At 41.1% G+C, this 72,089-nt stretch overlaps 1 protein-coding gene across 6 annotated transcripts; it reads left to right on the top strand.

The window, feature by feature from the left end:
• Positions 1-13,954: 13,954 nt before the first annotated feature.
• On the top strand, positions 13,955-64,511 carry LOC134636040 (zinc finger protein 516). 6 transcript variants are annotated; one of them, XM_063485799.1, is made up of 6 exons: positions 13,955-14,057; positions 43,890-46,123; positions 49,455-50,756; positions 53,845-53,949; positions 56,873-56,943; positions 59,967-60,146. In XM_063485799.1, the coding sequence occupies exons 2-6, from the start codon at positions 44,356-44,358 to the stop codon at positions 60,024-60,026; spliced, it is 3,306 nt and encodes a 1,101-aa protein (XP_063341869.1). In that variant the 5' UTR covers positions 13,955-14,057; positions 43,890-44,355; the 3' UTR covers positions 60,027-60,146. The 6 variants fall into 6 exon arrangements, with proteins under 6 accessions (XP_063341869.1, XP_063341863.1, XP_063341868.1 ...); XM_063485798.1 differs by lacking the exon at positions 56,873-56,943 and adding an exon at positions 37,790-37,858 and having other exon boundaries at positions 14,021-14,057; positions 59,967-64,511; XM_063485797.1 differs by lacking the exons at positions 13,955-14,057; positions 56,873-56,943 and adding exons at positions 36,740-36,766; positions 37,790-37,858 and having other exon boundaries at positions 59,967-64,511.
• The last annotated feature ends 7,578 nt before the right edge of the window (positions 64,512-72,089 follow it).

The following is a 72,089-nucleotide window of genomic DNA, read 5'->3' as shown; positions in this document are numbered from 1 at the left end:
CAGGATCCCATCCCCCATCTTTTTGCAGAAAACGGTTTGTTGTTATATTTGCCTACACAGATGTGCCTAATCACGTACACGCATTCCTATATGCACACATGCATGCACCCACCTTGTCTCTCTTTCTGCGCCTAAAATGCTGAGCTCGAGGATGGCACGTAGGAATAATCAACTTCCTACCACATGAAGCCACAGCCCCACGACAGCTCAGATCAATTAGACACCATTAAAGGCTGGTCCCAGAACAGCCACTGAGACTACCTAATGTCTTCTTTTTCCCCTCTGCACGGTGCTAACTAAATCCATCTCCTGCCTCACCCAAACCTAATTACAGGTAGAGATGCACTGTGTGAGATGAAAAGCTAGGAGACGCTTTGATTGATGCTGAGCTCCTGCAAAACAGAGCAAATAGGTAATTAACATGACAATGGGGATGAGGCAGGGGTCTCATACAAAGACACAAGTGTGGTGGTGTGGGTTGCAGGAGCAGAGGTGTCCTTATGTGTATTGTGTGCTCTTCGTTTAAAGGAAGAAGAAAAAAAACACCAGAGTGTAGATATAAAGAGAGCTTAGGAGGAGAAACTTTGATATGTTGTCAGATGTTTTTGTTATCTGTGCAGTGGTGAGGAGGAATAGATAACAGTCTTACAAAGTGCTGCAGGGAATGACCAGACGCTTAATGGAGGTGTTGAAACCTCGTGCGGGAATAAATAATTTAGCCTTTGACAAAGTATACCTCATAAATTTTTCATTACAGCATATTTATGGGTGAATCATGAAGATGTGATATCTGTATCAGTTTAAATTGTCAAGTGTATAGTGTAAGAGCTACAGCTCCTCTTCAAACAGTGATCTGACCAAATCATTTGATTCACTTCTCAGTTAGCAGGCTGATGTCGAGGAGAATGTGGCTCGTTTTGAACGTAAACCATTAACGTGGAGTGTTTAAATGTCACGTTAACACTGAGATAACGCTAAAAACGGTGATGTGAGAGCAACACTACACAATCCAAGACTGGCTCAGGAGAATAAAACGCACACCTCATAAGCAATGGATGTGCTGGGGGAGTTGCGTTATAACATGATTCCTCTACGGGCAATGTGTTATACTTTTGCCTGGGTTTCTATGTTGGCAACAATTGCTTGGCAGCAAGTTTGGTAATCCCATACTTCTTGTTAGTTTGACTTTAGATCCCTTTAAAGCCATAGTTACAGACAGGAAACCAAATAATACTCAATTATATGCAACCTAGAGCTGCAAATGCACTAATAAAGACTATAAACATTTAGTTTGCAGACAGATATAACTGTATGATAATACAGTGTTTATCATTTTGGCAAACAACTAAAAGAAAAAAGGGGTTAAAAAAAGGTCATAAGATATTTACAGCAGTTTTGACAGTAAAAAGCAAACTATAACTTCCTGTGGGAGGAACAGAGATCTCAGACTATGAGAGAATGACTGATCAGCTACGGATGATCCACCACCTCTGACCAAATAAGCTCCGATCTGCGGCCGGAAAATTGCCTGTGACTTACAAACTGGCACCAATGTTGTGTCTGTAATAACTGTCTAATCTGGAGGCACAGAGCCATACATCCAGTAACTGTTGACAGCTGGCATTGTTCTGAAACTGCATGGTTAGCTATTTTTATTCATATGTCACAACATGATGAAATTTTCCAGGCTTGTCTACCGGCCAGTTGAAAATGTTAAGAAAAAGTGCTTCAGAGTCACACTGTTAGCGATCGAAGATTTATGTAAATTTGATGGGCTGAACGCATTCTGTACTGTACAGGAGACACGGCACGAGATTGAGTGACAATGGTCTACAGCCAATCAGGACGCAGAACACAATGCGCTGTTAAAAAAAAAAAAAAAAAAAAACAGCGCGCAAAATGGCACAAAAAAATCTGCGAAACAGCGAGGCTGCGAAAAGTGAACCACGTTATAGCGAGGGACCGCTGTATTTCCTTATGAACTGCAGTGTAGCAATAAATAATATACATGGAAAACACTCAATTACACTTACTTGAGTAAATGTACTTACTTTCTTTCTATATCTAGATAGAAAGAAAGTAAGTAGTCATTAGTCATTGCTAATTTTCTCTGTACTTTTTTGCACAACAATACGCAGAGAAGCAACACTAACTCTTACTGAAGAGAAACAGGCCTTTTTTAATAAACAAACAGCTCAGATATAATTAGCAAGATCAAGATAAGTGGAGCACAGTCCAAGACGTCTGTTATATGTTTTCTGTGCGCTGCAAAACAACTCTTCACAATTGCTAATAAAGACCTGCTTATTTATGGTGAATATAGTGTACATGTGCCTAGGAAACATATATGGGATCATGAAGTATGAAGACAAGTGTAATTATTAAAGTTCTGTAGAAAGAATACCCCTGTAAATGCTCACATAACAACTACAACACTATTAGATTGTAAGTAGTTTTCTTAACTAAAGTAAGGGCCAGGCATTCCCAACCTGTGAATCTGCCCCTGTGGGCTCACTTAATAAATTTAAGGGTTTGTGGTGTGATTAATGAAGCTCTGTTACACAAAATTTCTCAGTCTTTTTTAGTTTTCCCCTGAATCTGTAAAGTCTGTTTTGGTTGATTAATTTATAGTATCAAATAGTTATTTGCAAATTCACCTTGCAGAAAATAATCTGCAGCAGTGCCAAGACATCATGTCTTGTTGACCTTTTTGATGATATAATATGTTGTCTAGAATAAATAGATTGTGAAGTCACATTTTAAACATTTTGTATTGGATTGACTGCACGCTTGTGGTGCAGCTGCAAAGAGTTTTTAATGATATTAAACATTTTTGCACTGGTTAAACACCCAGTTTCTATACACGAACTGCTGCAGTAACAGTGTACTTAATCAAGGTTAACATTACTTAGCAGGTGACCCCTTACTGACCCATTCTAAAGTACAGTCGCTCTCCCTACAATTTGTATAAAGTGATGTGTTATCATGCTGAACTACACTATGTTTCATTCATAGCCCAAACTGTAAAAAATACTGGCGCAGCATTATAAAGTTGCAGCCACTGCCCATCAGCTTAGATTACATTCAGACCCAAACACACAAGAAAATGCTGTAAACCCCCTGCTTGATGGCCCATCACATGATTCAAAAACACAGTAATTCCTACTCGTTGGCAGAAATGTTCCCCTGGGATTACTGTTGTGGGACAAGACTCCTTTGTTTTAGATTTTAGTTTAACATTCCCACTGCTTTCAAATCATTTCACAACTACAAAACTGCTTTCTGTTCATCTACCGAGGGGGAATAAAGAGCTGTAATCAGCCAAATCACACTAACCTGCCTCCGTCATTTCACCGTATGTAAGAAGCAGACGCAAACAAAGATAAGACTCACGCATTCTGCAAATCACCTTTTCATTACAGTAAATCATTTTCTGCATTTTTCTACATTTTCTGATACCAATTAAGCCACAATGACCATGCGTGTAGAGCCAAGCTATATGTCTACTTTGCACAATGTGGTTGTGTATCAGAGCAGTGGGTGTGAATGAGAGACTTGCAAATGCTTTCAAAGGGGACGCTCTGAAACTTCCAATGCACATTTGTCATGCTTTTAAGTGATTTACAAATGAGAGGCATGAGGGCTTTGTGAGGGAGATGGAGAGAGAGTTTTTCAGAGGGGAGCTTTGTGTGTCCCTGCCTACCCTGAGCATATAGATGGAGCTGGAAATTGTGTTTGTGCGTCATCAGCGGTCATTAAACCAAGACACACACCAGAGCCACTGGCAGTATGGTGATGAAGGGGAGGTGGAAAAAAAAAAGCAGATGATCGTGATGCAGATGATAAATACTTTTCTGGGTCTTTTATTATTAATTGCAAGAAGTGATCATGGGAAAATTAAGCGAGAAGAAAATTAGAACAAATGTTTTGCTTCTGATAGTTTTTTTTAATACATGGAAACTCCAGATACATCGAATGGAAATGGAATCAGTTTATTTTCTCATCCATTTATGTCCATTTTACTGCAAATCCCCTGATACCACACCCACTCGTTCCCATGCACACACACACTCATATTGTCTCATTTTCTCTCACACACTGACACACACACACACACACACAATAACAGTATACGTTATCTCAAGTAAACACACTAACTCAACGTCACAGATGATGTCTTGCCGACTTTTGACTCATTTCTGATAGTTCAGTATTCAGCAGTGCTGTCTTGTTTAAGCCAAGCAGCACTTGAACAAAGATGAGAGGGAAGAGGGGAAAAAAGACAGAGGAAGAGGGAGGAGGGACAATCTAAAAGCTACCCATCCCCCCTCTTTGTAAAAAAAAAAAAAAAAAAAAAAGTAGAAAGAAATGCGTGCCTTGCCATGATTTCCTCTCTCACTTATATGAGGCCACTGTTTTACTTTCTATATTTAAGCACTCAAGAAAATGTAAAACACTCAGACACCCCTATAGCTGTGTCTGTACATGCACCGTGGCATTGGTTTGAGTGAATCTGCTAACAGCTTTGCCACTTAAACCAACAGGTTTCTATGAGCATAAGCAGTTTTCAAATGACACTAAACTCTAAATGTTTTCTTTCGACATAATCTTCAGTCATCTGGGAGAAACTAACAATGGCCAACCCTAAACTGACACATTTCAACGTCAGCTGTTTCTAGCATGGCTTCTGTGTAAAAGCTATTGACAGTGGCCTGAGCTGTGTGTGCTTCTGTGTGTCTTTGTGTGTTTGTGTATATGTGGGTGGGTGATCCAGGCTTTACTTTGCAGAAAGGATTGGGGGTCGGTTGGCTGTTGTGAAGTAGGACGGTGCTGGTGTTGGTGTTGCTCGGTGGGGGTTTCGGGGCTTCTTCTCTCCCTTGCACACTCATTACTTTGGTAAAGTAAAACTAGATAGGGCTAATTACAAAGTGGGTTTGAGCACTTGAGGGCTATCCAAACAACAGCTGTCTGTGGCATAAGCAGGAGAGTCAAACACACGGTTGTCTATACAGACACACACAAGCATCTTGGATATAATTAGCAAGATAGAGATAAGTGGAGGGCAATTCAAGAAGTCTGTTATGTGTTTTCTGTGCGCTGCAAAACAACTATTTACACCTCTTCACAATGGCTAATAAAAACTTGCTTATTTGTGCTAAATGTTGTGTAAATGTGCTAGAATATATATCAAACAAGTATAATTATTACAGTTCTGCAGAAACAACCCCTGTAAATGCTGACATACCAGTGACAGTAGCGCTGCACATGTATTTGTGGGATCACAAAATAAATGCAAGGGGTTGTGGCGTGATTAATGAACCTCTGGCGCACAAATTTGAGTAGGGTTTTTTTAAGGGTTTTTTTTTTTTCCCCTTAAAATCTTTAGACTTTTTTTTTTCCTGTTTATGAAATGGTGGACTCTTTTTAGGTCATGGAGGGAAACTCTATTTGGTAAAACAGTGACAAGTTGCTCCAGCTTGAGACTCATTTGTTTTGTGATGGATCCGAAGCCAAAAAGGTTGGGAATAACTGCTTTAATACATTAAAATGACTTCAATTCCATAATAGACTTTGTTCTGAAATATAAGTAGCGGTAAAAACAGTTCTTAGAGACAGAAAGTGAAATTATAAATATAAAAAATAAGCATAAAAGTACATAAAGTACAAAAACCTAAACATTTGCTAACATATAAAACTTTATAATACTTGCCAACAATATGTGTCTATTAGTTTTCACACCTGAGGACGGTGAATGTACTGCATAGAAAAATCAAGGCCGCTGAGCCATGTGTGCTGCTTTCTCAGGAACTAATTACTGAAACCACGTGCTGCAGTTTTTGTCTGGAATGACAGCTTGCATACACCTGCCTGCACATGTGCACATCACACATGAAAAGGCCTTGCTGTGACATATTTTACTTGAGTATTTATAGCAAGTAGAGAAGAGCCAGGTAGGTAATAAATATCTAGCAAGCACATCTTTTCAAAAGGACAGAACTGCAGCCAGGCACTCTTAACAAATATGTATCCTCAGTGAACTCGAGCACTGATTTGGTAGATGGGCATTATACAGTACAGTGTCTTTTTGATTCAGCTAAATTTTGTCTCCATTTCTGATTAGGCATCCTTATAAAGACCTTATAAGTTTTAACAATTTGCTTTGTCATAGTTATTAAATGATTCAGTACTGATTTATATTTCTAAGTCATTGCCCATTAATGAGAGGATACAATTATTATACAAGCATTAATAAATGCTCATGAATTTCCTACTTTCTGATAAGCCATAAGCTTTATAGTTAGATAAATAATTAATGAATGAATGCTTTTAATATTCACTTGTGCAGTTGTTATAAGATGGATTCAGATCCAGAATATTTGCAGAAATAGAAATAAAGAAAAGTGATAGTCAGATTTTACTACCTGACAATCCAAAATTTATGTCATAGATCAGAAGCATTACTGGAAAGTAACTCATAGAAGCTCTCTATAAACTGCAGCTTATTTAAGAGAGACCACATAATCCACATGTGCTATATATACAGTATAAAAATGTGTGCAAGTCTGACAATAGTAGCAGAAAAATAAAAATTCAATTTTTCAGGACTGATAATGGAGGGAGTGTGTGTGTGGGGGTGGACATGATGGTGAGTGAGAGTGGTTAAGGGGAGGGTTAGGTGAGTGGGCATGTAAGCAGATTTTACATATACTCCTATTTATGATTTTGGAAGTGTCTGCAAAGCAGCTAATATAAGAACCTGAACTATTTTTGCAGCTCACATCCTGTTTCATGCATCACCTGTAGAGCTGGGCTATGAAGTGGAAAAAATATGATATAGAGATTCAGCCATACTCTGACATCTTTTGATTCATTTTTTAACAAGTTGTGCTTATAATCCTTATAGGACTTTTTAATGTTTCTTTAAAGCACAACCTGTTTATGTGTTTAAAGAATTAAAAAGCAAGTTTTCATTGCAATTATTAAGATGGACCTGAATTGAGGCATTAATTGCAATTATAAAACTATTTTTAAGAGAATAATTTAATTTTTATGATGATCAATAGTTGGAGCCATTAACTGCAAATGAAGCCCAATGCAAACTGAATTTTACATGCAATGTATAATGCATTTTATTGTGCTATTTGCACTGGTGGCTACTAGGTGTAATATTGAGAATTCCTTGTATATCACCGTAGTTGTAGACGACAAAATGAGCCTACATGGTTATGAATGTTTTTTTAGGTCTCTCTGGTAAGAAATGGTTAGGGCCCCAACATGTGCAGACGCTTTACCACAATACAGTTATTAATTCTCCATTTCTACATCACTAGCTGTGTGACCTTGGTTACAATGATGTTGTACTTAATAGAAAAAGGGTCACCTAAAACCACTGTTTGTAAAAAGCCTTCCATCTCAGGCTCACACAAACACACTCACACCTACACTTACGCATGAAATTGCAGTCATTTATGGTTTGTTTAACCAACAAATTTGTACGTGAGCCTTCCTTGAAGTTCCATCAAAATGTGTTAAAAGCCAATGAGTAAATAAAGAAAAGCTGACAACTTGCAGAGGTGATCTTATATTTTTATCCACTACCTTATCACTGCCTCACATGTGCTCCATTTTACAGCAGGTGCCAGACCAAAAAAAGAAAGAAAGAAACGCTTTAAAATTTTGATTTTAGAATAATGTATGCTTTTTAGCTGATATAGTTAGCAGATCTAACAGACCTTTTAAGATCATTAGCATATTAAATAATTTAGGAAGTCTGTGTTACTGACATCTGAGTGAACTGTGGTGAAATGTTTCGCAGCCTCATTGTTGAATCACGGAAACATGGACATTTCAGCAGTAGTGCATTTCTGTCTACTTGCAGAGCTTGCTAGATTGAAATAATAGAGCCTCATGCCAGACAATAATGTGAGTTAAGTCCTTTAGGCAAGCAGCTGCAGAGATAGCCAAACAAAAGATAATCAATATCATATGGTGTGTCGCCTGGAGTCTAGACTTTAGCCTCTCGCCAGCGTACTCATCATATGCCTTTGAGTGGTTGTCTATCACCGCAGTCAGTGTCAGACACAATGTCAAACAGGCAACACGTCTAGGGCTCAGTGTTAATTACAACATCACTGCACAAATAAACACGATGGCAATATGACAGCTTGCAACACAAGGTATCATTGCAGGTGTGACAAAGCAAGTTAGCCAGATTAAAATAGGGCAGATTCAAATTTGGGGAGCTGAAAAATCTCACATATTAGTTAGATGTTACCAAATCGCACATAGTCAAACTGATTTATTTCTTTTTTTAATCTGGTGAAAAATGTGGAGAAAAAGAAGATGTGAAAAGTAAAACGGATGTTACTTATAACTGCGCATGATTTGCATGAGACCGAACAGCACAACAGCAGTGGCTTCAACATCGCTATGTGAGCTGATGTATAGAACGCATGTACACAAGCTTTATTCGTCTTTTCCTGCCACATCAAATACACATGTGCACATACTACCAGCTCCTTCTCTTTCCTCCCTGCTTCTTTTGAAGCTGAGGACAGACAGAGCTGTCTCTGTGTTTGGATTAAAGGGCTGCGACAGGAGCGGACACTTCCCTTCTCCTGTGACAGGGTGTAAGTGAGAGGTTCGCTGTCGCCAGTAAAATAAACCATGGGTGCATGTTGGTGACTTCCTGTTTGCCTTGTGTAAGTCAGACATGGGATCCTCATATGGCTTCTGCAACACGCTCACACAATGACAAGTTGTAATGATGAAATCCAACCCTGTGATAGTCTATGTAGCCCCCACCTCCCCCTGATCGGTGCTTTTTGTCTTTTTTGTTTGCTCTTGCAGCACCTTGTTTCTGAACATGCATGGCTGCCTTTGAAAGAGCACACTGTACGTGTACTGTCTGCAGGGAGGGGTGAGCAGTAGTTTTGCTTGTAGGGATCATGCAGCTATGTTTTTTTTTCACTTGCACTTTTAGTCATCTTAAAATCCGCTTCATTAGTGTGTCTAATGTGTATGCGTTCTTGCAGTGAGTGTAGGGCTGCACTTGCTCCTGCATCTGCAGCTGTGACTGTTCAGAGATTGTGTGCGTGTGTGTGTGTGTGTGTGTGTGTGTGTGTGTGTGTGTGTGTGTGTGTGTGTGTGTGTGTGTGTGTGTGTTTTAGAGTGATAATTCTGCTGAGAGGCAGGCAGACAGTACAGGGGAGGGTGAAGGAGGAGGAGGAGGAGGAGGAGGAAGAAGAGGAGGAGGACTGAAGACAATGTCAGCGCTGCAGTATGATCCTGTATCCATCAGGCTGCCTCCTGCAGTCACCGCTGCTTAAAATGCACTGCCACAAACACACACACTCATACACACACAGGAAATGGCCTCATTCACTGTAGCACACAGTGCGCAGTTTCTCATTCCAGATGGGATTATGATGTTATTATTTCACGATTACACCAAATAACTATATTAACAACAGAACACAACCTGGGACTTCTCAATCAGTCACCTTCCCTTTATACAGAGAAGACTTTTCAACAACCCCCCTCCCCTGCCTGATACAGCGATACACACCTCACCATTCCTGGTCTAACAACAGCAACAGGAGCCAGTCATTCACCTTAATATTCATCATCCCTCCTCGTGCCAGCAAATTAGCCATTACAAGCATGATTTAATGATGTTTGTGCTGTGATGCTCCAACATTAATGCTGATCCAGTGACGTAACACAGATTTGCATTCTATTGGGAGTTTTTTGTTTTTTGTTTTTTTTTTCTTCCTCTTTGCAGGTGGATGTTCTGGCCCCAACTGAGAACAACATTTCTAAAATAGCATTGAATGATCACTCATGTGGGTGGATCCACCCTCACTTCCCCTCCCCACCCTATGGAATTTGATAAGTTGGAGAGGAAAGGTGGCCGACCAAAACAGAACAAGAGAGGGAGAGAGAAAAGGGAGGGTGGGAGAGTAGGGGTAGAATGAGAGAAATGTGAATTTAAAAAAAAAAAGGAAGGGAGGGGAGGAGTGTAAGCAGGAAATAGATGAGATCCAAAAGCAGTGTGAGATCAAGTCAACAAGACCGAGAAAAAGAGAGAGAAAAGAGAGTGGGGGGGAGCAGCACTTCCTCCTGTATGGCAGTCACAATGAAGAAGTAAGAGAATATAATCTTCCTAAATTCAAAATCATACGCAGCTGGTCTGGCAAGCTTTGTTTCATGACCTAAGAAGACAGAAACGGGTGCAAAAAGCTGCGAGCGGGTCACACGCAATTTACCATGAGGAAGAAAGAGAAGTGGTTTCTGTACCAACAAGATTTATTTATTTCCAACCTATAAAAGACATTTGATTTCTCTCCTGGTCTGAGGAGGAGTGACATCTGAGTCCAGAAGACGGTGTTATTTATTTATTTCAAAAGAGAGAATGCGATATATCCCCCATAAATATTTTACATTCTACAGCAAGAGGTGGGCTTCCTCCTGCTGCTCACAGATACTGTATGTGCTCACGGGCTGGTTAGGCAACAAAGCATCCCTCCACACCCCCACCCACCTACCCCAGCACTCCCCGAGGTATCTCCTTGAGGGTTCTCCTTGCACTCCTCTGCCAGCTGACAATTAGCATGCAGTTGCTAATGCACTAGGAGCTAATTGAGCACAAGGGGGCTGGAGGTGTCAGTCACTGGAGAAGGCTTGTATATGGGAGCATATACTAGCACTGCCATTTTAAGACAAGAAGGGATAAACTTGGAGAGGAATGTGGGTCACAGCATGAGGCAAATTAAAGTAAGACAGGTTAGCCCCCTACCAAAAATAGCAAATATTTATCACGTGTTAAATAGAGGAACAAAAAAACCCCAAAAAACAGATAATTTATTGCTTTGTGGGTGTGAGTCATATTTGCTGCTTACTGATGCTTGAAGTAAATTGTGGTTTTCACATTCACGTTCTCCTTTTATTTGAAACTCTAGTTAGGTAATACAAATAAATAAATAAATAAACACTGATGCCACACACACTAATGTGAATCAGTGCTGGCTGGAGAACTGCACATCACTGTGTTAAAACCAGGGGTAGCTATTATAAGAGCTGCCCCAAGCTCTGTGTGTGTGTGTGTGTGTCTGCCACGCATGCACAAGTAGATATGCATGCAGCACTTTGGAAATGCATGCATGCACTGTTTATCTAGATGTGCCATCAGTGCAATATTTATCAGAAATCCAAATCCTTTTTTTTCTAAAAAGGTGAAGGTTCATTTGGGTATATTTTTTTTTTAAAAAAATGATTGGGTGCAGACTGAAGGGCAACAAACGACAGAGAAGCTTCTCTGCTGGCTCATTCAGAGAGAAAAAGACAGAGAGGCAAAGAGGGGGGAGAGAGAGAGAGAGAAAAGAGGGAGAGGACACCTTGGTGATGTGTGTGTGTGTGTGTGTGTGTGTGTGTGTGTGTGTGTGTGTGTGTGTGTGTGTGTGTGTGTTTGGCCTGACGTTCCCTCTGACTTGGAAAGCAGGAATGAAGAGAAAGGGAGGCTGTTTTAAAGACGGCTCTTCTCTAACAGGAAGTATCTGAACAGTGACTCACACGCTACATGGAGAGAGAGTATGGAGGCAACTACATGGAACTACATATCCCTAATGTGTGTGTATGATGAGTTATAAATATAAGTGGGATTGCATAAATATGCATAAAAAAATAACATGATAATAATGAACATCAATAGTGCTAGTGAATGTGTGTGTGCGCGCGTGTGTGCGTGTATGTGTGTAAGGAAGTTTACATGCACTCTTGTGTTCTGGTCAAATCAAATTTAAAAAATGGTGCATTTTACTAAACAAATCTGTTAGTGTGTTCCAGAGGGGCTATCACTAATTCTCATGTGTTTAGCTCAGTAGATCACATTTCAACAAGGATATGATGCCTTACTCAAAAGCCTCAGCGTGCACGTTCTTTTGTATGTGCGCGTTTGGATAGGAGTACTGCTTAATTCTGAGGAATAAGCGATGCGTATCTTATGATACACAAATGTCAAATGTATATAAGGATGTGTGGAGCTCTGGGGGTTTGCCTATACTAAGAGCAGTGCCTGCCGTTACAATTCCAGGGCTTGTCGCTGATAAGATGTCTGTGTATCTTAAGTCACTGGTACATCAGCAGTCAGCAACATGGCTCCCTCTCACTGCGTCGTGCTGAGCAAACAAGCCTGACCTCTGCGCAACACCCACAACAACACAGCAGAGTGACAGTTATTACACATGACTTCAGAGTACAATAAGCTACAGAGCATTTTGTTAGCAGTAGGGTTGATTTGCTTAGTATTGTGGTGTTTATGCCTGGACAATTTAAAAAAAAAAAAACTTGCTCTGGTGGTTTAATAAAAAAAAATAAAAAATTAAAGGTCCCACACTGATGTACAGTTTTAAGTGTAATCACAATTGTTGGAACTGAATAAGCATGCGCGTCCACACTTTTCCACACCTTTGGGCTATCGCATTCATTTTTCATGCTTTTCCAGACTTTCCAGTCCTGCAAGGGAGGCACTGTTTACTCGTTCCTGTCTCACATTTTTTGGGGCATGTTTAAAAAAAAAAGAGAAAAAAGTGAGCCAGTTAATCAAATAATTTCATTTTTAACTAAATTTCAAAAAATAGAACTAGCAAATTAGAACTAGCAGCGGTGTGTGTGTGTGTGTGTGTGTGTGTGTGTGTGTGTGTGTGTGTGTGTGTGTGCGCGTGCGCGTGCGCTGACAGTCATTGAATTTCTCCTATGTCTGTGTATTGGACTTTTTAGTATTGACCTCTCTGTGTTATTTTGTTTGTCTCTTCTTGTATATGTGTATGTGTGTGTGTTTATGCATGTGTTTGTGTGGAACAAGATTACAAACCTGCTTAACTGAAAATAAACCAGACTATAGTCATGCATTCCATCAAGAGGAAAAAGAAGAAGAAGATACACGTTGTAAGACTATCTTGCCAGTTTTAAATCTTTAAACTGAGGGCAAATTCTGCCTGTAAATCGCTTGTATAGTTACCGTGTCAGGCTTATACTGGCTTTTCCACATGGACAAGTAAAACAAAACAAAACAATCAATGTTTAACAAGCAGAGAATGAGACAATATGCTGGCAGCATATTATCTATGTGTCATTGTACAGTATGTAACAGCTTTGTTAAAAAAGGGAAAGAGGTTCTCTCAAGGTTAAACACACAATGTAGTTACTCAGATTTTTTTTAACCATATGGTTAACAATATATATACACACACACACACACACACACGCACACACACACACACACACACACACACACACATATATATATACATATATATATATATATATATATATATATATATATATATATATATATATACATATATATATATATATATATATATATATATATATATATATATATATATATATATATATATATATATACATATATATATATATATTGCAGTAAGATAAACCTTATCATCTCTATACTCTAGATCTCAACAACACCCTGGATCAACTGTCAATATAATCAGACTCCACGGGAGAAGAGTGAAATTTCATCGGCACCTTGTGTCTTTATGTGTCGTGGCATTAAAAAACAAAACAAAACAAAAACCTGAGCGTTTTTCTAAGAAGTGGTTGGGTTGGGCAATTTCACACTCCTGACGCACTTTTTTGAGTCCTTAGCAGTATCAACAACTTTTCGCTGATGAGACAATAGCAGATAGTTCCATTTAATGCGGGAGAAACCATTCGGTTGGAGAAGAGGGGTGTCAGGAAATTGCCAAAACACTCACCCAAACACGAAGTCGAGCATATTTATTTTAACTCACGAGCCTGTGTGATATGAACGGTAAGAGCTGAGTTTATGCATGTGTTACAAAAACGAAGCACAAGCGTGATGGTCGAGTGAAAGCGGAGAGGAAACCTTGCTCCACCCCCCCTCACGGGACAGAATGGATTCGACCTACTCAATCATACTCTTCAGCATACACTGCAAAGAGCATGCTTTCACCTTTAGGATTGTCTGTGCTTCTTGAAGTCACCCTGGATTATTCTTTTGGATAACGCAGGTACGCACATCTCGTCTTTCCCTGCCTTTTAGACACATAGAAAAACACAGGGGCGGTCTCGTCGGTGTTTGGATTTGGTTGTAGGTGGTATGCGATTGTCTGATCTAGATTTATAAATAGGTTACATGCAAGAAAGGGTGTAGTGGTTGATTTAAATATATATGTATTTATATATATAACACTGTGTGTGTATATATCGTGTATGGCTATCTCAATGTAACAGAACCAGAAGTATGTACAAGTGTGTATAAATTCTCCACTCTTTACAGATTTACAGACACTGAGTGAGTCACAGCAGTTTGATGATACTTCGAATTTGTGAGACTCCTCATACCTAATGTGATCCTTCAAAAAAAAGAAAAGAAAGAAAGATAGAAAAAAGGGACTAAACCAAACTAACGCGTTTGAATAAAAGGTGGAGTACTTGGTTAATATGCTCCACCGACATCCTTCAGCTCAGGCAAACTTTCCATCAGCTCGACACACACACACACACACACACACACACACACACACACACACACACACACACACACACACACACACACACACATCTCTTCCTTGAGTAATGTTTTGGATAATAAACTCTATCATTGCAGCATCAGAAACACAGATGGCAGCTGTAGACTTCTGAGTAGTGTTAAAAAAAAGAGGCAGCTCAGAGGCTCAATACAGAAAACATCCAAGAGGAGGAAGAGGAGGAGGAACAGTTTCTCTCTCTCTTTTTTAGAGATTGTTTTATTCACACGGAGGGTGGAGGTGGACGTTAGGGAAGGGTGGGGGCAATATCCATATTAGGAAGCCGTGTCCTACATAATAGACATGGCACAACTGCCACTGAGCAAGGCACAGGTGCCGGGCAGCAGTCGGGGTCCGGTGGCTCTTTTAGACATTACATATGAGGATCTGAAACCGCTGGAAGCTCTCTGGTGTGTCGCGTTTCTTCTTCTTTCAATCTCTGCGCCTGCTGAAGCTCTCACAATCTGCATGCGGGGTGTGTGCCCGTGCGCGTGTGTGTTTGGGGGGGGGGGAGAAAGACATGTGGCGAGGGAGGAGTGAAGAAGTAAGGGGGGGGGGGGGGGGGGGGTTGATCGTGTAGTTCGTGTGAGATAGTGTAAGTAGGGGCTACTACTTGCCCCCCCACCCGCAGTTGATGACACACACCTACAGGATGTGTGCCTGCTGTTATGGTAAAGGTTCACAATAGCACTAAGCTCCAACGGGGGGGGGGGGTTACTGCAAGACAGTTGGGATGGCTGAGGCTTGTTTCGCCTTGTTTCACGTAACCCCTATTATGTGACGTGTACATACAGGTGAATGTGATACCAAAATGAGGGAGTGTATGTGCGTGTGCAAAACTAAGCCCAGAACACCAGTGTCAAAGGGATTTCATACCAATATAACACACGAGCACATTTGCGCACGGGGGTCATTGTGAGATGAGTGTCTTCTTCACTTCTCTGGACACTTTATCATTAATTGCCAACACACACGCGGGCGCCAGTTCACGTGTCCCTGATAGGAAGCGATGGACATACGTGAAAGCACGGAGAGTGGAATGTACGTCCTCTGCGTGGGGGGCAGAGGTTTGGTGACACCGCGAGGACAAACTTTTTTTCTTCTCTTTTGTTCGCCCTCGATCTTGCACCTCACCGTTTCACAAACACAATCTCTCTCTCTCTCTTACACACACAGATGGGGCTTCTTTCCATGCACGGTGCGTTCAGGTGCTCTCATAACCTCTGCCATTCACATTCTAGAAAATGTGATCAGAAAGTAGTGTGTGGTGGTTTTAAAAGAGGAAGGATTTGTTGAATCTCGCTGTGACATGGGGGATGTTGCATGGCTTATGAAAAGATAGTCTGTGCGGACCAGCCTATAGTGTGCTTCCTTTACTTGAAACGCGTGCGAATTGTAGGAAATGGAGTGACTCAACGTGAAAAGTAACAAATGCATGAAATTATTAATTTTAATGAAGTGACATCAAAACCTACAGGCTAATCTAAATCAACAATGCCCTGCGCGACCTTTATTTCCAATCACTCAATAAATCTCTTACTCAATGGAATCCGCAAAGTGACGTCTTCCAACGTTATCTGATCATTCTGAGTACAAAAGTTATTGACTCAAAAGACGAGCAGATGAGAGAAACCAGAAAATACAGAAACTATATAAATATATGTAGCCTAAGCAAAAATAATTACCATTTAACTGGCTAGCACCTCTAACAACACACGCCATAATGTACACTATCTTTTGGAGCCGTATTCAACATACAGTAGTATTTGTTTACGTCGCTGCTAAATTTACTACATAATTCCAACCGTGTGTCACTTTATCCCTGAGTCATGACATATCCGACAACACCTAAAAGCAGCAGCAGCGAAACGACAAGAGACAAGACAGACAGAGAGAGAGAAGCAGAGAGAGGAACCTGTACTGTGGTAGCTACAACCCAAGGAGACAGGAATTCGGCCGAGATAATAATAATAATAGTAATCGTGCAGGATTGTGGCGAAGTTGATCAGCGGGCTGCTGTTGTCAGTCGCCGCACTGGCTCACACAGCGGGGTCTCCTCTGTATCTCTGCTGGATCTGGACTCTTGGACGCTTTAGGAAACCTGCCCCCCCCGCCCCCCCCTTTCTTTCTCCGACTGTTTGAGCTGCTCAGCGTTGTTTTAACTGGTGAGGAAGTGAGTTCACATAATTATTACTGTTTGTAATTTAGAGGGTGTGTTCGTGGTGGCTGGTCTTGCTGCTACTACTACTACTGCTGCTGCTACTGCTACTACTGCAGCAGCTGCTGGTGCTCCTGCAATCTTTGGCTGTTACACATTCTTTAGTTTGAAACCTTGTCATTTCCTTTAAGTGAGAGGCGAGAGAGAAGTGACTAAGACAGGGACAGTAAAAAAAAACAAACGGCATGTGCTACAATGGAGATAAGGGTCATTTTGGGGAATGTTTGACTGATAAGTGGAACCTTGTGGCTAGGAAAAGCAACAACAACAAAAAAAGAAGAAGAAGAAGCCAACATAATCCTGTGATACACTTAGGAATGGTGCTATGCAAATAGTAGGCAAAACTGACATCCCAAAGGAGCTTCACGGGGATATTAGAACTGTATCATAAAACAGTTTCAAACATCTTAATGGTAGCAGTAAGTGTAAATGATAGCTGCACTGTAGGTGATAAAGGAGGATAAAACAAAATCAATAAAGTGATGCATATTATAAGGGGTTATAAAGAAAGTTATCACTGGAGACAGTTATGTAAAAGCATAGTTTGCAGTAGAGATAGAGGAGAAAGTGTGCGCATGCATGCCAGTGTGCACATGTGCCAAAACAGGCTCACCTTCCTGCTTTGTAGTTTGAGCAATACAGATGATGAAAAAAAAACACGGAGAGGGAGGAGGGGGGTAGCTGTTCTCTTTATCTGCTGGTGTAGGAAGTTTGACTTCAAATAGGAGCCTAAATAATGGTGGCTTTGTATCGAGTGGAGTTTCCACACACACACATGCGTATACACCAAATACTGTGATATTCAGCTGTTCCCTACAAGTAAGAAAATTTTGGCAAAAGGGTTGTGTTCCCTTCACTGTCCCCCGCTACAACGGCTTTGTTTCTAATTGTGCACGGGACCCTCAGCTGCCAGTCTTCTCTTGCCTATTTTCTTTGAGATTATCTTTCTGTGGCATAGTGTTTTCCCCTGTAGCTGTTGAAAGATACAGCATTTTTCTTCTGTGTAAGGGTCATACACACAAACACACACACACACACACACACACAGAAAGAGAAAGAAGTAGAGAGCGGAGGGAGCGAGCGAGGGAGGAGGGAGGAAGAGAGGCAGAGCGTTGTTTTGCAGACAGGATTACATTGTCTCCCCTATGTTAGATTTCAGACATTATGTTAAATATTTCTAGGCCTGCGACTCTCGCCCTGTGCTCGTGCCAGCAAATACAACACCCTGCAGCGCAGCACAACAACAATAAATGATCTAACTTCCCCAAATTGACTGTTAGATAATAAATAGCAGTTACGTGTGATCTGAGTCTCATGGATACTGACAAGAATAGGTGTGATAGGCAAACAGATTTAGTCAGTTATGGAGGGGGGTGTTTGGAAAAAAGTAGCTTTTCTGAATGTTTAATTGATTTTTTTTGTTTGTTTAGATTTTTTCCTTTTCTTAATCCAAGAGTGAAGGAAAAGCTGCAAACAGGATTAACTGTAGCTGACGAGTTCAGCGTTGGGGGTATTATTTTTTCTTAGAAGGTTATGTCATAGAAGTAAATAAGCAGTGACGTCACTTGTTGACCATCGCAGCCGAGTGAAAGAGGAACATGACCTGTGTTTAAATGTGAATTATGACGGTTCATCACTTGACTAATACAAATGTAAGTCATGTTCAGGGAGTTGAGAACTTTTTGGAAAGCACAGATGCCTCACATTCACAAACAAGTCCCCGGAGAGCTTATGCATGGCTCGAGTGAAGCCTTTGTGTTTGATTGCCTTCCACCACTGCGTGTCTTTGCATAAACCGAAGAAGTGCTGCGAATATCTTCAGTAGAACTGCCTGTCTGTCGCACGCAGTTTGTGCACTCAGTTTTCCATCCTTGTGCTTATCAAGATCAAACTCTGAGCCATACCTTGACTTTTTATCTTACCCTGGCACTTTTTTTTTAATTTGTAAAGTTCATCCAGCCCCTAACTCCTCCCCTCCTGTTCTTCCTGTATCTGTGGGAGTAAAATTAGCAATTTAATTTTTTTTTTTTTTTTTTTTTTTTTTTTGGAGTGGGGGTTTGTATTGTCCCTTCAGAGTGTAGAAGTGTTTTATTGGTGTGGCGAGAAACAATGAGGACAAGGCAGGGCTTTGTGGTGGCAGAAATGCATTTTTAACCCATGTGAATGAATGGCGCCTCACATTCCACAGCAGCAGGCCCTTTACTGAATGGCAGCACTAACTCGGCTGTTTTCATTACTCATTACTGCCTTGTGCCTTTTCACCATGTACAGAGTCATTTACCTTCACCACACTGGAGGGGGGTTAAACACTATACAGACTCTTGTTTATAGTCGATTTTCAGAACTGGACATGGGGTAAAACTTATGATTTGCCTAACTGTCTCTTGCTCAACAATCAGTATTAAAGCTGCTCTAGTATATAAACATTAAGAAAGGATGAACTGATAATGTTCAGTGGGAAAGTTCTGCTTGTAGTGATATAATGTGCATGATCTATTGTGACTTTTTAGCTCAGCGTTTTGTCTGTCTGGCCTCAAGCTTTATTGTTCCACTTCATTGTTGATGCTCTCATTGAGTCATTTCCAGCATAGACCTTAAAAGAAAAAACTTCATAAATAGTCAGTGTAAAGAGCAAATCATTGGCTAAAAAAAGGGTATATTTTTCTTATGAACTGATGGGAAGAAAAAAAGTAGTAAAAAAAAAAAAGTCGGTGAGAAACATGAATGTTCCTCCTCATAAGCAGGGTGCACAGATTTAAAACAACAATAATAATCCCTGTTAGTATCTTTTTCAGAAAATGGTAATGGCTTAAGTGTCTAAATCTTTTAGTAAAGACCTTTGTAAAAATCCTTTTTTCCCTGTAATACTGGGGTGTGAGCGTTCTCTGTTGGTGGTATCTAAGACCTTGCTGAATTCACAGAGAATGGTTCCAAAGCTGGCTAATTGTGTTGTCCTGCATACACAATTCGTAAATCCGATCCATTCAGTCCACTTTTCACTGTAATTACTACCCTGCTTTGACCGTACTTTCTCATCTCTGTCCCAACTGCTCGTGGTAATGTTGTGTGGTTTGAAACTATAATTGATATGAAAGGAAAAAAAGTCATCAAATCAGAGGACAGATATGTTTTTCTGCAGAGGCATATAGTCTGAAGTCATTCTGTGTGCCCTGCTGCCCCCCCCCCCCCCTTTCCCCTCTCTCAGCTCTTCCTTGTTATGTTTTAGATCATATCAGTGCTTTTTACATGAAAGCAAACATGTACGCATCTGCCTTTACATGGTTAAGTAACTTTGTGACATGCTGAAGTTGGATTGGAGATGGGAAATGACGAACGCAAAAACAATTTTCTGGTATGAATCAGAAATGGAGGAGGAAAAAAATCAAACAATTTATTGTCTTTTTACTGGTGCTCCACACAGCCACATCATTTTAATACGGGGTCTAGTGTCTATTCTGTGGTGATGGCATTGATTCCCTGCTACATGGTGGGGGTTTCCACTCTGAAAGGGCAGTCTCTCTGTGTTAGCCTAGAAACACCAAGCTCCTGGATTAAATTATAAATGAGCCCTCCGTGGGAAACGTATTGCTTACTGCTTAGGATAATCAGAAGGAATTTTGCATTTGCTGTCATCCCACACATTTCCAGTGGATGTTTTGTCCTCTCTACTAACTTCTGTTCCTGTGGTGCCCACAGTTTTCTTAAAACTTTTGATAACAGGTGTGCAGTTAATCCCTTTATTCCGATTGCACCTGCACCCTCTACCCCCCTCCCGTATGGATCAATACAGTCTGTGCCAAGCCAAGCAGCATTGTCCAGGTACTAAACTGTGTAGACAGATATCTGTCTAAATTAGACCCAAATAAAATGATGTAGTAATCAGGGGATTAAGATAGGAGAGGGGTTAAGGGGTTAGAGCTGGTGGGGGTAGGGGGGGGATTTAGGCACAGGCCATTTTAGTCATCTACTCATAGTGTTGGGGTGGGGAGAGAAAGACAATGGTGTTTTGTTTTTTTTTTAAATTAAGTACGCATCTATTCAGCAAAGTGTGATCTTCAGACTTGGGAAGGATTCACTTTTTCCCACCTAAAGTTTACTGATGCAGTGGTGGAAAACCCCTCTGAGACAGCAAGCCCTAATGGGAGTGAATAACTTCCCTTTGAAAGCCATATATAGATATAGATAGTGCACATTTATATACAGTACATCTGGCACAGCTTACTTTATTATATCTATCCTTACTAGGGTTACTGATATAATAATGGCAGAGCACAGTTCCCTTCATAAACTAGCTGAAGCTGGTTTAGGTGGGTGTAGGTGCAACCTACAGTAATGATTTTCAACTAAATTCCACATTTTTCATGTTGTAAAAGTCACATTCTAAATACTGTCATTTGCACACATCCACTGAGAGTCTAATGGAAACTGTTTGTGACACAAGGTAGCATTTTTAGTCATTGCGAGATTGCTCATTTCCAAAGTATTTTAGTGATGTTAGGAGTAGTTAGTGTGAGGGGTTCCTCTTACTGCAATGTATTTTTTTTTTTACTCAGGTTATATTTAAAGTATCTATTTTTATATATTTACTCTTTTCTTCTTAGGTATAAGCTTTACAAGAGCACATACGTTTGTTTCCATTTTAAATAATGAAATCAACAGTGTAACCCGTGTGTGTATTTGCATGTGCTTTTTATGCCTGATGGTAAGAGCTGGATCTTTGGTTCTTGGTAAAAAGAAAAAACAAACAAATAGAATAAATAACTAAATTAGTATAACACCCCCCTGAAACAGGTCAATTTGAGCTTTTAAAATTTAATATAAATCCTATATTTCCATACTTTGTAGTACAAAATAGAAAGTACACTAAAATAATGTTAGCAGGCATTTGCAATTGCTGCTGGCAGCCTTAGCTAAATATGGCAGCTCATCCTACTAAACCTAGCAAACCAACATTTTTAAAACATTATCTCCATACCTGAGCTATGTGTGTTGTGTGTCTAATAAGCCTGGTTGCCCTGATACAAGAGCCAAATGCATGCAGTTAACAAAGCATGGCAAAGTTTTCTCTTCTCTTTTTCTAGCAGCCATGCTAACTCTACATGCTAGCATTAGCCTTCTGCTCTTGAGACAAAACTTGTTAAAAACTACAGGACTCACGCAGGATGAACCAGATATTAAATAGAAAAAGATATAACAGTCGGACTGTTATATCGACTGCTAAACCAGTGTGTCATACATTTGCGCTACATTCTACCTTTTTGACACGTGTAGGTGTGTGCCAGTATTTTTGCAGTTTTCCAACACTGACAGTTTGCCTGGTCTGATTAGCGCTATTGCTGATACTCCTACTAGTTGCCCTAATAAATAATATTTTCACCAGCTGTGAGTAGGCTGGGACCATCACTGAAATCAGGGGTGGGCCCCACTGAGTGGCTGATGATCTGATGATCAGGGTTGGATATCGACTCCATTTATCAGTGCCGCCATTTATTAGCGGAGGACGCTCACAGCAGGGTTGGGCCTGTAGGGATGCAAGCGGTGTTGCAGAGTCTTGTCAGTGCATAGATTTCTTCAGTTGCAAAGAGTGGGATGTGTTGGAGAGTTTTTGCAGAAAATCTGACTCTTGCTTCAGTTCAAACACAAGCTCCTTTGCCACATTACAAGCCACATTGTCCATCACCGTCACTCATGTTGATTTTCCGCCTTACGCATTATTGACGATACAATAAAATAACAACCAGGAGCAACGCAGCGCTGAGCTGACTGCGCTGGATTCATTAGCGGCACTTATCAGGTTTGAGCTGACATAGTGATCATAGTTAATAGATTTCTGCCTGCGTCCATGAACCGAAGCTTGGCATTGTTGCTGTGATTGCTGCTGGATTAAAGAAGAGAAATAAGCTTAGCTGAGAGAAACAGCCCAGAGGACCACGTGGCTATGATTGGGGGATTCAGAGAGAGAGAGAAGGGGAGAGGAACGGCAGTCTTTGTCCAGCCCAGATGTCACTGTAGTAGACTGCCCTTATTGATCTGCTGCTTTACACAAACACACACATATCCTACACACCACTCACATACACAGTCTAATTAGATAGCTATACAAAGGGAATTTAAGAAGTGATACCTTCAATTTAGCTACATAAACACCATTTACCGCTGATTTATTACTTACTTTATATTGAAATATGTGTCTCGTTATAGAATATTCTTTTAACCGAGATAAGAAGCATTCCATATTCACTGTTGCAGAGTGCGTAAGCATACATCAGTTGAAGAATATTTTGAAATATCTCCATCTCTGCATTCTTTCTACCTTGCCTGGTTTTTATGTCTACCCTTTTTTTAAGGTTTGATAAACCAAGACGACACAGTCACTTAGCATGTAGGTGTCTGTGTGTGTTTCACAGGGCTCGGCAGAGAGGGGACGCAGCACCCAAACTTAATCCAAACTCACAGCAGCCCAGAGGGCATTAAGGGTGGGTGGGGGGTTGGGTGAACCGTTTCCTAAGAAGAGAGGTTCATTTTTTAACATACCCATTCCCTGCCATTTAATAAACACACTCTAAATGGGGATGCAAATGCCTACAGAAATTTTTAAGAACCCCATTGCTTACATGTACAGGTTCAGATTTTTTTTAAGGCTTGATTTCTTTGGAAAATTCACCACAGTTCAAAAAAACTTATATGCAGGGAAGAAGTTAAGAATAGGTGACTTCCACTCGGGCAGCACAGACAAAGAAAAAGAATGCCACTTATGGGAACTAAAAACGCAAACATTAAAAAAAAGGAAGTTATGAATAACCACTTTAAAAGTACTTTGCAAATATTTTCATTTGCTTTACTTCTTGCCACACTGTCCCTACACACACACACACATACAGGGTTGCCTAATCCTCCTCATTAACTACTGTTGTTGCTCCATTCTTATATATAAAAAAAAAAAACTTTAAATACAACACACTTTAAAGTCTGCTGTCTACTTCTCCACTTGACTTGATCCATCTCAAGTGCCCCATATTTACTACTACATTGCTAGCAACATCTATTAGTCAGAAGAAGTCTTTTTGGGCAGGAGGAGGGGGGACACAGAATCAGAGAGAAAATGGAAGAAGAGTGGATGTAGTTAGTCCAGATTGAAGGCCAGTGATGTTACATGTCTGACTAACTTAGGGAAACAAGCTGGAAATGTCTCCAGGCTACTGCAGCTAATCATTCAGCCCACAGAGGAACTGATCGTTAGCCACTGATGTCAGCCTAACCTTGCCACGATGTGTTTTAGTGAGTTGTGTTTGTATGTGTGTGTGCGTGCGGGTTGGTGGGGGTGGGGGGTTATAGATGGAATGATGGACTTTACTCTGTTAAAAAAAACCCAAAACAAACGTTTGCTGATCATAATGGATGAGGAACCACCTCCTGCTAAGGGAATATAACATAAAAATACAACAATTGCTGTAACAAACTCCCCAAATGTTCATGTTTTACTTTTTCTCAAAATGAATCCATAGAATGAATAACAAGAAACAAAAACAGAAAAACATCCAAATTTGGGTAATATTTACTCTGAGACCACTGTCTATTCAACTATAGCTAAATTAAAGCCCTATTGGAGAAGAGGGACAGTCATAGAACAGTGATTACATCATCTCTGAGGCGCTGAGGAAGTAGGACCAGGAGGTGCTCTGGGTCAAGCAGGCGTCAGGGTCACTGAGGACAGAGGTGAGGGGGAAGAGGGTCGCCCAAAGATTAGCGAGCTCACCCGAAATCTCAGTGTGGCTGAGACATCCAGGTGAATTGCAAGCATGCATGCGTGATGAAATCAATCTGGATGCAGACTGGAGGCCATGTGCGTGTCTGTGATCTGCTCTCGAGGATTCTCCTGTGCATGGAAGGAGAAGGGAAAACAACCTTATCTAGCACAAACACAGTAGCACAAATACTGAAGCGTTGTTATGACTGGGAGTGGCATACGTTGCATTGTGCTCTTTCAAGTGAGACCAGCTGAAGATTGTAGAGACTAGTTGAGCTCTTTGCCTATGTTTGTCTATTTCTTAGATCAAACTATTATGTAATATTAAAAGTAAAGTTCACTTTCAAGAGAAAAAAAGTTACTTAAAGATTTTTTTTTTGTCTCCCAAGGGAACAATGAGAAGTCTAACAAATGTCCTCAGGTGCTGCCACTTGAGTTAGCATCAGTTGGGACTAAAGACTACAAATCTCACAATATGGAAAAGAAAGACCCCCCCCCCCCCCCCCCCCCCAAAAAAAAAAAGAAAGAAAGAAATAGATGTATGAAAATAGAAAGAAGTGATCTGACTCAATCAGCTACTGAGCTATCAGCAGCTTGAGTGTTTGAGGCTATCAGCTGGAGGCAACATTACCTCCTACTAACATCACACACATCATTCTGGACAGTCGGTGGCAAAGTTGCCTTTGTGTGAGAATTTGGGAAAAACTTTGTGTAGATTAAAAAAATCTGCAGCTTCAGTGGTTTTCATTTTTAGTATTCATTTAGTAATATCACAGTTATAACTGTATTTAATCTTTGACAGCGTCATATCCAGTGCATTTAGCCTGTTAAGAACAGAAACATGTTTTTGGTCTCCCATTGTGTTTCCTGGTTGCTGTCTGCTTTTTACCTCTGTTCCCAGCTGTCTCTCTGTTCGTCTGTTGCTCCGGGGCCTTGCAGTCAACTACACAGGAAAGAAGAGACCAAAGATAGGGAGCTTTTTAGCACCCCCTCCCCACCTTTCCCCCCACCCCCCATCCACAACACACAACCCTAACACCCCAACATCTACAGCTACTAGCAGCAGCAGCAGCAGCAACACTCTTGATGCTTTGTAAAGAATCCCTCAGCACACAGACAGCCTCCCTTTAGCTATCTGCCTGGCCTCAGTGCCCTGTTCCTACATTGTATCCAGATGTGAGGAGGATGGTTGAAGGGAGGAAGGTAAAAGGGCCCCTGGTACTGCCCTCCCCAGCCCTAGACCATACCAGCTAAACCCATCCCAATAGCAAAGATTTATTAACAAACTCCCTGCTAAAAAGAAATGAGGCCAGCAGAGCAAATACCCCAGATTTTCATTTCAATATTTGCACATGTTTAAATGCTGCACATAGCAACAAACAGCGCAGTGGCCGTTTCTGCTCTTTTACCCTAAAACTAAAACCGAGGAGATGAAAATCTGTTGCTCTTAAATACAGCTGGCTGCGATCATCTAATCCCTGGCTGCAGACCTCTATTTAAAGAGCGTAGCCGCTAATCCCATCAGATTATACCTGACCAACTGTACAAAATCACCTAATTAATAGTCTTAAGGATAGTCACAAAAGGCGGGCTTCCCTTGAAAATAAGACCTTAATAAATCATACAAAAAATTTGACCCATATACAGAGTCCTAATCTCGGGCATAATCTCAAACATGGAAACAGGAAACTCGAGGTCAGAACTCCTCATGGTCAGGACTCGTCTAGAAACTAGAATCTGGAAGTGGGTCAAAAAACTCCCAAAACATTTTAATGCAGTAAATGCATTACTTTACACTGAATCATACTGAGACCAGTGTGAGATGTAAATTCCCCCTTAAACCAATGCTATAGTTGTACTATCTGTAACGTCGTACTGGCTTACTGCTGTACATATACTGATATGACTCCTTTAAATGCATATTGATTTTTTTTAATTTGGTTTGTGTCCCAGAAGCAGGTGGTGTACTCAGATTTAAGTACCTGGGCAGCAAGCTCTGTGCCATGCACGTGCCAGGTAGAACTAAGGAGGAGGTTTTACGAATATGTGTGGATGAATTAGAATACTTGTATGAGCAAAAAAAAAATCAGTTTGGGCCAAATTTAAGTTCAAATTTAGAACTTCTGTTTCTATTTTTCAAACGTCAATGGAATTGTTTTGGGCAGCTTAAAACAAGTGCTGCTACTAAATGTGTGGAACTAATTTAGACTGCCTTATTAGATCAGTTCAGTGCATGAGGTATTGGTTAATTCTACAATAAATACGTAATTAATTAGGCTGCATCACACTGGAAATATAAGCAACGAGTTTCCTTAGTCTCTTGCCCTGACTCTTTCCAATGCTTCCACATTATTGTCCACGTGTACGACCACATATATGATCCTAAACTATATTTTGCTATGACAGTGCCATATTTTTTTTCCTTTTTGTATGGTAGAGCCCTGCTTATCTTAAATTGATACTATTGCAAATGCAGGTTTATCAGCAGACTTTGTGTCTGCCTCCATGTGTTTATGTTTCTTATTAGAAGTTAGCTGTGTCCATTTTTAGTAACCCATCCTGCCATCTTCAGTCAGTACAGTGTGTTGTGTAAAGTTATCCACTGGTGCGGTTTGGAGAGAGGGACTGTGTGTAATCCTCGATCCTCTGTCCCTCACTTCATGTGTGAGCTGTTGCTTTTTAGCAGTGGTTAGGTGGCTGGTTGCCTGGTTTAAATGGCCTGGGTAATGCAAGTAGCTCCCACTGGAGGTTTCTGATCTCTTTAGGGAAAGCTGTGCAAACATTACTGTTTGATGCATTATTTGCCTTCTCCTATATTATCCTCAGCTGCCTGTCCAATTTAATGACTCAACATTAAGTGGTGAGCTGCGTCAAGCTGCTACAATTAAGAATTTGGGCTTTTTCTCAGACTTTCATTATCAGAATACAAAATTGATTGTTCACTGAAAAGAAGACTAGATGGGTAGATTGCTACAACTACATAACTTGAATGGTTATGGCTAAGCACATAACTCTAACCCTTCTTTGTCTTAGGGTTTTTCTTTAATATAATATACAGTCATCTTGGTGCGATAGACAAAACTTAATTCAAATTCAGTCAGATATCTCCTGGAATTTAAAGAGTTCATCGAGATTGAGCACAGGCAAAGCTGCCAGACAGCATTTTTTTTTCTACAGTTTGACTTGACCTTCAGGAGGTTTTTCATCTTACATTTTTAAAAGTTAACACAATAGAAAGGTATAGAACACATTGAGTTAAAAAATCCTACAAAGTTTCTCTGATCATAAATTGAATCATGGCCATTGTGGTTGTGTGGTGTGCCTTAACCACTGGTGCACCAGACATAATATTTCAGGAACAATATGTTCTGTCCAGAATTGAATGATAAACTAACTCATTAGCAGTGTAGGGACTAACGCGTTATTAGGTAACGCGTTACAGTAACTACGTTATTATTGTGGTAACGAGCACGGTAACTAGTTATTATGCCAAAATCAGGAACACGTTTATCGTTTCTGGGATTTAGATAGGGTCGTTATTCGTTACTTCATGTGTTGCGTTCGACTTACCTTGGAAATTGGAACACGGACCTGGGAATGATGTCACACTCGAGTAAACGGCGTTCTGGTTAGCCTCGTCAGAGAAGTCGGGGTTCCAATATGGCGACGCCCTCGAAAACGGTTGTTTTGCTAGCCCTCTACAAAAACAAATTACTATTAAACACATATGCAGCTCATCTGCAGTCTGGAGTTACCTACGTCTTCCTACTCGGAAGGCAGAATTTCCGAGTTCCGAGTACAATCGAAAGCACCACGACTGCAGTTTCCGTGTTGGACATAAAAAGCGCACGTGATGCTGTGACGTAGGCTAGAATCTTAGACCACTGAAGCACTTAATCTACCATCATATTTTATTTATCTACATGACCTGACTGGAGGAAATGTTATTTTGGTTAAATATTGACTATTTATGAGGCTGAAAATACTTATTATTTTATTTTTCTTTGTGAGGCTGACTTTTAAGTTTGCCTGTCATTACTGAACATGAGGTCTCCAGTTGGTGCAGTTCAGCTTACAGTTTACACAGAATGGACAAACCTCACTGTGTTTATGTTGAACCATTTTTGCACTAAATTATTTGCACTATTTTGATACCTACAGCTCCTAAATGGTCTGAGGCACAGTTTAGTGTTGGCACTGCTAAAATGGCAAAAATAAATATACCTTTCAAAAGTTTCATCACACTGTATGTCGTGCTTTGTGATCCACTGCTTCTTCCTAGTTATACTACGTACAGTGATTAGATTTATAACACTGTTGCATCAACCCCAAAATGATGTGTTTGCATTTATAGAGGTTTGAAACAATAGAAATAGATTAAAACAGACAGATAAAAAGTGACACATAAAACAAACACTGTTCATTTCTAATTTAGTTTCATTCATTTCATCATTAACTTGCACTCACACTACTACACTGCCATTTTAGGTTCAGGCCATTAGGTGACAGTGCATTTGTGGCAGGATAGTGCTAACATGTAAGCAAGCTAGAAGACTGGCATCCTTGCTGGGTATCCAGTTAGGGAAGCAACACATTAATAAGAGAATTCTGAGTAAAACCAAAGTTAATTTCCCTAGTAACTAGTTACTTTGAAAGTAACGAATAACTTGAGGTAACTGAGTTACTTTTGATAGAAGTAACTAGTAATGTAACTAAGTTACTAATTTAAAGTAACTTACCCAACACTGCTCATTAACTTCATAAAGTCTGTTGTAGACTACTGTAGCTCCATGAATGGAGAGTCATTGTGTAGAGTTTATCTTGGATCACAAACGTTAGCCACAGCAGCGCTCCAGAAAAGGTATTTCTACAAACTAGAGATGTCAAGCTAACTTAATGATGGAACTGTGTGTGATTGTACAGAGCAAAAGTTATGTGGGCATAGTAGGCTACTCATTGTAGTTGTTATATACCTTTGTTGCCATCATGTTCAATTCAATTCAATTCAATTTTATTTATATAGCGCCAAATCACAACAAAAGTCGCCTCAAGGCGCTTTATATTGTACAGTAGATAGCACAATATTAAATACAGAGAAAAACCCAACAATCATATCATATGACCCCCTATGAGCAAGCACTTTGGCGACAGTGGGAAGGAAAAACTCCCTTTTAACAGGAAGAAACCTCCGGCAGAACCAGGCTCAGGGAGGGGCGGCCATCTGCTGTGACCGGTTGGGGTGAAAGAAGGAAAACAGGATAAAGACATGCTGTGGAAGAGAGACAGAGATTAATAACAGATATGATTCGATGCAGAGTGGTCTATTAACACATAGTGAGTGAGAAGGTGACTGGAAAGGAAAAACTCGATGCATCATGGGAATCCCCGGCAGCCTACGTCTATTGCAGCATAACTAAGGGAGGATTCAGGGTCACCTGGTCCAGCCCTAACTATATGCTTTAGCAAAAAGGAAAGTTTTAAGCCTAATCTTGAAAGTAGAGATAGTGTCTGTCTCCCGAATCCAAACTGGAAGCTGGTTCCACAGAAGAGGGGCCTGAAAACTGAAGGCTCTCCCTCCCAATGTTACAATCTGAATCAAAGTACTATGATAAACCATGTTTATCATCAGCCAGTGAGGTGCTAAATTATATTAAATTCAACTGTTTTAATCATATAGCGCTGATGCCCAGCAGCTATCACCTCAAGGAATTTAATATTGTATACTAAAGACCCTACAAATTAAAAGTACCACTGAATCATTTTTCTACTGAAAACTTCAGTTTTTATTTAGCAATAATAAATAACAGGAAAATATAAGAACTACAAAAATTATTTCATTACTAAAACTGTTGTTCAAAAAGTCTGAAAACCTAGTGTTTCAGAATTTGTTATAGTTTCACAAACTCATACACTGCGTGTACAAGATACTTTTCTTCATTAAAAGTGAAAAATGAAAAAATTGGAATCAAGCAGTTGACAGCAATTTGTTATCATTAACTTATTATTTGTTATCACATAACCTATTACTAGACAGGGTGGCAGCCTGACGTTCATGCCGGTATAGGTTCTGCTTGCTTCTACATGTCAATCTGGTAAACCCACTACTATCTAAACAGTGCAACTGGTGCAGATCAGGTTGTGGCATGGAGTTTTATTGCAAACAGGCGGCTTGCATAATTCTGCTTGTTTGCCAGTAGAATGAAGTGATCTGGTTTTCTTAGGCCCACCTGCATCTGGAGGGAAAATAAACTGACATTGTGGGCTGATTTAGATGCATATGGAGTGTTTACCTCCCTGTTTTGTCATATTTATATTCATCTGTTAGAAACACTTGAAGTGTCTTGGATGTAATTTACTTAGTCATTCACAAGTTTTTCATGTTTTGGAGTTTTTGTGTGTCACTTACGCAGGTGTTGCTCATCTTCCTTTTTTTTTTTGTCATGTTTTGCAAGAAAACCTGTCAAATGTGACTTTTGGCTGCCGCTTCTTTGAAACAAGCATGTTCAGTTAAACCTCTGAAGACAGATGTTCCATCAGTATATATAGTAGCAGATTTAGATCTCTTTTTTTCACTGTTATGTACAAACATTAGAAATCTGTAGTGGGAGATTTTTTGTTGTTGTTGTTGCCTGTTTGATTTAATATTTTTCAAGTAAAATATATCAAAACAAAGTAAGAAAATATCCTGTGTTTAAGAGCTCATGCAGGTATATGAAACGTGACAAACAGACATGCATGTTCACACGCACACATCCACATTTGAGCTGCACAGCTTGGTTGGAGGAAGAGGGGAGGGGGTTGTTACAGTGTAACTATACTAGCAGATTGTCTCTGTAGGACTGTTGGATGAATGTTAAGAGACAGTGCATTCTAGCCAATTTCCTGTGCTGTGGTTGCTCTGCAAATAATCGCTGTGATGTCTGGTATTGGTGTTTGGACTCTGCTCTCCTGAAGAATTTGATTAAAAGCAAAAAAAAAAGGGAGAAAATGCAGTACTAATGAGCTAAAAGTTTTATTTTTCTTACCAATCTTCTCAACAGACAGTGGTGATTTGCAGTCCAAATTCCTAAAAATATTGCATACGCCTGTAAAATGGACATCTGCAGTGTGCAGCTCCAACGCTGCAGCTCTCGCACTCTCTCTTTCTACCTCGATCTCCCACATCTTCCCTTCTCGCTCCTCTCAGTCAGCTCTTATTATCCTAATCCATCTCCTGCCATGACTTTACATCACTATTTACCACTTATCTTCCCTCTGCTGCCCTCCTTCTCATTATTTGCTCAGCCTTTTCTACTCTCCCTGACATGCATCTATCTCCCTCTCTTGTTTCTGATGCTGCCTTGTTTTCCTCTGTATTGGTTTAGGGTTTTTCCACTGGGCGGGTTAACAAGCCAGCATGATTTCATCAATGTGAATCAGTCAGCCTGATAAGACGTGACCCAGATGGGATCTCCAGTTCTTTTTATACAGCCATCAATCACGACCACCTAGCCACATAAGCTCACACTAACAGTAATGCCTGTCAGCCTGTGCGCAGCCTGAAATATGGCATGTAGCTTTAGTGCGCTCTTTAGAAAAACTGTGTCCCACATGAAAGACTAACAATGTTTGTTATTCTCATCTTGCATCCCCAGTTCCTGCTTGTTGCTTCTTTTTTTTTAAATTATTTTTGGCTATGAAATCCTGGGCAGATGTTACAGTCAGTGTACACACACACGTGCACACACACGGACACATAAACAACTCCCGGAATATTCCTCATAATGGTCAATAATAAGTTTACAGTAACCTCAGTGAACTTTGTGGAATCTTATATTTGCAGTGGTGTCACTTTCATATTCCCACTGTAATAATCCCCCAAGGCCCACTATGTTTCTAGGTCAGTGATTTTATAGACATTTGCTTTGTATGCTAAAAAAAAGTATTAGCTTAGTAAAGAAATAGAAAAGTATACTGATACATCTCTCTTGTCTGTGCAGTAAATGTTAATCTAACACCAGCAAATAAGCTTAGCTTCCAAACTAAGCAAATTTGCTTAGCTTAGCTTCCTAGCTAATGTTGCTACGTTGCTGCAAATTGTCTCTTTGTTCTTTTAAACACACTCTTACAGCATAGAAACAAAAAAACAAACAAACCAGTCCTAAATTTAAACTTTTTATGTTTTCTCAAATTTCACATTTTACAGGTTAACATACAAAAAAAACAAATCTTGTTTGCCTGTTTTCAGTTATTTACTGCAAATTTTCATTCTGAAGATGGCAAACCACGTCTGTTCTTTAAATTATTGTGGTTTACTAACAAAACAAGTAGCACAGTCTGTGTAAAAGATGACTGTAACTGCTGTGACATTACCTATTTGTTTTTGAAGTGCCCTTTTAACACCCCCGACCGTTTCCATTGTTGTCATCCTGAGAGCCAAATTACCCCCCAGATGTGATGAGGAGGGGTGGGTCTGACTCTAAACCTACTTGGTTAAAGACCTCTAACCAGTTGTTAGCCAGTGAGTTTCAGTGTGGTTTCATACCACAGATAATCCTCTATTTTGAAAAATAGATTACAAAATAGACTCTATTGTTTATCCAATATGACCCAAAATGAGTAACTGAGCCCATAAATTAAACAGTAAAATGTTTACGAGGGCTAAGTCAGAAATCTGTTTCCCCATAGACTTTTATAGAGCTGAAGTCTTTTTGCAATCACAACTATCACCATCTGGTGGCCTTCAGATGTAATGCAGGTTAAAGGTACTTCTGTGTGAGCTACATCATTACTCAGTGAGCAAATGGGTGACTGGCCAAGTTGTAGCTCTACATTTGTATGGCTGTGCTAAGTAGTGGTTTCCCCCTCATCTGAGAGGTTTGCGAGGATAAGGACCTCTAGCAAAATAGTGCATCAGAAACTACTCAGTAAGCTCTATTTTTCTCTAATAATTTGGACAGGTATTTACACAGAGATAAATTAAGTTAAACACTGCAAATGTGGGCATCATTACCCGACCTTTGTCTTTGTCTGGCTTTTTTCTTTTTTGTGTGCTATATTAGAAATCTTCATTATAGAAAGTAACGCTTATGAACTTGTTTTCTTCACGGTGTCTTTGAATATTTAGTCCTCGTGGGTTTATAAAGGGGAAGTGCCATCTACTTACCTACTAGGCCAAAAACAATCAGAAGTGCAAGATATCGGCTGAAAGAAGGAGCGCTAATTAAGCTAATGATCTGCTGGCAGTGACTTCATATCTGTGGAACAGGTTAAGTGTTTCAAAAGAATGTGAAACTTGTGTGGGCTTGGGTTCGGTTATTAATGTAGCTTAGCTTTAACTTAGCAGTACACACAACAAAGTGCTTTCATGCACATTTGACTACTCAGTTATTTAAATGTATTAGCTATACATTTACCTATATATTATTATTGTTTGACAGCTTTACATTTACTTTTAAGTTTAAGCAGCTGACGCACACACACACAGATGGATAGAAATGCTACGCCAGTGTGCTCTGCTATGTTTGCCTACCATCTAACATTCAAAGCTGTATAACTGAACTGACCAAAAATAAGTGAAGTTCCTGTGTGAAATGTGCATAGACTGTAGTCTGGTGTAAATATTGAGAATCTTACTTCCACTATAGTGTAACTCGGATATTGTTAGAAACAACAGTTATGCACCATGTCAGTGGGCATTAATTCAGCAAGCTAGCCATGACTTTATTATGCCTGATATTTTTGTCATATACCATTAAAACAAGCTATACGATAGCTATAATAATTACCTGCGACTCTCCCATCCACAAAAGCAAAAAAAAGTGAGCATGGCATTACTTTTATTTTATTTGACACTCTTATTCAGAAATCCACATACAAAGATGTCTTTAAACTTTTTTTGTATTCTACGTAGCAGTTTTTCCAAGGGAAGTAATTGAATTTTGCCCTGAGGTTACTTTGTTTGGAGTTTTGTTTCTTTATAATGTGTGTGTGTGTGTGTGTGTTTGTACTCTATATCAGTGTGTGAACACCCCACAACAACAACAACTGCCTGTTTGAGCCCACACACTATTTCTGTAGTAGAGCCATCAGGAGATTTCTGTGGAAACCCTCCCATCCTGCATTCCTGTGTGTGTGTGTGTGTGTGTGTGTGTGTGTGTGTGTGTGTGTGTGTGTGTGTGTGTGATGCACACATACACACACACACACACAAAAAGACTCAAAAACAGATCTGTTGCCCTGTTTGGTTCTCATATGTGCTCTTGACAACTCTTACAGGATGTGATTTTCAGATTTTGCCCAAAGGTAAAGGTTTGAAAAGAAAAGCACAGCAAGTAACGAAAAAGCAAATAACCAAGCAAATCAGCAGCCAAACAAACAAACTGTATTCAAGCACACACACAAAACCGCCCCACACAAATTGCATTAGACACCTAATGCAACACCTCGGCATGGACACCTTTTACGTTTTCCAGCAGAACACTGGATGCTAACACATTTTAAATACTATGCTGAGGAGGGTGATGCTGAAATTTGAGATAATGTTTGAGGAAACGCTCCAGTCTGAAGTAAAATTTCAGCTTTTTTAAAAAGCTGCAAGGGGAATCATGATAAACACAAGGCCTTTAATAAATCACATTGCCATAGCTAGATGGTAAAATAAGCAATAAGTTAGTTAATTGTGATTTTTGTGAGTCAAATTACAAAAAGATCTTCTTGGCTGTTGTCTCAGTGATGCTCAGTCTTTGTGCTGTTGTTTGGGCGACTTGGCGCAGGCTCAGAGACGCCCATTAGTACGCAACAGGTTGATCAATACAAAATTTACTCTATCCCTCTCCCACGTTGATTGTGTGCAAGCGACATCTCCACGTGTGTGCACCTGTGCGCAAACTCGCTAACCGCCTGACTATCTCTCCTCGGCAAGCCACAAAATAAAAGGGTTACATCAGAAAGTGTGACAGGGTGGAAGACTGGTGGCCAACTTTGAGGTCGCTGGTCTAATTACACTTCAGAGAGACTGATTTAAGTTCAACTGCAGAGGTCACGCGGGGCTGCGGGCGAGATTGAGGAGAGCGCAGAGGAAGAGGATGAAGAAGGCTGGGAGAGTGGACAGTAGGGAGTGGGGTGAAAAGAGATGGAGAAGTTTCAATTTAACTCTACTGCACGAGTGGTTATAGTGCCTTTGCCACTGTGCTTCTTCTTCATCTTTCTCCCAACCCTAATGCCTTCAGTTTTACCCTGAGACAAAGCATATAAACGAGCTGCATTTGCGGCTTTTCACACAGATCCGAGCAGTAAAGAATGAAACGTCTTATCTTTGATCAAACACTGCTGCGACTCTCTAAATGACTTGTTTGTTTTTGTGTGCAGAACGGTTCTGCTTGAGTGGCCCTAAATGTCTTTCCATGTAAGGGAAAATCAAAAAAGATCCCCTTATATAAGGACATTCTGATCATCCTTACATCCACTCCAGTGCTTTAGGATTAAGACTTGGATTTAGGGGTTGTGGTTAGATTAATGTTGGGCTCGGGGTTAAAGTTCAGTTTAGTGGCTTAGGAACCAACGATTAAAAAAACGCAGTCTCGCACAAGAAGTCTTGTCTTTCTCAAGAAACGTGTCTGCTCGTTTTTGAACTTGGAGGTAATTTACGCGAGGGTTATGATGGTTTAGTCTGCGCTGCACAGTGACAGTAGATCCTAGTTTGTGTATGTGTGCGAGGAATGCTGCTGTGGTTTAGGAGAGGGCTAGAGACGGTGTGTGTGTGTGTGTTGAGGGGGGCACTGTGGGCAGGAGCACCCAGGGGTTAACGAGCGGTGTGAGAAAAACAGGCAGAGTTTGAGAAGGAGGGGGAGGGAAATATGCACACTCTCATACACACACACATGCTCACACAGTGTGTCTCAGAGGAAGCCGAAGATGGTTGGGTCCATAAGAGCAGGCAGCGCTTGTTGGCTTTATACTTGTGGGAGCAGGTATCAAACAATGGAAAATGTAGTGTTCTCACAATTCTTGGCAGGGGGGACAAAAGTACTGGCCTTTATCCATTTTCATGTGATGTACGAGAAGCCCAAAAATAATAATAAATAAATAAATTAAAAAAACAGGTGTCTCTTTTGATTGCAGTTGGAGCCACAGTGAATCGTACTGAAAGACAAAAGCCTCCATTGCAGTGTGTTTGGTTAGTGTGTGGGCCTGAGAACTGCACTCTTCTTTTTCCTGACCCGTCCAGTAATCCCACAAGCATGGGTGGGTCACTAAAATGTAACATGACAGTATTGACCCAAACACCTGCCACTTCCTAAACACACATGCACACACACACAAAAGCACACATACATAAACAGAGACCCAGTGGACTCTTTCTATCCAAAGGCCCTTCTCACGCAAATAGAGTAGGCAGGCAGGATCCCCTCTCAGTCTATTTATCGAGGGGGGGGGGGGGGGGCGGTTTGAGGAGAGACAGACAGCATGGACCCCCTCTATTGTTCTGGCTGGGTTTAAGGGATGGGTGGGGGGCGTAGGGATGGGACCAGGGATAGGATGGGAATTGGAGACCCCAAACAATGCCACAAAACCCCCCACTGCTCTTCCTGCTTATGAGAATGACCTGCTCTGACAAGAGAAGGAAGAGAGGGAAAACTATAATATCACTCAGCCCACACCGGACCCTGATTGGTCAGAGATCTGGTTATAGGTTAGCCCTAAGTGGGATTCAGTTTGGAGTCACAAACTCTGCCAGACCTCATTTAGAGAAGACACCAAATTCTTTAGGGGTGGGGTGCAGGATGGGAAAATGTAGGAGCTCAGATCTTTAATTTGTTAAATACACAATTGACAGAATCAGGCATGAGTGGGTACAGACGGTCTGAGCCAGAATCAAAACAAGTCATTTAAAGGTAGTCACTTTTGGGCATCGCAGCTAGCAAGGAAGAATCCAGCACAAAACTGGACTAAAAGTCGCTTGAACCCACATCTGGACCACATCCATCTGCAGTTCATCTCTAAAGGAAGTCCATCTCCTGTCTAGCTTTCATTTACACACACACACACACACACACACACACACACACACACACACACACACACACACACACACACACACACACACACACACACACACACGCATATTTGTGGTTTATGGTGGAGATATGTAAAAAATGTTGCAGGGATGATGACATACATTTCTTAGCAGTGCAGGAATAATGTACACAATTCTGAACATATTTTACTGACACAACATGTTTTTTTTTTCTTCTTTTTTTTTTCTAGAGTGAAGAAAGAAAGTTTTATGTGTGTTTCCTTCTCACAGCTGCTGACAGGATTTTTGGTATATGGCATGTAAGTCAATAAATAGTACTTAACAGCAACTGGAGCAGAAACTGGTCTGTGAACCACAAAGTTTTCAAAAAGTTGATTCTTTTTTTTGGGTTTTTTTTTTTCCCAGCTACACCATTTTTACCCTAAAAATGTCAGAACTCTCCTCTGTGTGTGTGTGTGTGTGTGTGTGTGTTTCTTTTTTTTTATTTGTTTTTTTGTGAACATCCTGTAGGTGTGTGTGTTAGAGATGCCTATCCGGCTGTGGTTTATTTCTCTCTCTTCATCGTGGCACATACAGCAGACCTCTTTGTCTGCCAGTTTAGAGCTGGGTGGGAGGTGAAGAGCAGTTTGTTCATAATGGATTATTGATTGGTCTGAGAATACACTGCGTGTGTGTGTGAGTGTTTAAGACTCCATCGCCTCTGTCCCACTCTGAGCATTGAATGTCTCCACTTTATGAGCAACTGTATAGAGGATAGCAAGTTTATTTGTAAAGTGCTCCCTGTATGTTATGCTCCATGAAGCAGTGTGTGTGTGTGTGTGTGTGTGAGCCCTTTCTGTATGTGCTGTTAAGCTATCAATGCTGCCTGTATGAAACAGTGGTAAAAGCCCACATTGTGCATATATGGACGTTCAAAAGATGTGTGTGGGTGTGTGTGTGTGTGTGTGTGTGTGTGTGTGTGTGTGTGTGTGTGTATGCGACATTAAAAGACCCCTCTGTTTTGCTTGTTGATTCCACAGTTCCCCCTGCATGTGTGTGTGTGTGTGTGTGTGTGTGTGTGTGTGTGTGTGTGTGTGTTCATTTTAACAGAAGGTCCACTCTTTATTTTTCTCCCCCTCTGTCTATTTTTTTTTTTCGTAACCTCAAACGCTGATCTCTGTGCTGCTGTGTGGGAGGGAAACAGATCCCATCTCTGCTGAAGGATGTCCCACATGAGAATGACCTAGAGTCGTTACCAGTGATAAGGTGACAGCGTGACTGACTGACTGCGTTATGAAAGCCAATCTCCTCAATCCCGGGTACGGGACATTTGTGCCGTGGACGCCTCTGAGGCGATTGCTGCGATGAAGGCGATTCCTGGCAGAATGGTGGCATTTTCTGTCACAAAAGAGCAAAACGGCGAGGGCGAGCGAACAGTTGTAAAAACTGTTGCAGCCAAATGGGAGCACGCCTTTTACTCACATGTTCTCTGCAAGCAGAATATATGGCCTCTAGAGGGTGCTGTTGAGAAAGAATTTTAACCGGTGCAGACAGTACTCTTAAATAAATTGTGCTTGCCTTGCTACCAGTGGTGGATCTAAATGGATGAATCTTGGTTTTTACGTCTGCCTTTGCAACGGCACTACTGTGTGAAAACAAATCTGTAAACAGATCCTCTGCTTGCACAGTTTGACACTGTTTGTTTTGAGATTCTCTCCAGATGTGAACCCCGGAAGATCCAGAAACAAAAAAAAAAACGAGCCAAGCTGCTCTGTAAAGGTTGCGCAGGGTTGGGAAAATGAGAACGGATTTCCTCCTCTTACCGGTTTTCAACTGCTAGGGTTTGGCGTTCAGAAGGCAGATCAGCTGAGGTGAACGTGTCAGGAAGGAAGAGAGGAAAAAGATTGTTTTTTTTTTTTTTCTTTTTATTTGATGCAGCAGTCATTATCAGCTGAGTGTGTGAGACTCAAAGGAGGCTTAAGTGTCCGTTAATGGCATGTCTGATATCTGAGTGGCAGTTTTGCCAACTGGGTTTAGACTGATCATTGTGTTTGAGGGCGATCTGTTTCCTGCAAGTAACCAAAAAAAGGTTAAACACTCCAGTTAGAAAGTAGCTGATAAACAAAGTAAACTAGGATCATTTTCCAGCTATGTGCTCTCACCATCTCCAGTCCTATTAATTCTTCCCCTCTTACTGTGCGCGAGGTTAATTAGCTGGAGGATGTCAATGACAGTCACAAAGTGGAATGGGCTCCATGTCTCAGAGAAAAACTCCTATCCATTTATTGTGCCATGGTGATCTTTAATAGAGCTTCTATCTCTTTTTGTTTTTGATGACTTTGATGATTGGTCATTTTCTCTGTCTCTCCTGGACTGTTTCTGCCTCCTTAAGCCAATTTGTCTTTTTTTTTTCATCCTTTAGCCTCTATGGCGACAAGCCTGCATTGTTTCCCTTCTGGTGGTTAATCTCATTACATTTCAATTGGCACATGTGCTTGTCTGGTGGATGACAGGCTTACAGTTGAATAGTCTCAACCCCTCCCAGCCCTCCTGACCCCCAGTCAGCAAGGCCATTTAATAGCAAATAAGATCATTATCCTCTGTTTTTAGCGCCAGAACTGGAAAAAACTACTAAGTACTAATGAGTAACATTAGGATGGAGACAGAGAGCAGATGGAACAGATTGAGGGGAAACTGAGGTGGATAAATGGCTGTGGGTAGATGGCTTTGTTTTCCTTATTGTCCCTCATCACTCGAATTTCTGTCTGTTACAGTGACAACTGGAGTCTTCTCTTGATAACATTTGGCTCATATAACAGTTTATGAATATCTTCTCTAAGATAGCTATATAAATTAAACACTGCGCCATGGGTCATGGTGTTAAAATAATAAGGCCTTAGCAATTACAGCAGCAAACTGTGGTGCTCTTTCAGGAGACTGCACAGATGAAATGCAGATCATAAGCTTACAGTAGTAATTATTCTACATACAGTGATACTTCTAATGCTTCTGATCTAAATCAGCAGCTATGTTAGCAGCTCTGTGACACAAAATTTAGGCACCGCAGTGCGCTGAAATTCTTAAAATGGCATTGAAATATTGAGCAGGTCTATTGTTATCTAGTTTTCCTTGTATTAGCATGTTAGCATTTGTTGCCACTAAAAGCAGAGTGCAGTTTAGATAGATGAGGATTTCATTAGTAATTAATTCATAAACTGACAAACTCTTGTATTAATTCTACGCAAAACCACGACACGACTTGTGGTGTCACAGAAGAACAAATATGGAAACATCAAAGCCCAGTGCATCTATTAGGCCTCAGTCACACAGGCCTAGAGACCTGTCAGCAACCCCCTGTCAACCTCCGTTTGCTAGGGAAAAATGTGTATCCTTTGACCAGCTGCTGACTGTCACTGGCTAAAATCGGTATCAAAGAGGGTGGGACACCAAAAACCTCGTTGGAGTTGCTTTTGTTTCCATCAAATTGCTGCAGTTTGCATGGACGATGGCAAACTCGTGGCAACTGTGTGTCGCAAAATGTGAAAAAGTGCTATTCAAACCTGAAACAGAGAACATTTGCCTTCAAATAAAAGTTGTGCCTTATCGCTGCGTCCGGCACGTTTCAAAAGGAACAACTTTTGCGCATGGACTTTTCACAATTTTATTTCTCATTTGGACAGTAGCTTCAAACTGATTGCAGACTAGTCAGTTTTTCCTTGCAAACGGTTGGTGACCATAGCAACTAAAGCAATCGCACGGAGGTTTTTCAGTACAGTACAACCTTGCCGACCACTCTCTAGGCCTGTTTGCCTGGGGCCTTACATACTGAGATCTTTTTAAATTGATAAGTAAAAACTTTGAAAAGGACCACAAAGGTCATATTTAATCGCCTGCATTGGGGTTATGCAAACAACTGAATGTCACTGCCATCCACAAAGCCATGCCCTTAACACTGTGTATGCTTTTACAGGTTGAGAGTTTTCAGTTAAACAGAAATAGACTATGATTAACTGTATTATGTTTAGACAGTTGTCTCGATCTGATACAGTACTTTGTTTCAGGGTAATGTGAGGCACAGCTGCACTTATGGCAGCAATGGTACGTCTTCACTAGAAATCTTAGCAGACTAAGCTCGCCCAGAGGAAGCATGGTAGCCTACTGAGGCTGATTTCAATAGCATAAATCATTCTTGATAGATAGATAGCTTTGGTGCAGGGTAGTCATTTTCAGTGCAAGAATTTAAGACGCATGATTGTTCTGGTGCTAACTTTCCTCCTCCACCACCTTATACTCTTATGATTATGATCAATTATCCACTTATAATTAGAGCTCGGCAGTAACTCAGCTCACGGGTTCTGACACTTTATGTAAAAGCCTGTAATAATGTTGTCAGTCAGATTTCACATAGTTCACGCTTTCAGGCAGGTTTCCCATGGAATTCTTTTCATGCTTGAGAGTTTTGTGATAGTAACTTATATGATGTGTCCAGTTTTATAAAGGAAAATGTTGCCTTGTTTTAAATCAACAGGGCTGTCTTATGCATTGATGTTTTAATGAGCTGACACGTAGAAAAGAATAAAGATGTGAATGACCTTTTAATCAGTATTGTGAAAAGAGTGGGACAGCCCATGAGGAAAAATGTCAATATGGTGAAAAGGAGGCACTTTGAACAGTATGCAGGGTACACTATGGCAAATTCAGGTTAGGCCTGGATTTTCAGGATTATTGGTATAAAGAAATGGCGAAGACACAAACAGTTTAAGAAAATCAGTATTTCACCTGTTAATGGAAATACTGTGTATGCAGTCAACACGGAAGTTTCTGTTTGTCTCATCGCTCTCTATATCTGTCTCTTTCTGTTTGACTCTCTCTCTGACCCCATTCAACTCCAGTCGAGAAATAGAGCAAAGCAAACTGTCTGAAGAGCCACTTCCTGTTGTGTACTTAAGATCCCTGTCATGTGATAGAGTCAGTTGAGGCGGGTGCATGAGGCCACTGTGGGGAGGGAATATGGTGGCACTGCTGATGTTGCTGATGTGAAAGCGAACCCCCCCCCCCCCCCCCCCCCCCCCACCACTCCTCCAGCACCACCCCCACCCAACTACAACCCTGATTGTGTAAAGTGTCGACTCAGCCATTGTGTCAGAGCCCCCACGCTCCCCTCCCACCTACATCCCCACCCGACTCATGCACAATCACAGCACACACATGCACGTGCATAGTGGCAGCGAACAGTGCAAGATACAGACTCAGTGTCCTATAGACAGACACACACACACACACACGCACACACACCTAAACCCTGTACATTTTTGTCAGGCTGTTCGGTGGGCAAGAAGGTCAAGTGTTTATCACCACAGTGAGCTTTGAGGTCCAAGAAAGGTTAGGAAGCTGCTTTTTGAATAGGGTAGCCATACATACTATGGTATGTATATGAATACATGTTTATGAATACTTACAAAACTAATGGCAGAATCTGAACTGTGATTTTAGTGCTCATTAGCATGATTACACTTGGAATTTATATTAGAGCATATTATACTTGCTAAACTTGTAAACGTTGCTATTATGAGCATGGAACTGCATTCATGATAAAGTATTCATACCAAAATGCTTACTGTAGGTTGATAGTAACTGTAATAGTTCTATTATGAAACCTTCAAAAGGAAGATTCTGCAGCTGCTTTTTTAAAATGTTCTGCTGCAAAAAGTGACAAGATTAGTCCATCATTTCAAAGTGTGACTTGAAATGAGAGCTATGGATGAGTCATTTGGCTCATTGTGTCTTTTTCTCAGCAGTGCTGTCAGTGACTGCTGACTTTATCTGTTGGGAGTCTATGTACAAAACAAGTCCATTTGAGCAGGGCTGTGCAGCTTTACATGCCTTTGGAGGTACAATTCAGGGACACACGTGAATGGTTATGAAGCAGATTTAACACACAGACACTTATACGTTAGGGCTACATCATAGTAAAAGATGCAAAGACATCTTTCTTTACCTTACACAAGCCTGTTTAGCTTTGTGTTAGGTTAGTGACTTTATAATTAAGTCAGCACAAAGTAACAAATCATAAACAACATCTCAAATGTTATTCCTCGTTGCTTCGTTTTAACATTTCTTCCATTGGAACACCAACCATTAGGATAAAAACTTGTTTGTTTGTTTTTTTAAATGAGAATATGTCAGACCCCAAGATCCTTACATCTGATAAGCCTGGATGTGGCATATACATCTATGGCCGTGTACATAGCCACTACAGTGGCTTGTTGAGGTGAATTTAGAAAACTAAAAGTCTTCTTGAAATGATGCGCTGTAGCTGAACTAACATGCCTTTCTCACTTTTATTCACAGGTGGATAGTACACGTGTGGGTCCCCGCTTAAAGAACGCTCGCCGTTTGGCAGTACAATGAAGACCAGAAGAGTAGCGAATGACCTCCTCTGAGGCAGAGACCTTCAGACATGCCACTCCACCGACACAATGACATGAAACTGAGTGAAACTTTCACATTATTTTGACAAAGAGATTGTTTAAATCTCAGTTATTATATGCCGACCTTTTCGACCCTGAGAAAGCAAATGACAAGTAGCTGTTTGTGATTTGAGTCACCGAGGATGGCTATATTGCGTGGCATCCAGTGACTAGACTTCAGCTGCTATATTAGTAGCCTGATCGAATGATTGAAGGCAGATAGTGTTTTCAACTTGCCAACAAGGACGCATCAGACATCTCTAGATGTACAGCTGCAGATAGCAGTAGTTATAGATACTTTTTGAGCTTATGAGAGGCCACCTAGACAGGGTAGTTTAATTCATACCATGAATCCCAGAGACAGTGTGGACGTAATGGAGACTCAGGCAGGAGGTCAGAAGGAGAAGTTGAGCGTAGACAAAGCCAACCCTAAAAATGAGATGGAGGCCGAGGACGACAAAACTCCTGGGAGTTACGACTGCAACATCTGTGGACGCAGCTTTCCTTTCCTTAGCTCTTTGTCGCAGCATATGAGACGCCACACGGGTGCACGCCCTTACAAATGCCCCTACTGTGACCACAGAGCCTCGCAGAAGGGCAACCTCAAAGTCCACATTCGCAGTCACAAGCTGGGCACGCTGTCTAGTCACCACTCCAATGAGGATGAAGAGGGTGCTGCTGAGGAGGAGGAGATGAGGGTTTCAGAGGGTCTCGATGGAGGCACCAGCCCAACCAAGAGCAGCTCTGCCTGTAACCGGATGATAAATGGGGATGGCGGTGAGGAAACCCGTAGGAAAGTCCCTGTGAGGAGCATGAAAAGGGAAAAGTCCGTCACTGAGCAGCGGCCTTACTGTTGCCGTTTGTGCGGCTACGAGGCCCAGCGGGAAGACCAGCTCCTCAGCCACATTGAGAAGGTCCACATAACAGCAGACACAGAAGAGGAGACCGCTGTCAAGGAGGAGGCTGCGACCGAAGCTGACATCATCCAGCCCCAGAGTGACGGGACCTTCCCTTGTGAGACTTGTGGTCAGGTCTTCTCCCAATCCTGGTTCTTGAAGTCACATATGAAGAAACACGCGGGGATCCTGGATCACTGCTGTCGCATCTGTGGGAGACGTTTCCGCGAAGCGTGGTTTCTCAAATCTCACATGAAAACACACAACACCAAATCTAGGTCACGGTCAAAAGCAGAGTCAACTGAGCATCCAGCCACCATCAATGATGTAGCCCAGGATCCTGATATTGTTACTGGCTCCATTACTTCTGTCTACCAAATGTGCTCCAAATGTGGAAACCTGTTTCACAACAGAGAGAGCCTAAGAGCCCATGATAAAGTTCACAGTCTCGGCTATAGCAGGAAGTCCCCAAGCCAAGGGAGGCCCAATGATGATGAGGACTCCCCAGCTGCTAAGAAACGTTTCCTTGACTACTTAAACCTCCAGCCTTTTGAGGGAAAGAGCCAGGATGAAGAGGAGGAAAGTGAGGAAAAGATAATAGGTCAAAGAATCCCAGAGCTAGATCCAGTTTGCAGCTACCAGGCCTGGCAATTAGCCACTAAAGGAAGGGTTGTGGAGCCAGTGGAGTCTAGTTACAAGGCCTCTTGCGGGGCAGGAAGTATCGGAGAGGAAGCCCTAGCCGGTGCTGCTGTGGTTTTTGAGAAGGAGAGCAGCCGTTATGTCCTGCAAGGTCAAGAGAAACGCAGTTCGGGCAGACGCAGCAGCTCCGGTTTGGGAAGCCACACCTCTTCAGGGGACCGGACACCAGACAGCCTCAGTGATTCCGAGTACCGGCCTTCGTCTCGTCAGGACAGAAGGCGCCCATCCCAGTCGCAAGCTTCTTCCTGCAAGTCCAACGAGTGCTTTGAGTGTGGCAAGGTGTTCCGCAGCCGTCACCAGATGATCGTCCACCAGCGGGTTCACAGGAAGGATGGAGGCAGGGCCTCTGTTGGAGACAAGGAAAGAAGCGCAAGAGATGAGCGATGGGGCTCCACCAGTGACCCAGAGTCAGGCTCTCCCAGCTGGCCCAGCACCCCGGGATATGGAGATTCTCCACCAGCTTCCACCCTTGGAGACCAGGCCTCAGAGATGGGTACTGCAAACTCTGGAGAGCTTTCAGGTTAGTAAACAATATTTTCCATTGGCCTAATCTTGTTTTATTCCCTTTTTATTTGTTTGAAATAACCCTCTTCCATTATAGATGCCACATAATAAATAATATATAATAATATATAATATACGCAAAGAGCTGAGGATTAATTAATGTGATGATAAGGAGTCTAGTTAAATAAGCTATGACCAACAATTCTATCAAAATATAATGTGAAACATAAGTGTAGAACCATATCTTGAAGGATTTTAGACTCAGGAGTAATTGTAGTGCTTTTAAAGCCTTGCAGTAAATATCTACTGATGAAATGTGCTTTGTGAAGTTGCTGCTTCTCAGCTCATCAGCCTTTATAGAGTGGGAAGTAGAGCCACCATGTGGCAAAATGTCCAAGTTACATATTTGTGCACGGCACTCTATAAAAACAGAGTGCCGCTCATAGATACCATTAAATATGGTCAATAAACTTTAACAGTTGCCGGAAAGTCAGTTTACAACAGTGCTATTATTATGTAATGCAGAACAATGAACGGTTAGCGGTTAAATGAGAGTTTGTGCCTTTCAGCGGCATGTCAGCGGAGCAGAGGACATTTTTGGAATGCCTATCATTTTTTTCACCTCCACAACCAATAAACACTGCTAAGCAAAGAAAAAAAAAAAGGAGAAGAAGAAGAAAGGACACCCATAATCATGGGTTAAAAATGCTAAAGGAAGAATTCCTGCGTTACAGCTCTCTGCTGTTTATCTTTCAAACTTCAGATTTCTGTCTGCACAGCTACAGGACGGCGGATAGCATAGAATTGTTGTGATTGTTTCTTTTCCTCCCTGCTAGTACAGAAATGCAAAAATAGCAGCAGCATTTCTTCAGGCCTGATCGAGCTGTGCGCTATTTCAGGTCTTCCTGTCTCAGGAAACTCCCCTCACCTCCCTCCCACTTATATGTGTGTGAATATGATTTTTTTCCTCTCTCTGATTTGTGTCTTAGCCGTGAACACATGTTTGCTTGCTTCCCTTAACACACTGGTATTGTTTATTATATAATAACAAATTATTAGCATTACTGGGAACATCAAAAAGTCATTGAAGGCAGGCTTGGACTTTTTTATAGTTGTGCAGCACTGTGAGGAATTCACTCTCTAAAAAGAACAATCTGAGACTGCGCTTGACTGTGTGAGATTGTGTTAGTTACACTAGAAATGCCTAAAATCTCTTTAAACATTTAAAAAATATTTTTATTGTGAAATGTGTGTACAACAGTGATGCAAAATTATAGTTTAGTGTGCACATTGCTTCATCGAGGGAAGGGCAAAGGTAAAATAAAGGTAGCAAACACCGCTGAATCCACCGTTCCAATATCCGAGCAGTGCTATCTAGCTTAGATAACGTCTCTTCATCAGAGATCACTGTCACTGAGGTCAGGTTGGATTTTATACACAGAGGGTGTCAGGATCAGTCTGTTGAAACATTAAATTAACATTTAGCGATGAAAACTTATTCAGGATTCAGCGATTAACGAATTTGTTTTATTCTCAAGCAGCAAAAGATTTTATTTATCTGGCCATCCATCCTTTTCCTCGTTACCTTTCTTCCTCGTCTGCCTGCTGACTCTTCTAATCTCTAAGGTTACCTCCTGTGACACTTCCACTGTCACTCATCCACTCTCCTTACCACTGAGCCAGCCAAGCCGCCTGATGTTTGAGGGATTGGTTATTTATAGCGTCACTTTCCAGTGAGGGGCCATACAGGCTGAGAGGACGCTCCTTTTGAGCGACCACACTATTTGTGGAAATGCAATTTTTTTTTTTTTTTTTTTTTAGATTTGTGTTTACTAATACACATATGTTGTGTACTCCACCCTTTATATGAAGACCCCACACCACTGGTTATTAACTGAATAATAAAAGTACTGGTTTGGTAACCAGAAAACATCAGTTGTTCCACTATAACTGGTAGTCTACCCTGTCCCACGCTTTACCTTTGGCAGGGTCCTGGGCTGTGAGCGCTGGCCAACGTTGCCAACAGGAAGCCAAATGAAAAACAGATGGCAGATTGCTGGTGCTGTAAAAAAAGAGGAGGGATTATGGAGAATACAATAATGTGCTACTTAGAGTATCTGATGTATTTTATCATACATATGAGTCTGCATGTGCGATTACCCTGCCTCTGGCAGTCTTTCACACTGAAAAAGTCTACCTTTAGGATTGTTCTTCCTCATATATATATATATATATATATATATATATATATATATATATATATATATATATATATATATATATATATATATATATATAGATAGATAGATAGATAGATAGATAGATAGATAGATAGATAGATAGATAGATAGATAGATAGATAGATAGATAGATAGATAGATAGATAGATAGATAGATAGATAGATAGATAGATAGATAGATAGATAGATAGATAGAGATATAGATAGAGATATAGATATATATATATATATATATATAGATATACATATATATGTATGTGTGTGTGTATATATTTTATTTAAAACCTTTTCACATCCAAATATTGCTACTCATTCTACATCTATTACTAGTGTTTCCATTCAGTTTGATATCATTATTAATGATCTCTGTTCCTGTTGAAAATTTGGACACTTAGGGAAATAGTTATTCAGTCATAACAATGACATTCACTGTTAGAAACCTGTCACAACTGCCACCTTGTGGGAAGTTTATAGAACTGCACCTGCATTGCTTAGCAGCATTGGCTCAGTACATTTAACACATGCAATGTAAAGCAGTGCCAGCATAAGAGCGTGCCAGTAAATAAACCAGTTTTACAGCCCTGTAACACTCCTCATTTGTTTATATGTCAATAAGGAGTTTATTGAACTCTATGGCAATGTTTGATGCTATGTTGTAACTATTTCAATCCATATGGACTATAAAACAGCCCAGCAGTTGCCAAGGAAATGTACATCTCTCTGAAATAATATTCAAATATTTATACATAACCTTCACATGAGTTTTGCATGGTCACAGACTGTTACTGAACAAATACCAAATCTTATAAATAGCTAATGGAATGTTAAAATGTAATTTTGTTTTGTTTTGTTTTCTGCTATTGTGTATATTCTTGCATTAGTAGATGTAATTGTTTTATTTTAGTATGCATAAAATAAAAAGAGAGGTTTTGGAAGGACTGATCAATACTGCAGCCTGGTGGACATTTACCAAAACTACATCTAGATGAACCAACATGAATGTGAAAGAAATGATCCCTGGGTTAACTATTAAGTGTATTAAACTATAATCAATATGACATCCTTTGTAGCCACTGACCTTTTTGTTGTTGTTGCTTTTCCCTACAGATGAGAAGCCTTACATCTGCAGCATGTGTGACTTTGTCGCCACAGATTCACAGGCCTATTTAACTCATGTCCGTGTCCAACATCCACCTGCCTCCAAAGATAGATCCAGCACCATTCCCAGTCCCAGCTCGGACAGAGGAACTCCCAGCAGTAATATCAAACTTAAGAAAGCACTTCTTCATGGAGTAAACAACTCTACATCCCCTCCTGGCTACCGTTCAGCTCAGTCCACTGCACTCGATCCCAGCGTAGCACCTTTGGATCTATGTGTCAGGGCTGAGGGCATCAGGGGTATAGCCTCTTTAGCCTTGGACAAGAAAAGCCTCCCTAGCCACAAGTGCTCCTTCTGCTCTCACTCCACCCGCTACCCCGAGGTGCTCTGGATGCACCAGACTGTGGCTCACCGCATTAATGGCAATAGTTCCAATCTGGCTCCTAAATGGGCTCTTAAAACCAACTCAAAAGGCTCCAAGGACAGTTCGTTATCCTCTAGGAGACGCACAGGACCTCCACCTTTCCTGGAAGGGAAGGAGTGTCAGCCTCTCCCTTCGCTGATGCGCACCCAGCGCACACGGCCTCCAGCGTGCTCTAGCGAGGCTCTAAAAAAGAGCAAGCCAGCCAGTTATTCAGCCACACCATCATCATCTTCTGCCCCCTGCGCCTCATCCTCAAGGGGCCCCTCTTCTAGCTTGGGCGCAAGAGTCCCAGCACGGCCAGGCAGCAGCAACATCAGACCCACGGAGGACCACACTCATCAGTCACGCTTCAGACCCAAAGTGGAAGTGTACCCGCGGGGAAGCTCGCTGTCATCCTCCAGCTCCTTGGAGAAGAACACTGGCACCCCTTCACGCCCCTCAGCCCCAACTGCCGGCTCCGCTACATCTTCCAGAGCTGACCGCTACTTGTTGCCCCAAGAAGGACTGGGTTTCATGCTGTCTAGCAAACACGGCCTAGCAGAGTACAGTCGAGCTAGGGGCACCCCTCATCAGCAGCTTCCTAATCCTCACAGCCAGGTTCGGGCTAACGCTACGAGGCCCAGCACCATTACCCATAGTTCAACTGCAGGACCCAACTTTGGTGCCTCGCAGGCGCAGGGTGGCGCTTTTCAGAATTCCTCCTGTCCCTCCTCATCCTCTTCTTCATTACCTTCAGAGGCTCGCGGGGAGGTAAAGCAGGAGCCGATTACAGAGACACCAGAGACGCCAAGTGACGTCCTCGGCTTCCTCAAAAACTACAGCCCTCATGAATTTGCTACCCTGTACCACCGCTGGGGTGCAGCCAATGCCCTCATGGATCCTACTGGTAGGCATCAATTTATTTATTTATTTATTTATTTTTATGGCTGATTTACTTTTGTTTGTGAAAATTAGCAGTGGCGTAGTCCAAGTTGTGTTTTATTGTGTTTTTATAATGCCAAACATTGGAAAAAAGCTGCACTGCAGAAAGTCCCTCATCATAAGCTCACATCCAAAATGCCCAGAGGGCCTTGGCTTTGCCAAATGTCAGGAGTATGTAGAAGAGTATTTTCCAGTGACTGAGCAACTTGCTTTTTCAGCTGATATGAGTAGAAGTGATTAAACCTGACAAGCTAAAGAAGAAAAAGACACCAGCAGCCTCAAACATCCAAACTTGTAGAGCAGGCACACATATTTCTCTTTATCTCACACACTTGGCACTCCATCTGGGAGAAAGTGATCGACAGGCAAACACACACACACACGCTGCTCCAGTCTGATGAGATTTTTAATAACGATGGGATCCATTAAACGAGCGCACGTGTGCTCGCATGTTTGTGAGGCATAATGAAAGTCTTTATCTGAGGCAGCATGTGTGTCCATATGTGCCTGAAATTTTTAGATGCAAAAGGAACGTGTGTGTATGTGTCTGTGTAGCCTCTATTTATTTATTTTTTTGTAATCGTGAAAGACGTGAGAGAACCTTTGCTACTCTCAGGTCTGCGAGGCATGCCTACTCTCCAGCTCCACTCTCCCAGAAAGCTGTCACAAACTGTTTAGGTCACGGCTCTGCCTGACGAGAGACTCGCACAGATGCGAATGGAGGGAGGAAAAACAGAGAGAGGGAACAGAAGAGGCAAAGAGAGAGATGAGACAGAATAATTACCCCACCAGCTGCTTTGGAAATGGTCATTACTGAACATCCGTATTATTTGCCCATTTTCAGTTGTGTCTCTGAGGTCAAGTGGGGCTGTGTGGAGCCAGGGGTCAAAGACAACAGCCCCAGAGCAGACGCATGACATCGCTGTCACCCGTCCAGGCGCATATCGTCACGATCTGCCTTAGCCCTTTGAGTCACATGCGATAAAGTGACCTTTTTTGAGCAACTGAGTCTTTCTCCCTTTCTCTCTGTAATATGTGTACGAGTGTGCGCGTGTCTGCTTGTGTTTTCCGTCCAGCTCTGTCTTGTCTTTCATTAGTGCGTCAGTGAGAAGGGCTGGCGGCCCAGAGTAGAAGTAGAGTATCCAGAGGCCAGCAGTCGGGCTGCCAGAGACACTCTCTGTCACCTCTTCCGCATCCCTGTCCTCCTTGTTCCCGCAGCTGCCCCCCCCCTACATCCCTCCCTCTCTGCCTACACAAATGTACCAGAGTAGTGGGCACTTCCCAGGTATATGCCAGGCCTTAAGCTTATGGTGTTTACGCGTCCTCAGTGAAAGCACCCCTGAATCTCCAGGCCTCTTTTCTGTCAGCGAGAGAGGTCAGAGGCAAGCACGCATGTGTGTTGTCATTAAGTAGACCATCCTTAAATGTCTCTCGTCCTCGTGCTGCCCCTACATTTACATGCAACACGGGGGGGAAAGAAAAATCCAGCACGAGTGACGTGTCTTTGCTGCATAGCTGTCGAAATTATGAACATAGAGCGGGTTTCTTTATGGCGAATTCCTGCTCTTTTTAACCACTTTTTAGTATGCATTCCATCTGGTTTACAAAGCACAGGCGGGCTTCTTGTCCCCTTAACAATTAATTTCCTGGTGGCGTTTTTCTTATACTGCCTCGTTATAGCTTCAGAGCTCTCATTAGATGTGGCGAGATAAAAGTTGATTGATTTTCCCGCGCTTTCCCTTTGTTGTAAATCAATTTTAAAGTAAAATCCATGTAGCGTTAAAGGCGTCGGTGAGTTCTCTGTTTAATTTTGTTTACCTAAAAGTTTCGCAGATTCTTCTCGCAGGATGTGTGCAAAAGTAGCATAGTGAACTCAAAGAGTGAGTTCAGATTTGTGACCTCAGAGTTAATCGGTTCTTTTCCGGCAGAATAAAATTTACAAGTTCGTCCTGTTGACCCGCATTAAGCTGGCATGGCAAATTGATGGTTTTTGTGTAAATGTTTAGTTATTAAAAATAACAGCATAAAAGCAGGACCTAACAAAAAGGCTGAAGCCCGGGAGTCTCCGTTTAGTCATGTGCCATCAAAGAAAACTGATTTATGAGCTTTATGAGCGTGTGTTATCAACAAGTTGATTTCTTTTCACAATTTAAGGACATTAACATGTAAAGGTGAGCGGTGCATGTAATGTCGCAGTTGTTGCATTATTATGTGTGTGTGTCTAAATGATGCCAGTGTGTGCCACAGCCCGTGCTTCACTTTCCTCCCTTGGCCCGAACACGCATATATACAACTCTTATAACTCATACACATGCCAACACACACATGCGCACACACACACCTGACATGTGACACACGGGCAGCGGAGCGGGCACATCACAGCCGGGGCGTTTTAATTGCCTGTAATTTATGCGGTGTGTGTGCGCGCTTTGTGTGTCTGGCTGTCAGCCTCTGAGATGATGCTGTGTGACAGCTGCAGTCCAGCCCCTGGAGCTAGCCGCTCATAATGACACATTAGACATACTAATGATGCCTGCGCGAGTCCACTACTGATGCTACCTACCTCCACCGCTCCAGCCAGGCTCTGCGCTTTATGTACACCCACTCACTTTCTGCCTGAATCCGACCTTTACGTCTTTAGTCAAGCTGTGGATATACTGCCACGTGAAAATGTCTTCCTGTTTGAAATAATATGACTCTGATGTTCACTTTTGACCCCTTTTAATAAAAAAAATCCTAAAATATAAAGCCTATGCAAACTCAGAGTATTCTTTGTTCCCTAATAGTCCATTTTCTTACACTGATATCTGATATCTATTCTTTTTAATATATATATATATATATATATATATATATATATATATATATATATATATATATATATATATATATATATATTGGTGTTGTTGTCTCTGTTCTAAGAATCAAAAGTTCAAATTCACTGCATTTGGCCTCCTCTAAATACAGAATGGCTTGCAGTGGTTTTGACCTCTGGAATTTGCAGAGCCACCATTTAATCCTGTGTTTCCTCCCTCACGTGTTTGTGTGCGCAGGGATGCTGAGGTCTCTCATGCGGCAGGGACAGTATTTCTGCAATGAGTGTGGGAAGAGTTTCAGCCAGCCCAGCCACCTGCGAACTCATATGAGATCCCATACAGGTAAATACAGCCATTACGCACTGGAAAAAAAGGAAAAAAAAAAAAACCCCAAACAGAAGCAGGTACATATTTGTCACACACATGCTGGATCTTATGTAGAAGTGTCTAAGCCTTGGGTTAAAATTGTCTTCACTCTCACTTTTTTTGAGGTGGATTTCACAACATTTGCTTGTCACAAAAAAATTGAAACAATGAAAAAAAAAATCGAACAAATGCACATTTGACGGTGACAAAATGTAAGGCCATTCATATGAACTAAGTCTGGTAAAATCCTGTGACTGCAGTAGGGCTGCAAATGTGCTAATTGATAGTAAAAATGACAGATTAGATGCTTATTTGCACCAGTATTGACACCAACGCGGCCATCTTCGCCTCCTCAAATTGACACAACTTCACTAGCGATTGGAATAATTGGCATTCACAATGCTAAACAACAGTGAAGCTCTCATTTTAACAACACTGAAGTACTAAAACATTTATAATAAATATTAATCTGGCCAGTGCACACCTTAACGTTACCTATTAGCAATAACCCAACAGCAGCATTAGCCGTCTGTTGGGTTATCATTAAGGCAGCAGCTGGGGCCTATGGCTGATGATAAAATGATAATATTAATATGTGAGTTAGGCAAAAAATGTTATCACTCCTGCCTGTCTGTAATATTAATAGATAGTGACAGGATAACACAATTATTTGGGTCTAAAAAGTCTTAAAATCCCAGACTGAAGCTGATAAAGTTCTGCCAGCCACTACAGAGAAGCAGTGACAGCCTACAGTACCAAATTTATGTGATTAACAGTGGTTCCAAAACATATTGTCTTTTTTTTGTGCTTTTTTGCATTACCTCATACAGTCTTAAAATATTCATCACATATACACACCATTTTGTTACTGTAGTTTTCTATGTCAGTACTGAGTGTGAAAATCTAGTATCGTGACAACCCTAGACTGCAGCAAGCAAAATTTACAATACATTATTCTGCTGAATGTTTGTCACATTACAACATGAGCACCATTTTTTTTTACAAGTAACCAGAAAATGTGATTGTTTTCTCTAAAATCAAAAAAATCCTAAGCTTATAACAAATATAATATAATTTAAACCGCTGAGCACAGTTAGAAATATTAATTATTTTTAAGATATCAAATAAAGCTCTGGATCTCCAAACCCTAAACCAAAGATTATTGTTTGAAAAGTTCCGGCAGTAAGTTCTCTACTATGACTTTCTAAAGTTATACAGAGCAACTCAAAGAGGATAAATGGTATAGTAGTCAAGGTGCAAAAACATCAGTCACAGAAACCATTAAATTACCCAAAATGTAAAAGATATGAAATAAGGGGGGGAAACGAGGGAAGGAAGTCCAGAGCTCTACTTTAACATGTACAACTTTATTTAGCTACTTGCTATTCCTGCAGTATTAGATGTGCCCAGTTTCTAGCCCCTCTCTCACCAGTCACTCATTCCTGTACCACCTGTGCGCACACAGATCTATCCACCCAGAAATGCCAACATGAGATATAGAGGATATATGCACAGGGATTCACATTCTCAACAATATTTCATCAGGCTCCCCGTACGTCCGCTCCGTCCCGGCATTCTGCAAAATAAATCAAAACAGATCTTTTTGTTCAGTTGAGTGTGACAACCGGTCTGTGAGTCCTTCCCCGCCCTGGGCTGGGCAGCTGTCTCTATTTTTTAAACTGAAACATGATTTGCTCCGGATACTGACCTGTGACAAATTGTATACATTATTAATTACATGTCAATTAGAGAGATGGAATTGTGCATTCTAATGAAGCAGAACAGCATTTGTCCACGCCAGCCTTACGAATCCATTTGTATGCATCCCAGTGCCATTCACTAAACAGCTTGATTCAGACACTCCGGCTCTTCCTCTACTTTCACTTATTCCCTCTGCTTTTCATTCCACTCCTTTCTTTCCCTTTCATTTCCTTTCCTAGATCCTTTGTCTTCTTTCTCACTTCAGTTATTTTCCTTTTTGTCTCCACATCTTGTCACCTTTACGGTCTTTTTATCTCCTCCGTCTGTCTCACTTTCTCCCTATCCCTTTTTTTCCTTTATCCATAGACTCCCCCACTCTCCTCCCCCCTCTTTGATTTCTGGTTCTTTTCTTCCCTTTTCTCTCTTGTTTCTTTCCCTCTCCTCCTTTTCCCTTCCTCTCTTTCTTTTTAATTTTCACTTTTATTTTTTGTCCTCGCATACTCTCTTCTCCTTGGCTGCCTGATTTCCTGCCTCCTCCTCCTCCTCTTCTTCTTCTCCTTTCCCTCTCCTGTCCTGTCATGTCCATCAGCCGGGCCAGCGGTGATCACAGTAGACAGTGAGATAAGTAGCTTCTTTATAGAGAGTGTGAATGATATGTGGCACAGCCAGTGATTCTAAGTGACAGAGGCCAAATGGTAAGTGATGCAGAGCTCAGCTTCCCTCCAAGCTCTATTGTAAACACACACACACACACACACACACACACACACACACACAGATGCCCATGCACAGGCTCTGTAAACACTCACAGGGGCTGTAATTAATGTTGTCACCGACAGTTGTCTTCAGCATGGACGTGCACACGCACAGAAAAGGCCAGCCATCCCGAGGCCTCTATTAACATGCGTCATATTAAATCACCGACTCGCCTCCACCAGATTCCATCACCATCATCACCACCACCACCATCGTCGTCATCATCATCATCACCATCATCACTGCCAGCTCCCCTCTATTAACAAGGGTGCTGGTGTCAAAATGCTTTTTGTTTGTGTGGTGGTGGTAGACCAAAAAAAAATAAAAAAAATGCTTGTCTGGATCTGGTAGAGCGTTTAACCAAATCCTCCCTCCCCCTTCCTTCCTCCTCCTCCTCTTCCTCTCCCCCCCCACCCACCCAATCCTCCTTCTCCCCCCACAGTTGGGTTTGATTTTAACGGACTCCACAGAGGTACTGACGCTCACACCACCGCTTCTGAAGCTCCCAAACAAGTATGTGGCACAATGGCTAATCACTGGGCTCGCTCATCGCTCCCGCATGTTTCTTAATGTTACTGTCTCACCTCTGCATGTGTGTCTGTGTCAGTCACTCAGCTTCCCAGCCTTTGTGTGTGTGTGTGTGTGTTTATTTATTTTTTTGTTCATGTTTAACATTCACATGTGGCGCCCTCTGCACATGGCATTAACACCTGGCATTCTCACATGCTGCTGGATCACACCTGACGTAAGAGTGTGTATTCACAGCTGTCTCATTGACGAGCTTCACTTTTGCTTTGAAAACAATGAGGTTTGTGCCATTACACTAAAAGGCTGTGATACTTCAAACTAACGCCTGATTTAGATGTCTATGGGAAAACTACGCTGTAACCTGATGTGCATCTACCGAGAAATGTAACTACACATGAGATCGAAAGAGCCCACAATGACTGAATGATGTGGAACTGCATAGGGTTAAAAAGGATTTCCAGTTACATTGTAAGTTACAACGTAGATTCCCCCGCAGCTATCTAAATCAGGCAGAAGCATTATTGGTTAAAGAACAGCGCATGCTTTTTACTTGTCATGAGATGCATTTTTTTCCCCCCACATTGTCATTACAAATATCACATCCCCCTTTTTCCTCATCACACTGGAAAGGCTATGCAGGCTCTGATCTGACACATTCAGACATACACAGTTAAATCTGCATCCATGTGTAGAGGGTGAATAGCTCTGCCTGGCATTTTGGCTAACTGTACCCATACTTTGACACTTCTTTCACCTAAAGTATTGAATTTAGGTGTTTTCCTGTATGCATTTGAACTCAAAGGGCAGTTGCTGCTTTGCTGCAGTGCAAGACGGGCTTTGGGATTTGCAGTTTATCGGAATTTCACTGCACATCCGACACTTTCACATGGGCTCGTCAGTGTGTTGCAACTGCAAAATGACAGCATGTAGATTCTAATGTACAAAATTGCTTCATTTGCTACAATTCAAACTTTATAAATCTTTAAGCAGCTCCAATTCAGGAAAACGATAATTCCTAGAAATATCTGTTAGCAGGTATTTTGAGCATAAATGAATTTCCAGCACCAAAAACCATCTGTTATCATGTCAGCAGATGTAACTTTACTGCTTTTTTTCCTAACTGACACTGTAAACTGATGCTGTTAACTGCAGTTAACAGCGGTAACATGGCAGTTTTTGTCGAGAGATTAAGAGGTTGAGATCGTACGCATGGCAAGAGGACAGCAAAAAGCTTGGGTTTGCATAGAAACTAATAAATCTTAAATGCCAATATACTCAAATATTCAAAGACTGTATATAAAAATGCGATAATGCCTTAATCCTGCATTTCTGTTAATGGCCAGCAGAGGGCAACTCTTGTGGTTGCAAAAAAGTAGTGAAATTGTATAAAACTCAGTGAGAAAATGTCCATATTTCTGACTTGTTTTATGATTCCAGTTAGCATTTTCCTGAAGACTCAACAGTCTGAATTGCTAGTTTTAAGACTTATTTAATAAATTTTATTTATTTACTTTTTTTAAATTTATTTTTAATAAATAAAAAAGCAATATCTGCATCTGCAGTACCATCAGATTTACAGTCAAAGCCACTCATTGCGTCTTGTATCGGGTCTCAAAAATCACTTCAAAAAGGGAGTCCACAAACCACTGGGCAACATCACTGTATCTCCTACTTTCACCTTTCACATACAGTGTACTATAACATCTTTGTTTATGAGCAGGTGTAAATACAACAAGAACCAAGAGGATTGTGTGGAAATGAAACTGAACACAAGTAATTAACAAACTTTAAAAATTGCAGAAACGACAAGTAAGGATTGGGGTCAGTGGGAACATTGGGCTAAAGCTACTCTGCTTTGACATTCGGAGAGACCCGGGCTGTACACGCGGCACCTCCATCATAATTAATCACGCACATCACACACGCCCATGTGAACTCAGATTTAACACACACACTGTGAGTGATGGGAGCGGGCGCTGCAGAGGGGTCCAATTAAATGTAGTGTTGACGCTGCTTTACGGTGACGATAACCTTTAGTATAATGTAGTGCACCGGTCCTGTCAGTGATGTTTTCCCTCGCAGGACGGTGTCGCGGAGGTTTTCGCTTCCCCCGCACGTCTCACCCTCGCCATCTTTGCAGCTGTTTTTTTGGGGTTGGGGGTGGGGGGGGATTTCGGTGTGATTAATTATACTTTTTTGTTTTTTATCTCTCTCGCTTTCTGTCTTACACCAGCCCCCCACTCCCCCCTTCCTTTTCTCACCGTTGCGTTTCTGATGATGTATGATAACAGCTATATTTCCCTGTTTCTTCTTCTGGGAGAAGGGGTGCGGGAGGGGCACGGGGAGTCATTTGTTTTCCCGCTTTGATATTCTTCCATTTATCAAAATGATAATTAGGTGCAATTAAATGGCACGCTCATTTGTTTTGTTCAGGTGTGCGGTGCTTATTTTTATTTATTTATTTATTTTTGTTTTTTCAGAGGTGTCTGTGCCATTGTAGGTCATTCTAATTAGAAGGGAGAGTATAGGGTGCGCACAGAGTGTGTTTGAGAGGGGGTGTGTTTGTGTAGGGGGCCGCTGGGTGGCCCAGGTGATTGAGAGAAACGCATGGAGACAAAAGTGGGACTCTTCAGACAGGGGGATGTGTGGCACTCTTCTCCAGATGGCAGGAAAGGGCGAGGAAGAGTTACTCCATCTCGGTCAGGATAGAGAACTTTTTAAGTGAAAATAGATGTAAAAAAAAAAAATTAATAAATATAAAGGCTTCACTTAACCTACAGAGTGTTTCTGTACTTCTAGCTGAATGCCACCATGTGTCTTTGCTTATGTTTGCTTGTGTTCTCTGGCCTCCTCCCCTTCTTTTTCCATTCCCACTGCAGCAAGCCTCATCTATGCTTTGCATCATTTTTGTCTCGTATATTTAAACATCCCTGTCCTCTCTAAATTCTGTGTACGGTGTCACCTCTGGCCGCCATATGACCTTTCAACTTTGTGTGTGTGTTCCTCAGGGGAAAGGCCATTCTGTTGCCAACTCTGCCCATACCGAGCCTCTCAGAAAGGGAACTTAAAGACACATGTCCAGAGTGTCCACCATATGCCTTTTGACAACAGCCAGTACCAAGACAGGAGGAGCTTGTTACTGAGCCAGGGGGAGCGAGGAGGACTGGCTGCCAAACACCCACCAAACCCACAACAGCAACAGTAAACCTTCAGCTGATCTGATCACAACCTGGACCAGCTTCTTACACAATCCCAAAGCCCTGTCACCGTTCCTGAAATTCCCAGATCTAGACACAAAAACCTACGACTAACAGTTCACTTTTTGAGCCTTTCCTCTTCACCGTCACCCTTTAATGATGTAGAATTTTCTACATTGAAGGTTATTGTAGTTTTTTTTGTTGGTTTTTTTTACTGTAAAGAAGCGTGTTCAAGTTGTGCTAGAAAATTTCAAAATCACAAAGACGGCCCGGAGCAGAAAAAGTCTTTTTAATAGAAATGACTTCTGATGGAAATCTGCTTTAAGAAGCTGCGTGGGTCAGGTGTGCACACCTCTCACCATAGAAGAAGTGAAGAGTGAAATGCAAAGTTTCTCTTTGGCAGGGAGGCTGGACTCACCAACATTCAGTCTTTTGCTTCATTGGGTCTTCTTTATCACGAAGGTTGGCGTGTGACCTTTAAATGATTTCTGATCACGGGAGCCCTGAAAATTCGATGAGTTGCCTCTTGCTGCCATTTTTGGAGGTACCAACAAGTAAAGTACCAGCTGCTTTACAGGAGAAGGAAAGTAAATAAGGAGAGAAACTGAACTCAGATGCAACTGCTGGCATTGTGATCGAGGACTGTGGCATTGCATGGTTGCTGTAGATGCCCCCACAAACCCTTTTTTTAAATTTTTTATTTTTTTTGTTCTTTTAAGCTTTATTGTACGTGAGATTTTGTGCATTTCTCAGGACACTGACCATCAACACACAGCAAGAGAAGAAAGAAGCTCTACGGTTCATCGACAACCAGCTGGCACATAGCAAGTTTGTCTCCTGTGGGCTCTGACTCAGAAGACTTGCATCTTTCTGTCAGCGTGTGTGTGTGTGCATGTGTGTGTGTGCGCGTGTTTAGGTGTGCTAAACTCACTCCCCTTCAGTCGACAGTGTAATGGTGGGAGTGCGGTGACCATTCTAGAGCTAGTGATTAGAAAGAGAGAGAAAGATGGAGAGAGGTAGGATAAGAAAGGGACAAAAAAGAGAGGGAACAGTAATGGAGGTGTATGCTCATAAAAAAGGCAATATAAATGAGCATACCATTTTTATGGCCCTTCAATTATTGTCCATTTAAGAGGAAGGGACTGAGTGGAGTTTTCCTCAGTAACTCGTTCGTATTAGAGTGTCACCATCTCAGACTATTTGGGCTTTAAATGAGGCGGACTCCACTAAAGCAGGAAGAAAGTGGCAGGAAGAAGTCGGCTCCAGATTGCAAAGAAAAATACGGTGCTGATCATGTTAGGGGGAAGAAATGCATCCTAAGATTTCCCATTGCTAAAGAGCAGTTCTGAACTTTTGACCGCGCTGTCTCTTAAAAATTTCATGATGTCATCTTATGCTGGATTTAGAAAGCATAAATCTTTTGCCTTACATAAACGGTAATGGCTGAAAATTTATGCTGTCTGTTTTCTATCTGGAATCCACTATGATGCTTTGATTTTTAAAAAATAAATGCATCTTGTGCCCAACAACCCGGCATGAGCATGTCACCGGAAACAAACAGTCATACAGAAAAATGACACAAAATTACCAGCCGCCTGTCAATTGAACGTTTTCGATTGAATGACAGTCCTTTACTTAATGAGTCAACTTCAGTTTTTTGAATATATTTTTTGAGAGGAAATGGTTTGAGTTGCAAGACTTAAAAAGGATGTTATGGAAGTAACATAGGTAACGATGGGCTACATTACACAAAAATACAAAACTGTGATAAGGAGCCTTGTAAATAGCTCATGCACTAAGCATGTTGGTATTAACACTGCAGCCAGGAAGTAGGAGAATATTTGGCCCCTAATTCCACCTTTTACCCCCTTGTTGATTCAAAACCCATAGGCAGGCTGAATACCATCTAAGGGCCCCATTATACCCGTCAAGTGGCGCCTGACGAACGCAGAGTTGACGCCAAATTGACTTCGCATCCACTGTTGCAAGCCTTCGTTCCTGCCCGTATGCGCCTCTAAGTTTCGGAAACCTGGAATGTTGTGCAGCTGCCGCCGCAGCTGGATTGGAGACAGCATCCTGTTGGATTTTACCGCTGTTTTAACGATATGTCGGCACAGAAGCTCAGAGATTATACAGAGAGATTTTGCAAATGTCTGAAAGGATAAGACTTAAAAATAAACAAAACAAAAACAGCTATTTCTTTGCATCTGATTTTGACATCATCTCCTATTTGTGCTGTAGTTGAGCTACTAGCTGACACCTATTATTCAGCGGGTACATGCACTGTAACAGCAAGCTGTGTGATGGCACAGCTTGCCAAGCGACCAACTCGACGTCTATGATGGGGCCTTAATAACTGAAGAAAGCAGCAGTGCAAGTGCATTCTTTTTTTTTTTTCCCTTTGCAAAGTAGTGTGACCGTTCTTAAACTTGTTCAGATGTTCAAAATCACGACTAGGCCTGCCGTTTCTTCCTGTCCCCAGTCTTCGTACTAAGTCCCCGGCCATTCTTAGTGGACAGATGTGACCGTGATGTTGATCTTCTCGTGTTAGGATTTAAAGCTGTGCCTTTAATGGTTTTATTTTAAAGATAAAGTGGGCACATAATGAAACGTATCCACCATCCTGTATAACAGCGTGTTTATTGGACCGACAATGCAGAGCTGATTAGGTTACCAGAACATTTAAGCAGACTAATGAGCCTGTCCCCTGGGCTGTCAGTCTGATTCTTTGAATGGTGATGTGAAGCTTTGCATTCGAGGGGGTCAGAGAAAGAGTAGGCAGAGGTGAGGAGGTCAGCCTATCAGAGAGTTCATGAGTAAATACACAAGGTGGAGACATTGAATTGTAGAGCTGTCACAGCCTTAACACAGGTGTGTGTGTGTGAGTGTGTGCGTGCATTTCAAACCTCTTTATACTGTATTAGAGGTTGACTAAACTTCCCGTGTACTACAGCCTCCGTCTTGATGCTTTCTATATTATCCTACCTCCTGTAATGAAAGCATGCTAAAATTTATTGGCTGATGTCAAGCAGGGCTGTTTGTTTTACTTGTCCTTCACCCTTAAAATAGCCCCCAGGATTGAATACGCCATGCCCAGCATGTTAGGGAAGAGGAGAAGTAAAGCGAAGCAGCTCAAGACTCTGAAGAAGAGTAAAGCAGTCGGTTTCTCTGATTCAAAATTCACACCAGTTGTAGATGACGGAGCTTACAGAGTACTGTATTTGCCATCTATTTTGAGACCTCAGTAGTTTTTACGCAAATGTGTGATGAAACAGTTGTTATGCCATCGGGTTGTTTAGTTATGCATACAATATTGTGTGCTTGAATCGGACTAATAATGCACAAACGTGTATGTTGAAGGTGTGGTTAGTGAAAATACTTGAAATGGATTCTCTAGCCTTTGAGGTAGGGTAGTACTAATACCAATGTTGTACAAAAGTCCCTTTAAAATAAATTCCTCAGCTATGAATTTGTACTCCGAAGTGTGACTTAGAAAAACTATGAAGCAGGAGTAAGTGTAATATAAAGTGTATATCTCTAATCTCTTAAACTCTTACCAAACCCTTTATATACAGCAGTAGAAACCAAATGGCATTACTAGTGCACTTAGACTAGGTTAGTGCTTTAACCATTCTTATTTTGTCCAGTTCTAGCTAAGGTTTCTTTGAGAATGTCTTTTTAACGGTGCCGGCTAACACACTTCAGCGCAATTTCTGGTTTAGACTTTTCGTTTCTTTTCTTTTTTGGGGCTTTTATTTTGTTAGAATGATTCTATAGATATGAATGCAAAATGATTTGTTCTGTGACTGCTGTGTGGTACAGCTTTTTAGCTACGTTTCCTCAAGGGAGGGTTGATAATGCTAGGCGCAGCAGTGCTTATTTTTTCATAAAGATGTAAAAGTGTGTTTTTAGTCTATTTGCTAAACTGTAGGATTTGTTGAGTAGCTAGTCATGGTTTGCCCTCCCAGAGGGGCTGGCAGGTGTTGTTTCTTTTTTCTCTTTGGTTGGGTTTTTTTTCATGCCTCTTAAGTTGTATTATTTGTGTCCGTATTCATATTTTTTTTTTTAATTTGTTATGAACTCGATGATTAATTTACCTTAGAAGACATTATTATTCCAGATGTATTTGGTTGATATCTGTATTTATTATCACTTCAAAACAGGATAAGAGGACAGAAGCAGACAGGAGTGTTTGTTTTAATTAGATTTTTCCGGGTTGTTTTTATACTGTGTAGTTTTCAAGCCAGCAAGCCGATGTGAAAGCTCTACCTCGTCTGAGCCATTCTCAGTTCTGTTATACTTTTGTACATCATTTCAAAAAGATGTAATGTCATGTCCACAATAAAGACACACAAAATGGCACCTGTTGGCACTGTTTTATCTTTTTTTCACTTGTTTGTTTTAAATTTACCTCAGCCAGCGTGACTGAGCGAGTCCAAGTTTAGATGAAAAAGCTTCACACGTTCACTGTTTTTAAGATTTCATTTTTCTCGGTTATTTACGCTGCCTGTGTGTGAATTTCACCTAGAACCATGCAGCCCGTTGTCTTTGAATACCGACGGTAACATTTTGTGTTTGTTCATTTTCCATCACACGAATTATTCTTATCACGGTCACTCCTGTCACTGTCAGGTATCGACTAGAATTTTACCATGTTGTCAACATTGACGCAGCATCACAATGTACATCATGATGTGGTGAAGAACAGCTTGCTGCCATAAATTGCTTTTCCACAGGCTAAACAGTCAGATGAGAATCAGAGGGGATATGTAGACTCAGAACATTAAGATCTTCCAGCTCGACAGTTACGCTAATCTCAACTACACACCTATTCGCTTGTGTTTAGTGATCGTATATCAGCCCTGTTTCTGGGTGTCAAACCTGAGGTCTGGTTGCACAAGACTCCAATCTGATCCACCAGACTGCTTTGGAAAATATGAATGAGGACATAAATTTTATACTTTTAACTGTATTTTTGTAAGTTTTGCAGCTTTTCTTACTAATAAAGACCTCCCTGATTGTAATTAGTAATAAGTAATAGATAAACAATTAATTGAATAACATAAATTTTTCACTATCTACTGTAGATATTTATCAGTTTTATAGTGTGCAAAAAAGAAAAACGACAACATTTTCTGTCAATCAATGCATTTTTTTTCCATGTTACTTTTACAGGACAGTCTGCACTGAGTGAAGAGAACTTTTTCTATAATTTCACACATTTATTTCCTAAAATTTAAGCTAAAGCAGCATTTCTTTATTGTGTAGAAAAACTGAGCTGTATTGTTGATGTTGCACTTCTTTTTCTCGTGTTTGAAAATGTAAAGTTAAACTTCTTTACACTAATGGAAAGAGGAGTTTTACTGGTCCGGTACAAATCAAAGTGGGCTGTATATGGCCTACAGTCGCTGGTCTACAGTGTTGTTTGAAGCCATTGCAATACTTTCGTCTTATTTTATTTATTAGAAACAAGTCGCCCCCGGTATCTTCAGCTTTTTGTTCACACAACTCATGTGTTCCTCACAAGTTTTTGAAGCCTCACAGTGCACACTATAGCCCAGGGGTTCATTACGTCCCGGACGCCAAATATTTGAAGGCTTTAGAAAAGAATAGCTCTCTTTCAGTGTAGATGTTAAGCTTAGGGACAGAATATTTTTTTCATAGCGACTAATCTGAAACACACAGCAACATATTCGTGACTAACCTCGTGTTGTGGATGGGCTCATCTCAGACGTTCCATCTGCTGAAGTTTCCTCCATGTATCGAGTCTTTTTCCTGCAATAGGCCTCTGCCCATCGGAGATGCTCAACATGAACTTTACTTCCTCACCCTCATCCTATGTCTGCCCTGTGCTAACGTGTTTCTATTAGCCTAAATATAGCTCTGTAGTTTCCCACAAGTTAGCACATCATATGCCAGCTAGCCCCATTTCACTAATCCTCCAAATATTGCTGTTATTTAGTTTTCCTTGTTAATGTCCAAAGTTACAAAGAGGTTTACATTTAAAATTTTACAAAATACTTCAGTCAGACTTCAGTATATCATTGTTAGGTGGAAACTAGGAAGATGATGTCTAACTTTACCAAACCTTGTCAATCATGGATATTTGAAATCCATGACTGTATTTTAAAAATGTCCACACTGGTCATGTAAATGAACTGAAAGAATGTGGACCGTTTTATAACTCACAGTGATGCCCTAGTGTTTGTTTGCTTTTAGGAACCTGAGGAGCGTTTGGACCCAGAAATGGCTAATGACATGACAGGCAGATAAAGTTTGAAGACTGCATCCTGCAGGGCTCTTTGATGCTGTTGCATGATGTGTGCAGATCATTTATAGAACAGATGCTACAAAATGACGCTTACACTGTATCAATGAAAGTAACTACACTGGCTGTTTATGTGCAAGCATCAATTCTATATGTAAAATTAGACCAACCTTCTGTTTTTTTAAATATATTTTACATGAGGTGTGTGTTAATTTTACACAGAATTTTTTCATGAAGTGTTTATATATTTTCAATCACCCATACTTTTCTCATTTCAGAAAACGACTCTAGCATTTCTTTTGCCAACACCAGATGGTGGTTGTTTAATAACTGCATATAGTTTACTGCAGATGTAAATGTTTAGTTGCCTCGGTTACATGAAAATTTACCATTTACAGGTAGCAAAGTGGTGTGGTGCTGGTTAGCACCACCACATCACAGCAAGAAGATCCTTGGTTCAAACCTACTATTTGCACATTCTCTTCAGGTACTCTGGCTTCCCCCACCGTCCAAAGACATGCATGTCAGGTTACTTAGAGACTTTGTTGGCCAAAGGTTTCAATCGCTTTGGAAAACTGGAAGATAATGGAGATATATATATATATATATATATATATATATATACATATAAATAAATATATAAAACACTTACGCATAACTAGTGTTCAGTATAAAAGCCTTTACAGCCTGGCACCAATTTAACTGGTCTGATGAATAGCAGAGTCTGATTACTCTGGATTATGTTGCTGCTTCATCATGATGTAGATGCTCCTTCAGATGTAATTGCACCATGACGACACATATGACATAACTGTAGACATCCTTACTCATGCTGTTTAATGTCATACGTGATAAACTCTCCAAATTTGCTACAGAAATTTGAATAAAACTCTTGTGCTACAAATAAAGTCCACTTTCTCTAACAGACCTATTTTGTTTCTGATTGAGCTCTGCATACGACTCCATTGCCTGCAGAAGAAAGTGAACGTGCCCATGCGTCATGAAGATCAGGTGAAAACAGATCAGACCTGAGCCACCCTGCAAGCTGTTCCCTTTCATATCATATGACACGTTTGATGGATCGGGACTTTGATGTTCGTCTGGGCCCAGTTTCCACCTTGATGTCCATGTGTGGCCTTGCAGTTGAAGTCGAGCTGCCAAGCAACGGTGATGAGAAACCCGCACCCTTCAACTACGAAGGACCACCTAGGGATTGTTGCTACTTTGCCAGTCTCTTTCATGTTCGGAGTCTATGCGCACCATCTGTCTGCCGGTTTGAGTGACGGCTGAATGACGGGTTCCCTCTGAGAACATGGCACATAACGTTAATGCCAAGCAGGCCCGCGGGCTGAGAAAAGACTGCAGCTGCCCGTCACTCTTCACAACCTCATCAGTCACAGCGAAGGCAGACATGACGGCCCCGAGCTCCCTGAAAAACCTGTTCGCTGACATCTCTTCTTTCTGTCACACAGCAGAGAGAAGCTGACTGACTGAATGACTGACTGAGGTGGAAAATACGCCAAACGTCAGGCTGAGTCAGACTTGATGGATAGGTGTTTTGGTGAGCACAGTATAATGTGCTTCTTTATATCACATTTTTACGTGTCATAAAGGAAAAATGTTGTTCATTTTCAGAGTCTTTGCTTTTACACAGGTATAACTACAGGGGTACGTACAGATTTCAATCTTTTTTTTTCTTTAAATGCATGTTTATGCATTTATACGTCAGTTTTTAGCTGATATTATGTGCTTATTTCTGTTATTTTAGGTTGAAGGTGTTTCACAAGATAAGAAGTTGAGCCAAGAATAAGTGGCGCCCCACGTAACACCTGAGGAATTGGTAAGCCTTGAAAATGATGCTGCTTTGGATTGTCAAAGGAAACCTCTTCCACCAGCACCTTTTCAATCCTGTATGTATGGCATTTTTTGTTAATAGAAGAACCTTATAATATGAAAAGTAGTGCAAATTTTGGTAATAATCTGAATCTTAAATGGGATCAGTATTGCTGATGCCAGTGCCGGTACTTTTAACTTAGAAAGGCAGCTATGTAGGTAAGATCAGTGTGTCATAGCTTATGACAGTGGTTCCCAAACTTTTTTTTGCTGGGCCCCCCTTTGTTTTACAAGAAAAATGTTTGTGGCCTTTCGTCCACACGTAAACGGCGTTTCGAATCACCAAAAACTGAGGGGTTTTTTTAAACGCCGTTTTTTGCATTTACGTGTGGACGAGGAATACAGAGTTTGTTACGCAACGTCAAAGGTGCGCCACCTTATTGTTTACATGAGATGAACTGCAGAATGGCAGATATTCAGATTAACAGTAACAGTATTTTGTCTGACTATCTGCAGGTTTTACACGCTTACATACACACACGCAGTTACTGTCCCTCCATTTAGAAAGGCAGAGGCGTCACGGTGTGATTATTTTACGTGTAGTTGTTGTTTTTTTCCTGTGTAATAATATTCAACATTGCTATCAATACATTTCTCAAAAAATGCCTCTCTGTGCAAAATGGGTTCAAAAACATAAACAACTGTGGGATACTGTTAGTCCGTGATTTGAACCGGGTAAACAAATGGTGGCAGGATCAGCCTGATATTATTTGTATCCCACTGTAACTTTACTGTATAAAGAGCTAACATCTCCAAAATGTCAGGAGTAGTTAGTCATTACAAGAAGTGTTTGTGAACTAAAAATCAAGAATGTGAGATACTGTTTGTCCGTGATTTGGACAGCCCAGCGCGTGCTCCCGATGAAGGGAAACTAATTCTGTCGCAGAGGCCTACCTCGGCACTTGTGCAGGTGAAGCCAAAGGGCAGATATACTTCACCATATTTTCTAGTCTTTGGCTTAGAATGAAGTTGGTTTGGAAACATATTTGGCGATGCTTCATCTCCTGCTTTGCGTTTGTGTGGGAGCCCCGTCAAAAACCTGTCCATTATGCTAGTAGTGTCCAAGCGTTCTTTTGTTTTTTTTCTTTTCATACACACACACACACACACCCAGTGGGCGGGCCCCACACTTTGGGAACCTCTGGCTTATGAGATGAATCATCAATTTGCAAATTCTAAACATCTTTTAATGACCACAAAATCACAGTAATCAGTTAGCACAACAAAACACACCTTTCAGCTTTTCATGTATATTGAAAGTCAGAAGCATTATAAACCTGTGTATCTAGACATCATGGCTAGCTTAGCTTTAGCTTAGGTTAGCATTTTAGAGGGAGACAACTTTCTTTCTTTTCTTTTTTTAACAGGGAATGACTACTTCACTGGGTCTAGTCTTTCGTTTTCATGTATACCGTATTTTTCAGACTATAAGGTGCACTTAAAATCCTTTAATTTTCTCAAAAATCGACAGTGCGCCTTATAATCCGGTGTTATGTTTGAATTCTGGTTGTGCTTACTGACCTCGAACCAATTTTATCTGGTACGCGGCGCTCAAAAATCTGTCAAAAAATGTTTTAGTATGACTTTGGTAAGCTACAAAGCCGCGCCGCTTGAGGGATAGACTATGTGGACCTTAGCATATGCTACTTCCGGTGGGGAACTCCTGTAGAGCGCTTCGCTTCCGGTGTGATATTCGCTCCTTGTTTACGGTCGGGTTTTCCAAAACAAGTCAACCAAATGGATTAATCAAGTGGCGATTTACATTTCTCAAGATGTCTTGGGCATTTACCGAATATATCTGTAGATAATGTTCGTCGACGTGTCGATATTTTTTCCACCGCGCCTCAGAGCAAAAGAGAGAAAGGATTCGAATGTTATATTTCTCAGTGTTTGTATACAGCGGTCCCTCGTTTATCGCGGATGTTATGTTCTAAAAATAACCAGCGATAGGTGAAATCCGCAAAGTAGCCAACTTTATTTTTCACAATTATTATAGATGTTTTAAGACTGTAACGCCCCTCACTACACACTTAATACACTTTTCTCAGACAGGCATGAACATTTTCACACTTTTCTCTCTTGTTTAAACACTCTCAAAGTTAAAACCTTTGTAGAAAAATAAGTCCAGTATTATAGAATGAAACCAAAGATCAAACCCCGTTTTCAGGTCCAGAACATGGGAATAGAGCAGCTGCGAGATAATTCAACATCAATGAATCCTTAATGAATCAATGAATCAGCGATCGATGTAGCGATTCTGTACTGTACAGGAGAGACGGCACGGAGGAGATCGACAGTGGTCTGCAGCCGATCAGGACGCAGAACACAATGCGATGTAAAAAAAAAAAAAAAAAAAAGCATGCAAAATTGCACTAAAAAAATCTGTGAAACAGCGCAGCCGTGAAAGGTGAACCGCGTTATAACGCGATCTTTCCGTTTTCGTGTTTTGGACATGATTTTGGAGTCCATCTTCGCAGTAGCAATTGACCGCAAAATAAAGCTACTGGAAATGTACAACCCTACATCCCGTCTTAAAACAGGAAGTTGGCATTTTCATGTTCTGACTGAGGGATTTCTGAAAAAATTAAAACATACAGCTCTGCTCTCACTTCCAACATAAATGAAGACAGAAAACTAAACAGCAGTGAGTTTTGTAGGGTTAAGGACTAGCTGGTATATAATGATGTGCTACATGATCGCTAGCGACACAGCTATGTTAGCATAAGATAAACACAGTAGGCTGCATCCTCCTGAGGACCCGGTCTTTGCAGTCTACGTGGGCTGGGTCCTCAGGAGGCCGGGTAGGCCGGAAGTGAGCGGCTCTAGCCTTCAGATTCGCGTCACCGCTGTCTCGGTGGAGTTTAATAAACTCAGCCGTCTGCTCCTTGCTATCTAAAATATAACAGGACACTGGCGTAAATTCTCGGTCATGTCAAACTTCTGTTTAATCAGTTTACCGTTTGACGTTTATTCAGCTGTGTGAAAACTTTAAAACTTTAATCTCAACCAAACCGATTTATTCACAAACAAATAAAACACTTAAAAACGCCAAACAATAACATTTTAAGTTATCTAAGTGACCTATATTTATCATGTTTAACCTGAGTAGCAAAAGACCGCGGGGGTTTGAAAACAATGTGCCAGGAGTTTGCCGTTCTCAGCGGCTCTAGTGAGCCTTGAACCCTGGCTAGCTATCGAGCTGGTGGGTAACAGACGTCTCCGAAAACGTCAAAAAAAAATTTGAGAATATGTGATGTCTTGATAAACCGAGCAGATATTTAAAGTTTACACGGCTACATTCTTGCCTGAAAATATGTTAAAGGCTTATTTTGTGACCCAGAAAGAGTAATCGGCCTACAAATGCGGCCTCAGGACGATGCAGCCTATGAATTTGGAAACCCCCAGCGAAGCTGGAGGATGAATGCCAACTTTTTTTCCACTCGATAAAAGTTAAGGTGAGGGTTCCCGATGGTTAGGGACAAATGCAGTTGCATGGCAGGATGCTGTAAACGAACCAAACTTCAGTCATGAGAACAACTGAGATAATCCATCCACAATACGAGGTTAGTCATTAATATACTACAACAGCATGGGAATAGAGCAGCTGCAAGAGAATTCAACATTAATGAATCAATGGTACGGAAGTGGGGGAAGCAAGAAGAATGAGTTGAGTAAAGTTTGACTCATCTGACTGTTTTGTTTTGCTTAATGCGCCTTATAATCTGGTGCGCCTTATGTATGAAAAATACGGTAACTAAGCTAACCCAGCTGCT

The sequence above is a fragment of the Pelmatolapia mariae genome, linkage group LG10_11, assembly GCF_036321145.2.
Source record: "Pelmatolapia mariae isolate MD_Pm_ZW linkage group LG10_11, Pm_UMD_F_2, whole genome shotgun sequence".
Classification (NCBI taxonomy): Eukaryota; Metazoa; Chordata; class Actinopteri; order Cichliformes; family Cichlidae; genus Pelmatolapia; species Pelmatolapia mariae.
Note: the sequence above shows the minus strand (reverse complement) of the source record. Positions and strands in the feature narration are given on the sequence as shown.

Bases quoted from the DNA above. Each gene is read 5' to 3' on its own strand.
- LOC134636040 (XM_063485793.1), top strand. From the start codon at position 44,356: ATGAATCCCAGAGACAGTGTGGACGTAATGGAGACTCAGGCAGGAGGT. The intron at 50,757-53,844 runs GTAGGCATCAAT...TTGTGTGCGCAG, and splicing joins TGCCCTCATGGATCCTACTG to GGATGCTGAGGTCTCTCATG. The intron at 53,950-59,966 runs GTAAATACAGCC...TGTGTTCCTCAG, and splicing joins TCATATGAGATCCCATACAG to GGGAAAGGCCATTCTGTTGC.